Below are 72,089 nucleotides of genomic sequence, written 5' to 3'. Positions count from 1 at the left end.
TTCCGTGACGAGCATTTGCGTCACTGGAGATGGGCCACGAGGTATGTGCCCCTTTTCAATAAAGCTTGTGGACCCCAACATGTAGCGCTACGTATCAGCCGCACTTCAATGTAGTGAAATAGGCAGATCTGTCAAGTAGTCTATTATAGAAAAAGAAAGGTGTTCGTGCAACCTTGATTTGACCATTCCGTCTACTCTCACTGGTACGTAAGGTCATTGTTAGCCGCATGGGCCGATCGCTGTGGCAAAAAAATAGGCGTTTTTTTAACAAGCTCGAGAAAAGTATAGTTTCGGAAAAAACGGGGTAGAGTAACGATAGTTTTATCGCCAATAGGGGGGGGGGGGTTGGTTTTACGTCACAGGGACGCCGTAGTGGAGGTCTACGGAGAATTTTGCCCAACTGGGGATCTTTAACGTGCGCTACGATGCACACGGGCGTCTTTGCAGTGTGCCTCCATTCAAACTGCAATCTCCGGAGCCGGGGATTAGCCCGCAATTTCGAACCGAGTATGCTAGCGCCTTAGATACTCGGCTACCCCGAAGGGTGACAGAGTAAGGTTATACAGGCATATGAATGTGATGAGTCCAGGTAGGTGGGCAGCGTTTCTCCAGCACTGCGGGTTTAATGTGTGCTTGGCTAAGGTTGTAGAGCTATTAGCTGAATATCTGGGGGTCGTCACGAAAGCGACGGTTTGACATCATTATGGGCAGTTCGTGGATTTTCTCTGCTTTCTCGCCTACATGTACCATCGGGCCATCCACTATCCCCTCACTATATCAATAATGAGGGTCTGTTTTCATGGCGAAACGGCATTACTAGCCTATAGGCGGAACACGTTGTGTCCTAGGTATGTGACATGCATATGCGCCCCTCTTAGCTGACCCATTTGACACGAACCTGCTTTATGGCTATATTTCGCTGATTACATGTAGATCTTTCATAAAGTCAATGTAACCTCATTTAAATGCGTTGCCGAGACGGTACGTGCCACAATTTAGTGAACGTATGTAACGGCAATCAGTGTAACTGAAAAGGAGACAGTTTTCGTGTGCTTTTCTTCAAAAGACGGGCTCCGCCAGGCTTGCATCAGGGAATAGATGAAAGTAGGCTAGTTCCATATTATTGTACGTCTTTGACGTAAATCTCGGTCACCGCATAGGTGTCACTGCCATGTGCTTCTCTTCAACCAAGCTCATTTCCACATGCACAACTGGGTATACAAAACTAGGTGTGTGCGTAGCTGAAATGAGCTTCCGTGACGAGCATTTGTGTCACTGGAGATGGGCCACGAGGTATGTGCCCCTTTTCAATAAAGCTTGTGGACCCCAACATGTAGCGCTACGTATCAGCCGCACTTCAATGTAGTGAAATAGGAAGATCTGTCAAGTAGTCTATTATAGAAAAAGAAAGGTGTTCGTGCAACCTTGATTTGACCATTCCGTCTACTCTCACTGGTACGTAAGGTCATTGTTAGCCGCATGGGCCGATCGCTGTGGCAAAAAAATAGGCGTTTTTTTAACAAGCTCGAGAAAAGTATAGTTTCGGAAAAAACGGGGTAGAGTAACGATAGTTTTATCGCCAATAGGGGGGGGGGTGGTTTTACGTCACAGGGACGCCGTAGTGGAGGTCTACGGAGAAATTTGCCCAACTGGGGATCTTTAACGTGTGCTACGATGCACACGGGCGTCTTCGCAGTGTGCCTCCATTCAAACTGCAATCTCCGGAGCCGGGGATTAGCCCGCAATTTCGAACCGAGTATGCTAGCGCCTTAGATACTCGGCTACCCCGAAGGGTGACAGAGTAAGGTTATACAGGCATATGAATGTGATGAGTCCAGGAAGGTGGGCAGCGTTTCTCCAGCACTGCGGGTTTAATGTGTTCTTGGCCCAGGTTGTAGAGCTATTAGCTGAATATCTGGGGGTCGTCACGAAAGCGACGGTTTGACATCATTATGGGCAGTTCGTGGATTTTCTCTGCTTTCTCGCCTACATGTACCATCGGGCCATCCACTATCCCCTCACTATATCAATAATGAGGGTCTGTTTTCATGGCGAAACGGCATTACTAGCCTATAGGCGGAACACGTTGTGTCCTAGGTATGTGACATGCATATGCGCCCCTCTTAGCTGACCCATTTGACACGAACCTGCTTTATGGCTATATTTCGCTGATTACATGTAGATCTTTCATAAAGTCAATGTAACCTCATTTAAATGCGTTGCCGAGACGGTACGTGCCACAATTTAGTGAACGTATGTAACGGCAATCAGTGTAACTGAAAAGGAGACAGTTTTCGTGTGCTTTTCTTCAAAAGACGGGCTCCGCCAGGCTTGCATCAGGGAATAGATGAAAGTAGGCTAGTTCCATATTATTGTACGTCTTTGACGTAAATCTCGGTCACCGCATAGGTGTCACTGCCATGTGCTTCTCTTCAACCAAGCTCATTTCCACATGCACAACTGGGTATACAAAACTAGGTGTGTGCGTAGCTGAAATGAGCTTCCGTGACGAGCATTTGTGTCACTGGAGATGGGCCACGAGGTATGTGCCCCTTTTCAATAAAGCTTGTGGACCCCAACATGTAGCGCTACGTATCAGCCGCACTTCAATGTAGTGAAATAGGAAGATCTGTCAAGTAGTCTATTATAGAAAAAGAAAGGTGTTCGTGCAACCTTGATTTGACCATTCCGTCTACTCTCACTGGTACGTAAGGTCATTGTTAGCCGCATGGGCCGATCGCTGTGGCAAAAAATAGGCGTTTTTTTAACAAGCTCGAGAAAAGTATAGTTTCGGAAAAAACGGGGTAGAGTAACGATAGTTTTATCGCCAATAGGGGGGGGGGGGGTTTTACGTCACAGGGACGCCGTAGTGGAGGTCTACGGAGAATTTTGCCCAACTGGGGATCTTTAACGTGCGCTACGATGCACAAGGGCGTCTTCGCAGTGTGCCTCCATTCAAACTGCAATCTCCGGAGCCGGGGATTAGCCCGCAATTTCGAGCCGAGTATACTAGCGCCTTAGGTACTCGGCTACCCCGAAGGGTGACAGAGTAAGGTTATACAGGCATATGAATGTGATGAGTCCAGGTAGGTGGGCAGCGTTTCTCCAGCACTGCGGGTTTAATGTGTGCTTGGCCCAGGTTGTAGAGCTATTAGCTGAATATCTGGGGGTCGTCACGAAAGCGACGGTTTGACATCATTATGGGCAGTTCGTGGATTTTCTCTGCTTTCTCGCCTACATGTACCATCGGGCCATCCACTATCCCCTCACTATATCAGTAATGAGGGGCTGTTTTCGTGGTGAAACGGCATTACTAGCCTATAGGCGGAACAGGTTGTGTCCTAGGTATGTGACGTGCATATGCGCCTCTCTTAGCTGACCCATTTGACACGAACCTGCTTTATGGCTATATTTCGCTGATTACATGTAGATCTTTCATAAAGTCAATGTAACCTCATTTAAATGCGTTGCCGAGACGGTACGTGCCACAATTTAGTGAACGTATGTAACGGCAATCAGTGTAACTGAAATGGAGACAGTTTTCATGTGCTTTTCTTCAAAAGACGGGCTCCGCCAGACTAGCATCAGGGAATAGACGAAAGCAGGCTAGTTCCAGATTATTGCACGTCTTTGACGTAAACCTCGGTCACCGCATAGGTGTCACTGCCATGTGCTTCTCTTCAACCAAGCTCATTTCCACATGCATAACTAGGTATACAAAACTAGGCATGTGCGAAGCTGAAATGAACTTCCGTGACGAGCATTTGCGTCACTGGAGATGGGCCACGAGGTATGTGCCCCTTTTCAATAAAGCTTGTGGACCCCAACATGTAGCGCTACGTATCAGCCGCACTTCAATGTAGTGAAATAGGCAGATCTGTCAAGTAGTCTATTATAGAAAAAGAAAGGTGTTCGTGCAACCTTGATTTGACCATTCCGTCTACTCTCACTGGTACGTAAGGTCATTGTTAGCCGCATGGGCCGATCGCTGTGGCAAAAAAAATAGGCGTTTTTTTAACAAGCTCGAGAAAAGTATAGTTTCGGAAAAAACGGGGTAGAGTAACGATAGTTTTATCGCCAATAGGGGGGGGGGGTTGGTTTTACGTCACAGGGACGCCGCAGTGGAGGTCTACGGAGAATTTTGCCCAACTGGGGATCTTTAACGTGCGCTACGATGCACACGGGCGTCTTCGCAGTGTGCCTCCATTCAAACTGCAATCTCCGGAGCCGGGGATTAGCCCGCAATTTCGAACCGAGTATGCTAGCGCCTTAGATACTCGGCTACCCCGAAGGGTGACAGAGTAAGGTTATACAGGCATATGAATGTGATGAGTCCAGGTAGGTGGGCAGCGTTTCTCCAGCACTGCGGGTTTAATGTGTGCTTGGCCCAGGTTGTAGAGCTATTAGCTGAATATCTGGGGGTCGTCACGAAAGCGACGGTTTGACATCATTATGGGCAGTTCGTGGATTTTCTCTGCTTTCTCGCCTACATGTACCATCGGGCCATCCACTATCCCCTCACTATATCAATAATGAGGGTCTGTTTTCATGGCGAAACGGCATTACTAGCCTATAGGCGGAACACGTTGTGTCCTAGGTATGTGACATGCATATGCGCCCCTCTTAGCTGACCCATTTGACACGAACCTGCTTTATGGCTATATTTCGCTGATTACATGTAGATCTTTCATAAAGTCAATGTAACCTCATTTAAATGCGTTGCCGAGACGGTACGTGCCACAATTTAGTGAACGTATGTAACGGCAATCAGTGTAACTGAAAAGGAGACAGTTTTCGTGTGCTTTTCTTCAAAAGACGGGCTCCGCCAGGCTTGCATCAGGGAATAGATGAAAGTAGGCTAGTTCCATATTATTGTACGTCTTTGACGTAAATCTCGGTCACCGCATAGGTGTCACTGCCATGTGCTTCTCTTCAACCAAGCTCATTTCCACATGCACAACTGGGTATACAAAACTAGGTGTGTGCGTAGCTGAAATGAGCTTCCGTGACGAGCATTTGTGTCACTGGAGATGGGCCACGAGGTATGTGCCCCTTTTCAATAAAGCTTGTGCACCCCAACATGTAGCGCTACGTATCAGCCGCACTTCAATGTAGTGAAATAGGAAGATCTGTCAAGTAGTCTATTATAGAAAAAGAAAGGTGTTCGTGCAACCTTGATTTGACCATTCCGTCTACTCTCACTGGTACGTAAGGTCATTGTTAGCCGCATGGGCCGATCGCTGTGGCAAAAAAATAGGCGTTTTTTTAACAAGCTCGAGAAAAGTATAGTTTCGGAAAAAACGGGGTAGAGTAACGATAGTTTTATCGCCAATAGGGGGGGGGGGGTGGTTTTACGTCACAGGGACGCCGTAGTGGAGGTCTACGGAGAATTTTGCCCAACTGGGGATCTTTAACGTGCGCTACGATGCACACGGGCGTCTTCGCAGTGTGCCTCCATTCAAACTGCAATCTCCGGAGCCGGGGATTAGCCCGCAATTTCGAGCCGAGTATACTTGCGCCTTAGGTACTCGGCTACCCTGAAGGGTGACAGAGTAAGGTTATACAGGCATATGAATGTGATGAGTCCAGGTAGGTGGGCAGCGTTTCTCCAGCACTGCGGGTTTAATGTGTGCTTGGCCCAGGTTGTAGAGCTATTAGCTGAATATCTGGGGGTCGTCACGAAAGCGACGGTTTGACATCATTATGGGCAGTTCGTGGATTTTCTCTGCTTTCTCGCCTACATGTACCATCGGGCCATCCACTATCCCCTCACTATATCAGTAATGAGGGGCTGTTTTCGTGGTGAAACGGCATTACTAGCCTATAGGCGGAACAGGTTGTGTCCTAGGTATGTGACATGCATATGCGCCTCTCTTAGCTGACCCATTTGACACGAACCTGCTTTATGGCTATATTTCGCTGATTACATGTAGATCTTTCATAAAGTCAATGTAACCTCATTTAAATGCGTTGCCGAGACGGTACGTGCCACAATTTAGTGAACGTATGTAACGGCAATCAGTGTAACTGAAAAGGAGACAGTTTTCATTTGCTTTTCTTCAAAAGACGGGCTCCGCCAGACTAGCATCAGGGAATAGATGAAAGCAGGCTAGTTCCAGACGTCTTTGACGTAAATCTCGGTCACCGCATAATTGTCACTACCATGTGCTTCTCTTCAACCAAGCTCATTTCCACATGCACAACTGGGTATACAAAACTAGGTGTGTGCGAAGCTGAAATGAGCTTCCGTGACGAGCATTTGTGTCACTGGAGATGGGCCACGAGGTATGTGCCCCTTTTCAATAAAGCTTGTGGACCCCAACATGTAGCGCTACGTATCAGCCGCACTTCAATGTAGTGAAATAGGAAGATCTGTCAAGTAGTCTATTATAGAAAAAGAAAGGTGTTCGTGCAACCTTGATTTGACCATTCCGTCTACTCTCACTGGTACGTAAGTGCATTGTTAGCCACATGGGCTGATCGCTGTGGCAAAAAAATTGGCGTTTTTTTAACAAGCTCGAGTAAGTATAGTTTCGGAAAAAACGGGGTAGAGTAACGATAGTTTTATCGCCAATAGGGGGGGTGGTTTTACGTCACAGGGACGCCGTAGTGGAGGTCTACGGAGAATTTTGCCCAACTGGGGATCTTTAACGTGCGCTACGATGCACACGGGCGTCTTCGCAGTGTGCCTCCATTCAAACTGCAATCTCCGGAGCCGGGGATTAGCCCGCAATTTCGAGCCGAGTATACTAGCGCCTTAGGTACTCGGCTACCCCGAAGGGTGACAGAGTAAGGTTATACAGGCATATGAATGTGATGAGTCCAGGTAGGTGGGCAGCGTTTCTCCAGCACTGCGGGTTTAATGTGTGCTTGGCCCAGGTTGTAGAGCTATTAGCTGAATATCTGGGGGTCGTCACGAAAGCGACGGTTTGACATCATTATGGGCAGTTCGTGGATTTTCTCTGCTTTCTCGCCTACATGTACCATCGGGCCATCCACTATCCCCTCACTATATCAGTAATGAGGGGCTGTTTTCGTGGTGAAACGGCATTACTAGCCTATAGGCGGAACAGGTTGTGTCCTAGGTATGTGACGTGCATATGCGCCTCTCTTAGCTGACCCATTTGACACGAACCTGCTTTATGGCTATATTTCGCTGATTACATGTAGATCTTTCATAAAGTCAATGTAACCTCATTTAAATGCGTTGCCGAGACGGTACGTGCCACAATTTAGTGAACGTATGTAACGGCAATCAGTGTAACTGAAATGGAGACAGTTTTCATGTGCTTTTCTTCAAAAGACGGGCTCCGCCAGACTAGCATCAGGGAATAGACGAAAGCAGGCTAGTTCCAGATTATTGTACGTCTTTGACGTAAACCTCGGTCACCGCATAGGTGTCACTGCCATGTGCTTCTCTTCAACCAAGCTCATTTCCACATGCATAACTAGGTATACAAAACTAGGCATGTGCGAAGCTGAAATGAACTTCCGTGACGAGCATTTGCGTCACTGGAGATGGGCCACGAGGTATGTGCCCCTTTTCAATAAAGCTTGTGGACCCCAACATGTAGCGCTACGTATCAGCCGCACTTCAATGTAGTGAAATAGGCAGATCTGTCAAGTAGTCTATTATAGAAAAAGAAAGGTGTTCGTGCAACCTTGATTTGACCATTCCGTCTACTCTCACTGGTACGTAAGGTCATTGTTAGCCGCATGGGCCGATCTCTGTGGCAAAAAAATAGGCGTTTTTTTAACAAGCTCGAGAAAAGTATAGTTTCGGAAAAAACGGGGTAGAGTAACGATAGTTTTATCGCCAATAGGGGGGGGGGGGGGTTGGTTTTACGTCACAGGGACGCCGTAGTGGAGGTCTACGGAGAATTTTGCCCAACTGGGGATCTTTAACGTGCGCTACGATGCACACGGGCGTCTTCGCAGTGTGCCTCCATTCAAACTGCAATCTCCGGAGCCGGGGATTAGCCCGCAATTTCGAACCGAGTATGCTAGCGCCTTAGATACTCGGCTACCCCGAAGGGTGACAGAGTAAGGTTATACAGGCATATGAATGTGATGAGTCCAGGTAGGTGGGCAGCGTTTCTCCAGCACTGCGGGTTTAATGTGTGCTTGGCCCAGGTTGTAGAGCTATTAGCTGAATATCTGGGGGTCGTCACGAAAGCGACGGTTTGACATCATTATGGGCAGTTCGTGGATTTTCTCTGCTTTCTCGCCTACATGTACCATCGGGCCATCCACTATCCCCTCACTATATCAGTAATGAGGGGCTGTTTTCGTGGCGAAACGGCATTACTAGACTATAGGCGGAACAGGTTGTGTCCTAGGTATGTGACATGCATATGCGCCTCTCTTAGCTGACCCATTCACACGAACCTGCTTTATGGCTATATTTCGCTGATTACATGTAGATCTTTCATAAAGTCAATGTTACCTCATTTAAATGCGTTGCCGAGACGGTACGTGCCACAATTTCGTGAACGTATGTAACGGCAATCAGTGTAACTGAAAAGGAGACAGTTTTCATGTGCTTTTCTTCAAAAGACGGGCTCCGCCAGGCTTGCATCAGGGAATAGATGAAAGCAGGCTAGTTCCAGATTATTGTAACTCTTTGACGTAAATCTCGGTCACCGCATAGGTGTCACTGCCATGTGCTTCTCTTCAACCAAGCTCATTTCCACATGCATAACTGGGTATACAAAACTAGGTGTGTGCGAAGCTGAAATGAACTTCCGTGACGAGCATTTGTGTCACTGGAGATGGGCCACGAGGTATGTGCCCCTTTTCAATAAAGCTTGTGGACCCCAACATGTAGCGCTACGTATCAGCCGCACTTCAATGTAGTGAAATAGGCAGATCTGTCAAGTAGTCTATTATAGAAAAAGAAAGGTGTTCGTGCAACCTTGATTTGACCATTCCGTCTACTCTCACTGGTACGTAAGGTCATTGTTAGCCGCATGGGCCGATCGCTGTGGCAAAAAAATTGGCGTTTTTTTAACAAGCTCGAGAAAAGTATAGTTTCGGAAAAAACGGGGTAGAGTAACGATAGTTTTATCGCCAATAGGGGGGGGGGGGGTGGTTTTACGTCACAGGGACGCCGTAGTGGAGGTCTACGGAGAATTTTGCCCAACTGGGGATCTTTAACGTGCGCTACGATGCACACGGGCGTCTTCGCAGTGTGCCTCCATTCAAACTGCAATCTCCGGAGCCGGGGATTAGCCCGCAATTTCGAGCCGAGTATACTAGCGCCTTAGGTACTCGGCTACCCCGAAGGGTGACAGAGTAAGGTTATACAGGCATATGAATGTGATGAGTCCAGGTAGGTGGGTAGCGTTTCTCCAGCACTGCGGGTTTAATGTGTGCTTGGCCCAGGTTGTAGAGCTATTAGCTGAATATCTGGGGGTCGTCACGAAAGCGACGGTTTGACATCATTATGGGCAGTTCGTGGATTTTCTCTGCTTTCTGGCCTACATGTACCATCGGGCCATCCACTATCCCCTCACTATATCAGTAATGAGGGGCTGTTTTCATGGCGAAACGGCATTACTAGCCTATAGGCGGAACAGGTTGTGTCCTAGGTATGTGACATGCATATGCGCCTCTCTTAGCTGACCCATTTGACACGATACCTGCTTTATGGCTATATTTCGCTGATTACATGTAGATCTTTCATAAAGTCAATGTGACCTCATTTAAATGCGTTGCCGAGACGGTACGTGCCACAATTCAGTGAACGTATGTAACGGCAATCAGTGTAACTGAAAAGGAGACAGTTTTCATGTGCTTTTCTTCAAAAGACGGGCTCCGCCAGGCTTGCATCAGGGAATAGATGAAAGCAGGCTAGTTCCAGATTATTGTAACTCTCTGACGTAAATCTCGGTCACCGCATAGGTGTCACTGCCATGTGCTTCTCTTCAACCAAGCTCATTTCCACATGCACAACTGGGTATACAAAACTAGGTGTGTGCGAAGCTGAAATGAACTTCCGTGACGAGCATTTGCGTCACTGGAGATGGGCCACGAGGTATGTGCCCCTTTTCAATAAAGCTTGTGGACCCCAACATGTAGCGCTACGTATCAGCCGCACTTCAATGTAGTGAAATAGGCAGATCTGTCAAGTAGTCTATTATAGAAAAAGAAAGGTGTTCGTGCAACCTTGATTTGACCATTCCGTCTACTCTCACTGGTACGTAAGGTCATTGTTAGCCGCATGGGCCGATCGCTGTGGCAAAAAAATTGGCGTTTTTTTAACAAGCTCGAGAAAAGTATAGTTTCGGAAAAAACGGGGTAGAGTAACGATAGTTTTATCGCCAATAGGGGGGGGGGGTGGTTTTACGTCACAGGGACGCCGTAGTGGAGGTCTACGGAGAATTTTGCCCAACTGGGGATCTTTAACGTGCGCTACGATGCACACGGGCGTCTTCGCAGTGTGCCTCCATTCAAACTGCAATCTCCGGAGCCGGGGATTAGCCCGCAATTTCGAGCCGAGTATACTAGCGCCTTAGGTACTCGGCTACCCCGAAGGGTGACAGAGTAAGGTTATACAGGCATATGAATGTGATGAGTCCAGGTAGGTGGGTAGCGTTTCTCCAGCACTGCGGGTTTAATGTGTGCTTGGCCCAGGTTGTAGAGCTATTAGCTGAATATCTGGGGGTCGTCACGAAAGCGACGGTTTGACATCATTATGGGCAGTTCGTGGATTTTCTCTGCTTTCTGGCCTACATGTACCATCGGGCCATCCACTATCCCCTCACTATATCAGTAATGAGGGGCTGTTTTCATGGCGAAACGGCATTACTAGCCTATAGGCGGAACAGGTTGTGTCCTAGGTATGTGACATGCATATGCGCCTCTCTTAGCTGACCCATTTGACACGATACCTGCTTTATGGCTATATTTCGCTGATTACATGTAGATCTTTCATAAAGTCAATGTGACCTCATTTAAATGCGTTGCCGAGACGGTACGTGCCACAATTCAGTGAACGTATGTAACGGCAATCAGTGTAACTGAAAAGGAGACAGTTTTCATGTGCTTTTCTTCAAAAGACGGGCTCCGCCAGGCTTGCATCAGGGAATAGATGAAAGCAGGCTAGTTCCAGATTATTGTAACTCTCTGACGTAAATCTCGGTCACCGCATAGGTGTCACTGCCATGTGCTTCTCTTCAACCAAGCTCATTTCCACATGCACAACTGGGTATACAAAACTAGGTGTGTGCGAAGCTGAAATGAACTTCCGTGACGAGCATTTGCGTCACTGGAGATGGGCCACGAGGTATGTGCCCCTTTTCAATAAAGCTTGTGGACCCCAACATGTAGCGCTACGTATCAGCCGCACTTCAATGTAGTGAAACAGGAAGATCTGTCAAGTAGTCTATTATAGAAAAAGAAAGGTGTTTGTGCAACCTTGATTTGACCATTCCGTCTACTCTCACTGGTACGTAAGTGCATTGTTAGCCACATGGGCTGATCGCTGTGGCAAAAAAATTTGCGTTTTTTTAACAAGCTCGAGTAAGTATAGTTTCGGAAAAAACGGGGTAGAGTAACGATAGTTTTATCGCCAATAGGGGGGGGGGTGGTTTTACGTCACAGGGACGCCGTAGTGGAGGTCTACGGAGAATTTTGCCCAACTGGGGATCTTTAACGTGCGCTACGATGCACACGGGCGTCTTCGCAGTGTGCCTCCATTCAAACTGCAATCTCCGGAGCCGGGGATTAGCCCGCAATTTCGAGCCGAGTATACTAGCGCCTTAGGTACTCGGCTACCCCGAAGGGTGACAGAGTAAGGTTATACAGGCATATGAATGTGATGAGTCCAGGTAGGTGGGCAGCGTTTCTCCAGCACTGCGGGTTTAATGTGTGCTTGGCCCAGGTTGTAGAGCTATTAGCTGAATATCTGGGGGTCGTCACGAAAGCGACGGTTTGACATCATTATGGGCAGTTCGTGGATTTTCTCTGCTTTCTCGCCTACATGTACCATCGGGCCATCCACTATCCGCTCACTATATCAGTAATGAGGGGCTGTTTTCGTGGCGAAACGGCATTACTAGCCTATAGGCGGAACAGGTTGTGTCCTAGGTATGTGACATGCATATGCGCCTCTCTTAGCTGACCCATTTGACACGAACCTGCTTTATGGCTATATTTCGCTGATTACATGTAGATCTTTCATAAAGTCAATGTAACCTCATTTAAATGCGTTGCCGAGACGGTACGTGCCACAATTTAGTGAACGTATGTAACGGCAATCAGTGTAACTGAAAAGGAGACAGTTTTCATGTGCTTTTCTTCAAAAGACGGGCTCCGCCAGGCTTGCATCAGGGAATAGATGAAAGCAGGCTAGTTCCAGATTATTGTAACTCTTTGACGTAAATCTCGGTCACCGCATATGTGTCACTGCCATGTGCTTCTCTTCAACCAAGCTCATTTCCACATGCATAACTGGGTATACAAAACTAGGTGTGTGCAAAGCTGAAATGAACTTCCGTGACGAGCATTTGCGTCACTGGAGATGGGCCACGAGGTATGTGCCCCTTTTGAATAAAGCTTGTGGATCCCAACATGTAGCGCTACGTATCAGCCGCACTTCAATGTAGTGAAATAGGCAGATCAGTCAAGTAGTCTATTATAGAAAAAGAAAGGTGTTCGTGCAACCTTGATTTGACCACTCCGTCTACTCTCACTGGTACGTAAGGTCATTGTTAGCCGCATGGGCCGATCGCTGTGGCAAAAAAATAGGCGTTTTTTTAACAAGCTCGAGGAAAGTATAGTTTCGGAAAAAACGGGGTAGAGTAACGATAGTTTTGTCGCCAAAAGAGGGGGGGGGTGGTTTTACGTCACAGGGACGCCGTAGTGGAGGTCTACGGACAATTTTGCACAACTGGGGATCTTTTACGTGCGCTACGATGCACACGGGCGTCTTCGCAGTGTGCCTCCATTCAAACTGCAATCTCCGGAGCCGGGGATTAGCCCGCAATTTCGAGCCGAGTATACTAGCGCCTTAGGTACTCGGCTACCCCGAAGGGTGACAGAGTAAGGTTATACAGGCATATGAATGTGATGAGTCCAGGTAGGTGGGCAGCGTTTCTCCAGCACTGCGGGTTTAATGTGTGCTTGGCCCAGGTTGTAGAGCTATTAGCTGAATATCTGGGGGTCGTCACGAAAGCGACGGTTTGACATCATTATGGGCAGTTCGTGGATTTTCTCTGCTTTCTCGCCTACATGTACCATCGGGCCATCCACTATCCGCTCACTATATCAGTAATGAGGGGCTGTTTTCGTGGCGAAACGGCATTACTAGCCTATAGGCGGAACAGGTTGTGTCCTAGGTATGTGACATGCATATGCGCCTCTCTTAGCTGACCCATTTGACACGAAACTGCTTTATGGCTATATTTCGCTGATTACATGTAGATCTTTCATAAAGTCAATGTAACCTCATTTAAATGCGTTGCCGAGACGGTACGTGCCACAATTTAGTGAACGTATGTAACGGCAATCAGTGTAACTGAAAAGGAGACAGTTTTCATGTGCTTTTCTTCAAAAGACGGGCTCCGCCAGGCTTGCATCAGGGAATAGATGAAAGCAGGCTAGTTCCAGATTATTGTAACTCTTTGACGTAAATCTCGGTCACCGCATATGTGTCACTGCCATGTGCTTCTCTTCAACCAAGCTCATTTCCACATGCATAACTGGGTATACAAAACTAGGTGTGTGCGAAGCTGAAATGAACTTCCGTGACGAGCATTTGCGTCACTGGAGATGGGCCACGAGGTATGTGCCCCTTTTGAATAAAGCTTGTGGATCCCAACATGTAGCGCTACGTATCAGCCGCACTTCAATGTAGTGAAATAGGCAGATCAGTCAAGTAGTCTATTATAGAAAAAGAAAGGTGTTCGTGCAACCTTGATTTGACCATTCCGTCTACTCTCACTGGTACGTAAGGTCATTGTTAGCCGCATGGGCCGATCGCTGTGGCAAAAAAATAGGCGTTTTTTTTACAAACTCGAGAAAAGTATAGTTTCGGAAAAAACGGGGTAGAGTAACGATAGTTTTATCGCCAATAGGGGGGGGGGGTGGTTTTACGTCACAGGGACGCCGTAGTGGAGGTCTACGGAGAATTTTGCCCAACTGGGGATCTTTAACGTGCGCTACGATGCACACGGGCGTCTTCGCAGTGTGCCTCCATTCAAACTGCAATCTCCGGAGCCGGGGATTAGCCCGCAATTTCGAGCCGAGTATACTTGCGCCTTAGGTACTCGGCTACCCCGAAGGGTGACAGAGTAAGGTTATACAGGCATATGAATGTGATGAGTCCAGGTAGGTGGGCAGCGTTTCTCCAGCACTGCGGGTTTAATGTGTGCTTGGCCCAGGTTGTAGAGCTATTAGCTGAATATCTGGGGGTCGTCACGAAAGCGACGGTTTGACATCATTATGGGCAGTTCGTGGATTTTCTCTGCTTTCTCGCCTACATGAACCATCGGGCCATCCACTATCCCCTCACTATATCAGTAATGAGGGGCTGTTTTCGTTGTGAAACGGCATTACTAGCCTATAGGCGGAACAGGTTGTGTCCTAGGTGTGTGACATGCATATGCGCCTCTCTTAGCTGACCCATTTGACACGAACCTGCTTTATGGCTATATTTCGCTGATCATGTAGATCTTTCATAAAGTCAATGTAACCTCATTTAAATGCGTTGCCGAGACGGTACGTGCCACAATTTAGTGAACGTATGTAACGGCAATCAGTGTAACTGAAAAGGAGACAGTTTTCATTTGCTTTTCTTCAAAAGACGGGCTCCGCCAGACTAGCATCAGGGAATAGATGAAAGCAGGCTAGTTCCAGACGTCTTTGACGTAAATCTCGGTCACCGCATAGGTGTCACTACCATGTGCATCTCTTCAACCAAGCTCATTTCCACATGCACAACTGGGTATACAAAACTAGGTGTGTGCGAAGCTAAAATGAGCTTCCGTGACGAGCATTTGTGACACTGGAGATGGGCCACGAGGTATGTGCCCCTTTTCAATAAAGCTTGTGGACCCCAACATGTAGCGCTACGTATCAGCCGCACTTCAATGTAGTGAAATAGGAAGATCTGTCAAGTAGTCTATTATAGAAAAAGAAAGGTGTTCGTGCAACCTTGATTTGACCATTCCGTCTACTCTCACTGGTACGTAAGGTCATTGTTAGCCGCATGGGCCGATCGCTGTGGCAAAAAATAGGCGTTTTTTTAACAAGCTCGAGAAAAGTATAGTTTCGGAAAAAACGGGGTAGAGTAACGATAGTTTTATCGCCAATAGGGGGGGGGGGGGGTTTACGTCACAGGGACGCCGTAGTGGAGGTCTACGGAGAATTTTGCCCAACTGGGGATCTTTAACGTGCGCTACGATGCACACGGGCGTCTTCGCAGTGTGCCTCCATTCAAACTGCAATCTCCGGAGCCGGGGATTAGCCCGCAATTTCGAGCCGAGTATACTAGCGCCTTAGGTACTCGGCTACCCCGAAGGGTGACAGAGTAAGGTTATACAGGCATATGAATGTGATGAGTCCAGGTAGGTGGGCAGCGTTTCTCCAGCACTGCGGGTTTCATGTGTGCTTGGCCCAGGTTGTAGAGCTATTAGCTGAATATCTGGGGGTCGTCACGAAAGCGACGGTTTGACATCATTATGGGCAGTTCGTGGATTTTCTCTGCTTTCTCGCCTACATGTACCATCGGGCCATCCACTATCCCCTCACTATATCAGTAATGAGGGGCTGTTTTCGTGGTGAAACGGCATTACTAGCCTATAGGCGGAACAGGTTGTGTCCTAGGTATGTGACGTGCATATGCGCCTCTCTTAGCTGACCCATTTGACACGAACCTGCTTTATGGCTATATTTCGCTGATTACATGTAGATCTTTCATAAAGTCAATGTAACCTCATTTAAATGCGTTGCCGAGACGGTACGTGCCACAATTTAGTGAACGTATGTAACGGCAATCAGTGTAACTGAAATGGAGACAGTTTTCATGTGCTTTTCTTCAAAAGACGGGCTCCGCCAGACTAGCATCAGGGAATAGATGAAAGCAGGCTAGTTCCAGATTATTGTACGTCTTTGACGTAAACCTCGGTCACCGCATAGGTGTCACTGCCATGTGCTTCTCTTCAACCAAGCTCATTTCCACATGCATAACTAGGTATACAAAACTAGGCATGTGCGAAGCTGAAATGAACTTCCGTGACGAGCATTTGCGTCACTGGAGATGGGCCACGAGGTATGTGCCCCTTTTCAATAAAGCTTGTGGACCCCAACATGTAGCGCTACGTATCAGCCGCACTTCAATGTAGTGAAATAGGCAGATCTGTCAAGTAGTCTATTATAGAAAAAGAAAGGTGTTCGTGCAACCTTGATTTGACCATTCCGTCTACTCTCACTGGTACGTAAGGTCATTGTTAGCCGCATGGGCCGATCTCTGTGGCAAAAAAATAGGCGTTTTTTTAACAAGCTCGAGAAAAGTATAGTTTCGGAAAAAACGGGGTAGAGTAACGATAGTTTTATCGCCAATAGGGGGGGGGGGTTGGTTTTACGTCACAGGGACGCCGTAGTGGAGGTCTACGGAGAATTTTGCCCAACTGGGGATCTTTAACGTGCGCTACGATGCACACGGGCGTCTTCGCAGTGTGCCTCCATTCAAACTGCAATCTCCGGAGCCGGGGATTAGCCCGCAATTTCGAACCGAGTATGCTAGCGCCTTAGATACTCGGCTACCCCGAAGGGTGACAGAGTAAGGTTATACAGGCATATGAATGTGATGAGTCCAGGTAGGTGGGCAGCGTTTCTCCAGCACTGCGGGTTTAATGTGTGCTTGGCCCAGGTTGTAGAGCTATTAGCTGAATATCTGGGGGTCGTCACGAAAGCGACGGTTTGACATCATTATGGGCAGTTCGTGGATTTTCTCTGCTTTCTCGCCTACATGTACCATCGGGCCATCCACTATCCCCTCACTATATCAATAATGAGGGTCTGTTTTCATGGCGAAACGGCATTACTAGCCTATAGGCGGAACACGTTGTGTCCTAGGTATGTGACATGCATATGCGCCCCTCTTAGCTGACCCATTTGACACGAACCTGCTTTATGGCTATATTTCGCTGATTACATGTAGATATTTCATAAAGTCAATGTAACCTCATTTAGATGCGTTGCCGAGACGGTACGTGCCACAATTTAGTGAACGTATGTAACGGCAATCAGTGTAACTGAAAAGGAGACAGTTTTCGTGTGCTTTTCTTCAAAAGACGGGCTCCGCCAGGCTTGCATCAGGGAATAGATGAAAGTAGGCTAGTTCCATATTATTGTACGTCTTTGACGTAAATCTCGGTCACCGCATAGGTGTCACTGCCATGTGCTTCTCTTCAACCAAGCTCATTTCCACATGCACAACTGGGTATACAAAACTAGGTGTGTGCGAAGCTGAAATGAGCTTCCGTGACGAGCATTTGTGTCACTGGAGATGGGCCACGAGGTATGTGCCCCTTTTCAATAAAGCTTGTGGACCCCAACATGTAGCGCTACGTATCAGCCGCACTTCAATGTAGTGAAATAGGAAGATCTGTCAAGTAGTCTATTATAGAAAAAGAAAGGTGTTCGTGCAACCTTGATTTGACCATTCCGTCTACTCTCACTGGTACGTAAGGTCATTGTTAGCCGCATGGGCCGATCGCTGTGGCAAAAAATAGGCGTTTTTTTAACAAGCTCGAGAAAAGTATAGTTTCGGAAAAAACGGGGTAGAGTAACGATAGTTTTATCGCCAATAGGGGGGGGGGGTGGTTTTACGTCACAGGGACGCCGTAGTGGAGGTCTACGGAGAATTTTGCCCAACTGGGGATCTTTAACGTGCGCTACGATGCACACGGGCGTCTTCGCAGTGTGCCTCCATTCAAACTGCAATCTCCGGAGCCGGGGATTAGCCCGCAATTTCGAGCCGAGTATACTAGCGCCTTAGGTACTCGGCTACCCCGAAGGGTGACAGAGTAAGGTTATACAGGCATATGAATGTGATGAGTCCAGGTAGGTGGGCAGCGTTTCTCCAGCACTGCGGGTGTAATGTGTGCTTGGCCCAGGTTGTAGAGCTATTAGCTGAATATCTGGGGGTCGTCACGAAAGCGACGGTTTGACATCATTATGGGCAGTTCGTGGATTTTCTCTGCTTTCTCGCCTACATGTACCATCGGGCCATCCACTATCCCCTCACTATATCAGTAATGAGGGGCTGTTTTCGTGGTGAAACGGCATTACTAGCCTATAGGCGGAACAGGTTGTGTCCTAGGTATGTGACGTGCATATGCGCCTCTCTTAGCTGACCCATTTGACACGAACCTGCTTTATGGCTATATTTCGCTGATTACATGTAGATCTTTCATAAAGTCAATGTAACCTCATTTAAATGCGTTGCCGAGACGGTACGTGCCACAATTTAGTGAACGTATGTAACGGCAATCAGTGTAACTGAAATGGAGACAGTTTTCATGTGCTTTTCTTCAAAAGACGGGCTCCGCCAGACTAGCATCAGGGAATAGATGAAAGCAGGCTAGTTCCAGATTATTGTACGTCTTTGACGTAAACCTCGGTCACCGCATAGGTGTCACTGCCATGTGCTTCTCTTCAACCAAGCTCATTTCCACATGCATAACTAGGTATACAAAACTAGGCATGTGCGAAGCTGAAATGAACTTCCGTGACGAGCATTTGCGTCACTGGAGATGGGCCACGAGGTATGTGCCCCTTTTCAATAAAGCTTGTGGACCCCAACATGTAGCGCTACGTATCAGCCGCACTTCAATGTAGTGAAATAGGCAGATCTGTCAAGTAGTCTATTATAGAAAAAGAAAGGTGTTCGTGCAACCTTGATTTGACCATTCCGTCTACTCTCACTGGTACGTAAGGTCATTGTTAGCCGCATGGACCGATCTCTGTGGCAAAAAAATAGGCGTTTTTTTAACAAGCTCGAGAAAAGTATAGTTTCGGAAAAAACGGGGTAGAGTAACGATAGTTTTATCGCCAATAGGGGGGGGGGGTTGGTTTTACGTCACAGGGACGCCGTAGTGGAGGTCTACGGAGAATTTTGCCCAACTGGGGATCTTTAACGTGCGCTACGATGCACACGGGCGTCTTCGCAGTGTGCCTCCATTCAAACTGCAATCTCCGGAGCCGGGGATTAGCCCGCAATTTCGAACCGAGTATGCTAGCGCCTTAGATACTCGGCTACCCCGAAGGGTGACAGAGTAAGGTTATACAGGCATATGAATGTGATGAGTCCAGGTAGGTGGGCAGCGTTTCTCCAGCACTGCGGGTTTAATGTGTGCTTGGCCCAGGTTGTAGAGCTATTAGCTGAATATCTGGGGGTCGTCACGAAAGCGACGGTTTGACATCATTATGGGCAGTTCGTGGATTTTCTCTGCTTTCTCGCCTACATGTACCATCGGGCCATCCACTATCCCCTCACTATATCAATAATGAGGGTCTGTTTTCATGGCGAAACGGCATTACTAGCCTATAGGCGGAACACGTTGTGTCCTAGGTATGTGACATGCATATGCGCCCCTCTTAGCTGACCCATTTGACACGAACATGCTTTATGGCTATATTTCGCTGATTACATGTAGATCTTTCATAAAGTCAATGTAACCTCATTTAAATGCGTTGCCGAGACGGTACGTGCCACAATTTAGTGAACGTATGTAACGGCAATCAGTGTAACTGAAAAGGAGACAGTTTTCGTGTGCTTTTCTTCAAAAGACGGGCTCCGCCAGGCTTGCATCAGGGAATAGATGAAAGTAGGCTAGTTCCATATTATTGTACGTCTTTGACGTAAATCTCGGTCACCGCATAGGTGTCACTGCCATGTGCTTCTCTTCAACCAAGCTCATTTCCACATGCACAACTGGGTATACAAAACTAGGTGTGTGCGTAGCTGAAATGAGCTTCCGTGACGAGCATTTGTGTCACTGGAGATGGGCCACGAGGTATGTGCCCCTTTTCAATAAAGCTTGTGGACCCCAAAATGTAGCGCTACGTATCAGCCGCACTTCAATGTAGTGAAATAGGAAGATCTGTCAAGTAGTCTATTATAGAAAAAGAAAGGTGTTCGTGCAACCTTGATTTGACCATTCCGTCTACTCTCACTGGTACGTAAGGTCATTGTTAGCCGCATGGGCCGATCGCTGTGGCAAAAAATAGGCGTTTTTTTAACAAGCTCGAGAAAAGTATAGTTTCGGAAAAAACGGGGTAGAGTAACGATAGTTTTATCGCCAATAGGGGGGGGGGTGGTTTTACGTCACAGGGACGCCGTAGTGGAGGTCTACGGAGAATTTTGCCCAACTGGGGATCTTTAACGTGCGCTACGATGCACAAGGGCGTCTTCGCAGTGTGCCTCCATTCAAACTGCAATCTCCGGAGCCGGGGATTAGCCCGCAATTTCGAGCCGAGTATACTAGCGCCTTAGGTACTCGGCTACCCCGAAGGGTGACAGAGTAAGGTTATACAGGCATATGAATGTGATGAGTCCAGGTAGGTGGGCAGCGTTTCTCCAGCACTGCGGGTTTAATGTGTGCTTGGCCCAGGTTGTAGAGCTATTAGCTGAATATCTGGGGGTCGTCACGAAAGCGACGGTTTGACATCATTATGGGCAGTTCGTGGATTTTCTCTGCTTTCTCGCCTACATGTACCATCGGGCCATCCACTATCCCCTCACTATATCAGTAATGAGGGGCTGTTTTCGTGGTGAAACGGCATTACTAGCCTATAGGCGGAACAGGTTGTGTCCTAGGTATGTGACGTGCATATGCGCCTCTCTTAGCTGACCCATTTGACACGAACCTGCTTTATGGCTATATTTCGCTGATTACATGTAGATCTTTCATAAAGTCAATGTAACCTCATTTAAATGCGTTGCCGAGACGGTACGTGCCACAATTTAGTGAACGTATGTAACGGCAATCAGTGTAACTGAAATGGAGACAGTTTTCATGTGCTTTTCTTCAAAAGACGGGCTCCGCCAGACTAGCATCAGGGAATAGATGAAAGCAGGCTAGTTCCAGATTATTGTACGTCTTTGACGTAAACCTCGGTCACCGCATAGGTGTCACTGCCATGTGCTTCTCTTCAACCAAGCTCATTTCCACATGCATAACTAGGTATACAAAACTAGGCATGTGCGAAGCTGAAATGAACTTCCGTGACGAGCATTTGCGTCACTGGAGATGGGCCACGAGGTATGTGCCCCTTTTCAATAAAGCTTGTGGACCCCAACATGTAGCGCTACGTATCAGCCGCACTTCAATGTAGTGAAATAGGCAGATCTGTCAAGTAGTCTATTATAGAAAAAGAAAGGTGTTCGTGCAACCTTGATTTGACCATTCCGTCTACTCTCACTGGTACGTAAGGTCATTGTTAGCCGCATGGGCCGATCTCTGTGGCAAAAAAATAGGCGTTTTTTTAACAAGCTCGAGAAAAGTATAGTTTCGGAAAAAACGGGGTAGAGTAACGATAGTTTTATCGCCAATAGGGGGGGGGGTGGTTTTACGTCACAGGGACGCCGTAGTGGAGGTCTACGGAGAATTTTGCCCAACTGGGGATCTTTAACGTGCGCTACGATGCACACGGGCGTCTTCGCAGTGTGCCTCCATTCAAACTGCAATCTCCGGAGCCGGGGATTAGCCCGCAATTTCGAGCCGAGTATACTTGCGCCTTAGGTACTCGGCTACCCCGAAGGGTGACAGAGTAAGGTTATACAGGCATATGAATGTGATGAGTCCAGGTAGGTGGGCAGCGTTTCTCCAGCACTGCGGGTTTAATGTGTGCTTGGCCCAGGTTGTAGAGCTATTAGCTGAATATCTGGGGGTCGTCACGAAAGCGACGGTTTGACATCATTATGGGCAGTTCGTGGATTTTCTCTGCTTTCTCGCCTACATGTACCATCGGGCCATCCACTATCCCCTCACTATATCAGTAATGAGGGGCTGTTTTCGTGGTGAAACGGCATTACTAGCCTATAGGCGGAACAGGTTGTGTCCTAGGTATGTGACATGCATATGCGCCTCTCTTAGCTGACCCATTTGACACGAACCTGCTTTATGGCTATATTTCGCTGATTACATGTAGATCTTTCATAAAGTCAATGTAACCTCATTTAAATGCGTTGCCGAGACGGTACGTGCCACAATTTAGTGAACGTATGTAACGGCAATCAGTGTAACTGAAAAGGAGACAGTTTTCATTTGCTTTTCTTCAAAAGACGGGCTCCGCCAGACTAGCATCAGGGAATAGATGAAAGCAGGCTAGTTCCAGACGTCTTTGACGTAAATCTCGGTCACCGCATAATTGTCACTACCATGTGCTTCTCTTCAACCAAGCTCATTTCCACATGCACAACTGGGTATACAAAACTAGGTGTGTGCGAAGCTGAAATGAGCTTCCGTGACGAGCATTTGTGTCACTGGAGATGGGCCACGAGGTATGTGCCCCTTTTCAATAAAGCTTGTGGACCCCAACATGTAGCGCTACGTATCAGCCGCACTTCAATGTAGTGAAATAGGAAGATCTGTCAAGTAGTCTATTATAGAAAAAGAAAGGTGTTCGTGCAACCTTGATTTGACCATTCCGTCTACTCTCACTGGTACGTAAGTGCATTGTTAGCCACATGGGCTGATCGCTGTGGCAAAAAAATTGGCGTTTTTTTAACAAGCTCGAGTAAGTATAGTTTCGGAAAAAACGGGGTAGAGTAACGATAGTTTTATCGCCAATAGGGGGGGTGGTTTTACGTCACAGGGACGCCGTAGTGGAGGTCTACGGAGAATTTTGCCCAACTGGGGATCTTTAACGTGCGCTACGATGCACACGGGCGTCTTCGCAGTGTGCCTCCATTCAAACTGCAATCTCCGGAGCCGGGGATTAGCCCGCAATTTCGAGCCGAGTATACTAGCGCCTTAGGTACTCGGCTACCCCGAAGGGTGACAGAGTAAGGTTATACAGGCATATGAATGTGATGAGTCCAGGTAGGTGGGCAGCGTTTCTCCAGCACTGCGGGTTTAATGTGTGCTTGGCCCAGGTTGTAGAGCTATTAGCTGAATATCTGGGGGTCGTCACGGAAGCGACGGTTTGACATCATTATGGGCAGTTCGTGGATTTTCTCTGCTTTCTCGCCTACATGTACCATCGGGCCATCCACTATCCCCTCACTATATCAATAATGAGGGTCTGTTTTCATGGCGAAACGGCATTACTAGCCTATAGGCGGAACACGTTGTGTCCTAGGTATGTGACATGCATATGCGCCCCTCTTAGCTGACCCATTTGACACGAACCTGCTTTATGGCTATATTTCGCTGATTACATGTAGATCTTTCATAAAGTCAATGTAACCTCATTTAAATGCGTTGCCGAGACGGTACGTGCCACAATTTAGTGAACGTATGTAACGGCAATCAGTGTAACTGAAAAGGAGACAGTTTTCATGTGCTTTTCTTCAAAAGACGGGCTCCGCCAGGCTTGCATCAGGGAATAGATGAAAGCAGGCTAGTTCCAGATTATTGTAATTCTCTGACGTAAATCTCGGTCACCGCATAGGTGTCACTGCCATGTGCTTCTCTTCAACCAAGCTCATTTCCACATGCACAACTGGGTATACAAAACTAGGTGTGTGCGAAGCTGAAATGAACTTCCGTGACGAGCATTTGCGTCACTGGAGATGGGCCACGAGGTATGTGCCCCTTTTCAATAAAGCTTGTGGACCCCAATATGTAGCGCTACGTATCAGCCGCACTTCAATGTAGTGAAATAGGAAGATCTGTCAAGTAGTCTATTATAGAAAAAGAAAGGTGTTCGTGCAACCTTGATTTGACCATTCCGTCTACTCTCACTGGTACGTAAGGTCATTGTTAGCCGCATGGGCCGATCGCTGTGGCAAAAAACTAGGCGTTTTTTAACAAGCTCGAGAAAAGTATAGTTTCGGAAAAAACGGGGTAGAGTAACGATAGTTTTATCGCCAATAGGGGGGGGGGTGGTTTTACGTCACAGGGACGCCGTAGTGGAGTTCTACGGAGAATTTTGCCCAACTGGGGATCTTTAACGTGCGCTACGATGCACACGGGCGTCTTCGCAGTGTGCCTCCATTCAAACTGCAATCTCCGGAGCCGGGGATTAGCCCGCAATTTCGAGCCGAGTATACTAGCGCCTTAGGTACTCGGCTACCCCGAAGGGTGACAGAGTAAGGTTATACAGGCATATGAATGTGATGAGTCCAGGTAGGTGGGCAGCGTTTCTCCAGCACTGCGGGTTTAATGTGTGCTTGGCCCAGGTTGTAGAGCTATTAGCTGAATATCTGGGGGTCGTCACGAAAGCGACGGTTTGACATCATTATGGGCAGTTCGTGGATTTTCTCTGCTTTCTCGCCTACATGTACCATCGGGCCATCCACTATCCCCTCACTATATCAGTAATGAGGGGCTGTTTTCGTGGTGAAACGGCATTACTAGCCTATAGGCGGAACAGGTTGTGTCCTAGGTATGTGACGTGCATATGCGCCTCTCTTAGCTGACCCATTTGACACGAACCTGCTTTATGGCTATATTTCGCTGATTACATGTAGATCTTTCATAAAGTCAATGTAACCTCATTTAAATGCGTTGCCGAGACGGTACGTGCCACAATTTAGTGAACGTATGTAACGGCAATCAGTGTAACTGAAATGGAGACAGTTTTCATGTGCTTTTCTTCAAAAGACGGGCTCCGCCAGACTAGCATCAGGGAATAGATGAAAGCAGGCTAGTTCCAGATTATTGTACGTCTTTGACGTAAACCTCGGTCACCGCATAGGTGTCACTGCCATGTGCTTCTCTTCAACCAAGCTCATTTCCACATGCATAACTAGGTATACAAAACTAGGCATGTGCGAAGCTGAAATGAACTTCCGTGACGAGCATTTGCGTCACTGGAGATGGGCCACGAGGTATGTGCCCCTTTTCAATAAAGCTTGTGGACCCCAACATGTAGCGCTACGTATCAGCCGCACTTCAATGTAGTGAAATAGGCAGATCTGTCAAGTAGTCTATTATAGAAAAAGAAAGGTGTTCGTGCAACCTTGATTTGACCATTCCGTCTACTCTCACTGGTACGTAAGGTCATTGTTAGCCGCATGGGCCGATCTCTGTGGCAAAAAAATAGGCGTTTTTTTAACAAGCTCGAGAAAAGTATAGTTTCGGAAAAAACGGGGTAGAGTAACGATAGTTTTATCGCCAATAGGGGGGGGGGGGGGGTTGGTTTTACGTCACAGGGACGCCGTAGTGGAGGTCTACGGAGAATTTTGCCCAACTGGGGATCTTTAACGTGCGCTACGATGCACACGGGCGTCTTCGCAGTGTGCCTCCATTCAAACTGCAATCTCCGGAGCCGGGGATTAGCCCGCAATTTCGAACCGAGTATGCTAGCGCCTTAGATACTCGGCTACCCCGAAGGGTGACAGAGTAAGGTTATACAGGCATATGAATGTGATGAGTCCAGGTAGGTGGGCAGCGTTTCTCCAGCACTGCGGGTTCTTGCGGGTCTTGCAGCGGCACGATGAGCACATGGTTGAAACTTGTCTGCACTGTCTTTCAGATTGCCGCTTGCACCAAATCCAGATGTCTCCAGGAATGTGCTACGTCTGCGCATGATCCCTTTGGCCCATCCTTCGAAACGTTACTCAGGACCGTCATATCGGAGGATGTGATACAACCATCGCATCATCGTTGGACTGAAGCACCGGACCTGCGTGGCTTGACCTTTGGCGAGCCCTTCTGCGCATGGAGTACTACCACAGCGTCACCTGGTCGTTTACACTGCGCTATAAAGCCGAGGACGGACGCTATCCTCTTCAGTGGGTCTTGCAGCGGCACGATGAGCACATGGTTGAAACTTGTCTGCACTGTCTTTCAGATTGCCGCTTGCACCAAATCCAGATGTCTCCAGGAATGTGCTACGTCTGCGCATGATCCCTTTGGCCCATCCTTCGAAACGTTACTCAGGACCGTCATATCGGAGGATGTGATACAACCATCGCATCATCGTTGGACTGAAGCACCGGACCTGCGTGGCTTGACCTTTGGCGAGCCCTTCTGCGCATGGAGTACTACCACAGCGTCACCTGGTCGTTTACACTGCGCTATAAAGCCGAGGACGGACGCTATCCTCTTCAGTGGGTCTTGCAGCGGCACGATGAGCACATGGTTGAAACTTGTCTGCACTGTCTTTCAGGTATGCCCGAAGTACAATTTTCCTTGTTATAGAAGCGATGATCGATGTGTAGTGCTGCTGCCTGGCCCACTGATGAGAGCGTTTTCTATTTTTTCTGTCCGTAGAATGTTGTTGATGTTATCTGGTGACGTCGAGACCAATCCTGGTCCCGATAAGTTACAGGAAGCGCTATTGCAATTGCTCGCAGGGCAGGAAAAAATTCGTTCCGAAATATCTTCTTGGACAGCCAAGTTTGCTTCCATTGAAGAAAGGCTAAATAGGCTTGAGACGTCAGTACTGCCAGTCGCGGAAGTGATTCCGCGAGTTCAGGAACTTGAAAAAACTGTCACTCATCTTAAAAATGTGGTATTGAAGCTGGAAAGTCGGTCTGATGATCTTGAAAACAGGTCCCGCAGAAATAACCTTGTTGTCTATGGATTACCCGAACCCCATTCTGAGCCCTCCGGGCAACTACTTGACGCGTTCACAAACTTGATATCTGATAAACTTGGTGTTCAGTGTACAGACATTGAACGTTGGCACAGGCTTGGGGTGCGTAGAGGTGATAAGCCACGTCCTGCTATTTTCAAATTTTTAGACTACAGGTCAAAGATTGCAATATTAAAGAATGCCCGAAAGCTAAAAGGTACAGATATATATATAAATGAGGACTTCTCTGAACGGGTTCGAAAGATACGCAAAGCTCTTTGGAGACTTTCTGTAAATAAAAGGAAAAATGCATCTACCGTTCGTCTGCACTATGATTCCTTGCTGATAGACAATGTACGCTATGTACTGAATGAATCAGGTGATTCAATGATTAAAACCAAAAAGCAAACCTCTGCAGTACATGAAACTTGACTGCATTCCGATGCTAATTTCTCGCTTGTAAACGTTAATGCCCGCAGTCTTCTTAACAAAATTCAAGACTTTCACCACCTCGTAGCATTTTATCATCCTTCTGTGATTTGCGTGACTGAAACGTGGCTTGGTGAACACATCTTAGATTCTGAAATTTTACCACCAGGTTACAGCGTCCTCAGGAAAGATAGAAGTGACCGGCGCGGTGGCGGTGTGGCACTCTTCGTAAACCAAGACATTGAGTTTACAGCATTGCCTGACGTACCTAACTGCGAATCAGTATGGTGCAGAATAAGGCTTTGTGGATTCACTTTGGCTGTAGGAGCTGTTTATCGACCCCCTGACACGGATCTCAGTGTCTTTTCCGATCTTACCGATTATATAACCAAACATAAACTTAACTGTTGTAAAATGTTACTTGCTGGTGATTTCAACACCCCTGGCATAGATTGGCCAACGCTATCTGCTGGTGGCCGTTACAAAGCCATTTGTGATTACTTGATTAACATGTCTATTTCTTTCGATCTAACGCAAATTGTGAATTCCGCAACCCGAGAAAGCTCAATTTTAGATCTTGTCTTCATAAATGAGCAACTTAGACAAAATGGTTACGATAGTACTATCGTTGAAGGCCTCTCGGACCACAAGGGGGTCATTGTTTATTTGAATTTAGCAACTATGCCTAAGCGCCCCTCACATCAGACAGTATTGAACTTTGAACGTGCTGACGACAACTCCATAACTGAGTTGCTCGCATGCTCTTTTGATGAGTTTTCGAGTTGCGTAAACCATTCCTCTGTTAACGTGTTAGTGAACCGTTTTTACTCAATTGTCAATCAATGTATAACTGATTACATTCCAACCAAGTGTATAAAGCGCAATCCCAAGCACCCTTGGTACACACGTGAAATTATACACCTAATTCGTCGCATCAGGCGTCTGCGCAAACAACCCTATGCAAACAATCCAATGAAAGCTTCATTATTGACCACACTTAAAAACAACTTAAAATCTGCTATGTCAAATGCGAAAAGTTTCTATTTTAATAGCACCTTGTCATACTTCATTAAAAACAAGCCATCAAAGTTCTGGCGAACCATCAGTCCACCAAGTCAGACCTCTCCTTCATTCATAATTGCTAATCAACCATGCTCAGATAATCTTAACATTACTGAAGCTTTTAATAATTACTTTAAATCAGTGTTCACCTGTGATGATGGACGCACCCCCACGTTCTGCACTACTCTTTCGTCATCACCTTTTCCTAGTATGGCAATCACTTCAGCTGGTGTACATAATCTTATACTCAAGATCGATACTATGAAAAGTACTGGGCCAGATAATATACCAGATATGTTTTTACGGCGATATTCTGAATGGAGCTCTCGGTACTTATCCCTAATTTTTTCGAAATCTGTAGAATCATCCACTGTTCCAATACTCTGGAAATGTGCTAAGGTTGTTCCAATTCACAAAGACGGTAATAAGCAGGAAATATCTAACTACAGACCTATTTCTTTAATATCAACATCTTGTAAATTATTGGAACACATTATTCATAAATATATCATTGAGTACTTATCTGAACATAATGTTCTTTCGCATGCTCAACATGGCTTCCGTTCCGGATTCTCCACGGTAACACAACTTCTAGAATTCTCCCATGATATTGCATCCACACTTAACCTTAGAGGACAACTTGATGCCATTTTTATTGATTACAGTAAAGCTTTTGACACAGTGTGCCATCAAAAGCTTCTCATTAAACTCAAGGCAATAATTCATGATTATAAATTACTAGGTTGGATACAGGACTACCTAAGTACAAGAACCCAGTTTGTTGCATTTAACAATGTTCACTCATCTCGTGTCAATGTAACATCCGGTGTACCACAGGGGTCTGTCTTGGGTCCTTTGCTGTTTGTAGTCTATGTAAATGATGTCGTTGAAGTAACCGCGGGCACTTCTGTCAAAATAAGACTATATGCTGATGACTGCGTCCTTTATTCTACTATAAGTAGTAATCATGATCAGTTAGAGCTGAATGAAGTCTTCACCCGTTTTTGCGAATGGAGCAGAACATGGCAAATGTCACTTAATTTTAAGAAAACCGTTTCAATGACTTTTTCGAATAAAAAACAACCATTACAATTTACATATTTTAATGAAGCGCACAAGCTTGCAAGCGTCCACACGTTTAAATACCTTGGTGTTACTTTCTCCCCTGATCTAAAATGGCATGCTCACATTAACTGTATAACCAACAAGGCGTTGAGAAAACTGGGTTTTCTTAAAAGAAACTTACGAGATGCAACTAAAGAATGTAAATTAACAGCATACAGATCACTAATAAGGCCTCTACTTGAATACGCGTCGGTAGTGTGGTCGCCACATCTTTCCAAAGACATAGACATGCTTGAGTCTATTCAGAAAAAGGCCATACGGTTTATATATAATCGTTATGACCGCCATTTCTCACCGACATCACACGCGAGCAAGCTACTACTAAAGCCACTGGCCCATAGACGTACTTGTGACCGTGTTATTCTGTTACATAAAATTGCTCATGGGAAAACTTATGTCAATGCACCTATTGTTTTCACTAACCCTTCTTCTCGGCCCACCAGAAGAAGTCATCATCTTAACATTGTTCCTTTAAATGCAATGATTGATTGTTTTAAGTTTTCCTTTTTTCCGCATACAATTGTGATTTGGAATGGCCTTGAGGGGTCCTTGCGCGAGTTACCAAGTGATGTATTTGCCAACCTATTACCTAATCATGTTCATTAATCAACTAGCTATTCCTGATATTGTTCTTTCTATTGTTTGTTTTCTTTTTGCCACTCAAATGTATTCTTCAATTGATTGACATACGTATGCACTCACTCCTGCAATATCTTGCTATGCAAGATGGCAGTATATGTAAATAAATAAATAAATAAATAATGTGTGCTTGGCCCAGGTTGTAGAGCTATTAGCTGAATATCTGGGGGTCGTCACGAAAGCGACGGTTTGACATCATTATGGGCAGTTCGTGGATTTTCTCTGCTTTCTCGCCTACATGTACCATCGGGCCATCCACTATCCCCTCACTATATCAGTAATGAGGGGCTGTTTTCGTGGCGAAACGGCATTACTAGACTATAGGCGGAACAGGTTGTGTCCTAGGTATGTGACATGCATATGCGCCTCTCTTAGCTGACCCATTCACACGAACCTGCTTTATGGCTATATTTCGCTGATTACATGTAGATCTTTCATAAAGTCAATGTTACCTCATTTAAATGCGTTGCCGAGACGGTACGTGCCACAATTTCGTGAACGTATGTAACGGCAATCAGTGTAACTGAAAAGGAGACAGTTTTCATGTGCTTTTCTTCAAAAGACGGGCTCCGCCAGGCTTGCATCAGGGAATAGATGAAAGCAGGCTAGTTCCAGATTATTGTAACTCTTTGACGTAAATCTCGGTCACCGCATAGGTGTCACTGCCATGTGCTTCTCTTCAACCAAGCTCATTTCCACATGCATAACTGGGTATACAAAACTAGGTGTGTGCGAAGCTGAAATGAACTTCCGTGACGAGCATTTGTGTCACTGGAGATGGGCCACGAGGTATGTGCCCCTTTTCAATAAAGCTTGTGGACCCCAACATGTAGCGCTACGTATCAGCCGCACTTCAATGTAGTGAAATAGGCAGATCTGTCAAGTAGTCTATTATAGAAAAAGAAAGGTGTTGGTGCAACCTTGATTTGACCATTCCGTCTACTCTCACTGGTACGTAAGGTCATTGTTAGCCGCATGGGCCGATCGCTGTGGCAAAAAAATTGGCGTTTTTTCAACAAGCTCGAGAAAAGTATAGTTTCGGAAAAAACGGGGTAGAGTAACGATAGTTTTATCGCCAATAGGGGGGGGGGTGGTTTTACGTCACAGGGACGCCGTAGTGGAGGTCTACGGAGAATTTTGCCCAACTGGGGATCTTTAACGTGCGCTACGATGCACACGGGCGTCTTCGCAGTGTGCCTCCATTCAAACTGCAATCTCCGGAGCCGGGGATTAGCCCGCAATTTCGAGCCGAGTATACTAGCGCCTTAGGTACTCGGCTACCCCGAAGGGTGACAGAGTAAGGTTATACAGGCATATGAATGTGATGAGTCCAGGTAGGTGGGTAGCGTTTCTCCAGCACTGCGGGTTTAATGTGTGCTTGGCCCAGGTTGTAGAGCTATTAGCTGAATATCTGGGGGTCGTCACGAAAGCGACGGTTTGACATCATTATGGGCAGTTCGTGGATTTTCTCTGCTTTCTCGCCTACATGTACCATCGGGCCATCCACTATCCCCTCACTATATCAGTAATGAGGGTCTGTTTTCATGGCGAAACGGCATTACTAGCCTATAGGCGGAACACGTTGTGTCCTAGGTATGTGACATGCATATGCGCCCCTCTTAGCTGACCCATTTGACACGAACCTGCTTTATGGCTATATTTCGCTGATTACATGTAGATCTTTCATAAAGTCAATGTAACCTCATTTAAATGCGTTGCCGAGACGGTACGTGCCACAATTTAGTGAACGTATGTAACGGCAATCAGTGTAACTGAAAAGGAGACAGTTTTCGTGTGCTTTTCTTCAAAAGACGGGCTCCGCCAGGCTTGCATCAGGGAATAGATGAAAGTAGGCTAGTTCCATATTATTGTACGTCTTTGACGTAAATCTCGGTCACCGCATAGGTGTCACTGCCATGTGCTTCTCTTCAACCAAGCTCATTTCCACATGCACAACTGGGTATACAAAACTAGGTGTGTGCGTAGCTGAAATGAGCTTCCGTGACGAGCATTTGTGTCACTGGAGATGGGCCACGAGGTATGTGCCCCTTTTCAATAAAGCTTGTGGACCCCAACATGTAGCGCTACGTATCAGCCGCACTTCAATGTAGTGAAATAGGAAGATCTGTCAAGTAGTCTATTATAGAAAAAGAAAGGTGTTCGTGCAACCTTGATTTGACCATTCCGTCTACTCTCACTGGTACGTAAGGTCATTGTTAGCCGCATGGGCCGATCGCTGTGGCAAAAAAATAGGCGTTTTTTTAACAAACTCGAGAAAAGTATAGTTTCGGAAAAAACGGGGTAGAGTAACGATAGTTTTGTCGCCAAAAGAGGGGGGGGGGGTGGTTTTACGTCACAGGGACGCCGTAGTGGAGGTCTACGGACAATTTTGCACAACTGGGGATCTTTTACGTGCGCTACGATGCACACGGGCGTCTTCGCAGTGTGCCTCCATTCAAACTGCAATCTCCGGAGCCGGGGATGAGCCCGCAATTTCGAGCCGAGTATACTAGCGCCTTAGGTACTCGGCTACGCCGAAGGGTGACAGAGTAAGGTTATACAGGCATATGAATGTGATGAGTCCAGGTAGGTGGGCAGCGTTTCTCCAGCACTGCGGGTTTAATGTGTGCTTGGCCCAGGTTGTAGAGCTATTAGCTGAATATCTGGGGGTCGTCACGAAAGCGACGGTTTGACATCATTATGGGCAGTTCGTGGATTTTCTCTGCTTTCTCGCCTACATGTACCATCGGGCCATCCACTATCCCCTCACTATATCAGTAATGAGGGGCTGTTTTCGTGGCGAAACGGCATTACTAGCCTATAGGCGGAACAGGTTGTGTCCTAGGTATGTGACATGCATATGCGCCTCTCTTAGCTGACCCATTCACACGAACCTGCTTTATGGCTATATTTCGCTGATTACATGTAGATCTTTCATAAAGTCAATGTTACCTCATTTAAATGCGTTGCCGAGACCGTACGTGCCACAATTTCGTGAACGTATGTAACGGCAATCAGTGTAACTGAAAAGGAGACAGTTTTCATGTGCTTTTCTTCAAAAGACGGGCTCCGCCAGGCTTGCATCAGGGAATAGATGAAAGCAGGCTAGTTCCAGACGTCTTTGACGTAAATCTCGGTCACCGCATAGGTGTCACTACAATCACGGCAATCAGTGTAACTGAAAAGGAGACAGTTTTCATTTGCTTTTCTTCAAAAGACGGGCTCCGCCAGACTAGCATCAGGGAATAGATGAAAGCAGGCTAGTTCCAGACGTCTTTGACGTAAATCTCGGTCACCGCATAGGTGTCACTACCATGTGCTTCTCTTCAACCAAGCTCATTTCCACATGCACAACTGGGTATACAAATCTAGGTGTGTGCGAAGCTGAAATGAGCTTCCGTGACGAGCATTTGTGTCACTGGAGATGGGCCACGAGGTATGTGCCCCTTTTCAATAAAGCTTGTGGACCCCAACATGTAGCGCTACGTATCAGCCGCACTTCAATGTAGTGAAATAGGAAGATCTGTCAAGTAGTCTATTATAGAAAAAGGTGGGTAGCGTTTCTCCAGCACTGCGGGTTTAATGTGTGCTTGGCCCAGGTTGTAGAGCTATTAGCTGAATATCTGGGGGTCGTCACGGAAGCGACGGTTTGACATCATTATGGGCAGTTCGTGGATTTTCTCTGCTTTCTGGCCTACATGTACCATCGGGCCATCCACTATCCCCTCACTATATCAGTAATGAGGGGCTGTTTTCATGGCGAAACGGCATTACTAGCCTATAGGCGGAACAGGTTGTGTCCTAGGTATGTGACATGCATATGCGCCTCTCTTAGCTGACCCATTTGACACGATACCTGCTTTATGGCTATATTTCGCTGATTACATGTAGATCTTTCATAAAGTCAATGTGACCTCATTTAAATACGTTGCCGAGACGGTACGTGCCACAATTTAGTGAACGTATGTAACGGCAATCAGTGTAACTGAAAAGGAGACAGTTTTCATGTGCTTTTCTTCAAAAGACGGGCTCCGCCAGGCTTGTATCAGGGAATAGATGAAAGCAGGCTAGTTCCAGATTATTGTAACTCTCTGACGTAAATCTCGGTCACCGCATAGGTGTCACTGCCATGTGCTTCTCTTCAACCAAGCTCATTTCCACATGCACAACTGGGTATACAAAACTAGGTGTGTGCGAAGCTGAAATGAACTTCCGTGACGAGCATTTGCGTCACTGGAGATGGGCCACGAGGTATGTGCCCCTTTTCAATAAAGCTTGTGGACCCCAACATGTAGCGCTACGTATCAGCCGCACTTCAATGTAGTGAAATAGGCAGATCAGTCAAGTAGTCTATTATAGAAAAAGAAAGGTGTTCGTGCAACCTTGATTTGACCATTCCGTCTACTCTCACTGGTACGTAAGGTCATTGTTAGCCGCATGGGCCGATCGCTGTGGCAAAAAAATAGGCGTTTTTTTAACAAGCTCGAGGAAAGTATAGTTTCGGAAAAAACGGGGTAGAGTAACGATAGTTTTGTCGCCAAAAGAGGGGGGGGGGGGGGTGGTTTTACGTCACAGGGACGCCGTAGTGGAGGTCTACGGACAATTTTGCACAACTGGGGATCTTTTACGTGCGCTACGATGCACACGGGCGTCTTCGCAGTGTGCCTCCATTCAAACTGCAATCTCCGGAGCCGGGGATTAGCCCGCAATTTCGAGCCGAGTATACTAGCGCCTTAGGTACTCGGCTACCCCGAAGGGTGACAGAGTAAGGTTATACAGGCATATGAATGTGATGAGTCCAGGTAGGTGGGCAGCGTTTCTCCAGCACTGCGGGTTTAATGTGTGCTTGGCCCAGGTTGTAGAGCTATTAGCTGAATATCTGGGGGTCGTCACGAAAGCGACGGTTTGACATCATTATGGGCAGTTCGTGGATTTTCTCTGCTTTCTGGCCTACATGTACCATCGGGCCATCCACTATCCCCTCACTATATCAGTAATGAGGGGCTGTTTTCATGGCGAAACGGCATTACTAGCCTATAGGCGGAACAGGTTGTGTCCTAGGTATGTGACATGCATATGCGCCTCTCTTAGCTGACCCATTTGACACGATACCTGCTTTATGGCTATATTTCGCTGATTACATGTAGATCTTTCATAAAGTCAATGTGACCTCATTTAAATGCGTTGCCGAGACGGTACGTGCCACAATTTAGTGAACGTATGTAACGGCAATCAGTGTAACTGAAAAGGAGACAGTTTTCATGTGCTTTTCTTCAAAAGACGGGCTCCGCCAGGCTTGCATCAGGGAATAGATGAAAGCAGGCTAGTTCCAGATTATTGTAACTCTCTGACGTAAATCTCGGTCACCGCATATGTGTCACTGCCATGTGCTTCTCTTCAACCAAGCTCATTTCCACATGCACAACTGGGTATACAAAACTAGGTGTGTGCGAAGCTGAAATGAACTTCCGTGACGAGCATTTGCGTCACTGGAGATGGGCCACGAGGTATGTGCCCCTTTTCAATAAAGCTTGTGGAACCCAACATGTAGCGCTACGTATCAGCCGCACTTCAATGTAGTGAAATAGGCAGATCTGTCAAGTAGTCTATTATAGAAAAAGAAAGGTGTTCGTGCAACCTTGATTTGACCATTCCGTCTACTCTCACTGGTACGTAAGGTCATTGTTAGCCGCATGGGCCGATCTCTGTGGCAAAAAAATAGGCGTTTTTTTAACAAGCTCGAGAAAAGTATAGTTTCGGAAAAAAACGCGGTAGAGTAACGATAGTTTTATCGCCAATAGGGGGGGGGGGGGTTGGTTTTACGTCACAGGGACGCCGTAGTGGAGGTCTACGGAGAATTTTGCCCAACTGGGGATCTTTAACGTGCGCTACGATGCACACGGGCGTCTTCGCAGTGTGCCTCCATTCAAACTGCAATCTCCGGAGCCGGGGATTAGCCCGCAATTTCGAACCGAGTATGCTAGCGCCTTAGATACTCGGCTACCCCGAAGGGTGACAGAGTAAGGTTATACAGGCATATGAATGTGATGAGTCCAGGTAGGTGGGCAGCGTTTCTCCAGCACTGCGGGTTTAATGTGTGCTTGGCCCAGGTTGTAGAGCTATTAGCTGAATATCTGGGGGTCGTCACGAAAGCGACGGTTTGACATCATTATGGGCAGTTCGTGGATTTTCTCTGCTTTCTCGCCTACATGTACCATCGGGCCATCCACTATCCCCTCACTATATCAATAATGAGGGTCTGTTTTCATGGCGAAACGGCATTACTAGCCTATAGGCGGAACACGTTGTGTCCTAGGTATGTGACATGCATATGCGCCCCTCTTAGCTGACCCATTTGACACGAACCTGCTTTATGGCTATATTTCGCTGATTACATGTAGATCTTTCATAAAGTCAATGTAACCTCATTTAGATGCGTTGCCGAGACGGTACGTGCCACAATTTAGTGAACGTATGTAACGGCAATCAGTGTAACTGAAAAGGAGACAGTTTTCGTGTGCTTTTCTTCAAAAGACGGGCTCCGCCAGGCTTGCATCAGGGAATAGATGAAAGTAGGCTAGTTCCATATTATTGTACGTCTTTGACGTAAATCTCGGTCACCGCATAGGTGTCACTGCCATGTGCTTCTCTTCAACCAAGCTCATTTCCACATGCACAACTGGGTATACAAAACTAGGTGTGTGCGTAGCTGAAATGAGCTTCCGTGACGAGCATTTGTGTCACTGGAGATGGGCCACGAGGTATGTGCCCCTTTTCAATAAAGCTTGTGGACCCCAACATGTAGCGCTACGTATCAGCCGCACTTCAATGTAGTGAAATAGGAAGATCTGTCAAGTAGTCTATTATAGAAAAAGAAAGGTGTTCGTGCAACCTTGATTTGACCATTCCGTCTACTCTCACTGGTACGTAAGGTCATTGTTAGCCGCATGGGCCGATCACTGTGGCAAAAAAATAGGCGTTTTTTTAACAAGCTCGAGAAAAGTATAGTTTCGGAAAAAACGGGGAAGAGTAACGATAGTTTTATCGCCAATAGGGGGGGGGGGTGGTTTTACGTCACAGGGACGCCGTAGTGGAGGTCTACGGAGAATTTTGCCCAACTGGGGATCTTTAACGTGCGCTACGATGCACAAGGGCGTCTTCGCAGTGTGCCTCCATTCAAACTGCAATCTCCGGAGCCGGGGATTAGCCCGCAATTTCGAGCCGAGTATACTAGCGCCTTAGGTATTCGGCTACCCCGAAGGGTGACAGAGTAAGGTTATACAGGCATATGAATGTGATGAGTCCAGGTAGGTGGGCAGCGTTTCTCCAGCACTGCGGGTTTAATGTGTGCTTGGCCCAGGTTGTAGAGCTATTAGCTGAATATCTGGGGGTCGTCACGAAAGCGACGGTTTGACATCATTATGGGCAGTTCGTGGATTTTCTCTGCTTTCTCGCCTACATGTACCATCGGGCCATCCACTATCCCCTCACTATATCAGTAATGAGGGGCTGTTTTCGTGGTGAAACGGCATTACTAGCCTATAGGCGGAACAGGTTGTGTCCTAGGTATGTGACGTGCATATGCGCCTCTCTTAGCTGACCCATTTGACACGAACCTGCTTTATGGCTATATTTCGCTGATTACATGTAGATCTTTCATAAAGTCAATGTAACCTCATTTAAATGCGTTGCCGAGACGGTACGTGCCACAATTTAGTGAACGTATGTAACGGCAATCAGTGTAACTGAAATGGAGACAGTTTTCATGTGCTTTTCTTCAAAAGACGGGCTCCGCCAGACTAGCATCAGGGAATAGATGAAAGCAGGCTAGTTCCAGACGTCTTTGACGTAAATCTCGGTCACCGCATAGGTGTCACTACCATGTGCTTCTCTTCAACCAAGCTCATTTCCACATGCACAACTGGGTATACAAAACTAGGTGTGTGCGAAGCTGAAATGAGCTTCCGTGACGAGCATTTGTGTCACTGGAGATGGGCCACGAGGTATGTGCCCCTTTTCAATAAAGCTTGTGGACCCCAACATGTAGCGCTACGTATCAGCCGCACTTCAATGTAGTGAAATAGGAAGATCTGTCAAGTAGTCTATTATAGAAAAAGAAAGGTGTTCGTGCAACCTTGATTTGACCATTCCGTCTACTCTCACTGGTACGTAAGGTCATTGTTAGCCGCATGGGCCGATCGCTGTGGCAAAAAATAGGCGTTTTTTTAACAAGCTCGAGAAAAGTATAGTTTCGGAAAAAACGGGGTAGAGTAACGATAGTTTTATCGCCAATAGGGGGGGGGGGGTGGTTTTACGTCACAGGGACGCCGTAGTGGAGGTCTACGGAGAATTTTGCCCAACTGGGGATCTTTAACGTGCGCTACGATGCACACGGGCGTCTTCGCAGTGTGCCTCCATTCAAACTGCAATCTCCGGAGCCGGGGATTAGCCCGCAATTTCGAGCCGAGTATACTAGCGCCTTAGGTACTCGGCTACCCCGAAGGGTGACAGAGTAAGGTTATACAGGCATATGAATGTGATGAGTCCAGGTAGGTGGGCAGCGTTTCTCCAGCACTGCGGGTTTAATGTGTGCTTGGCCCAGGTTGTAGAGCTATTAGCTGAATATCTGGGGGTCGTCACGAAAGCGACGGTTTGACATCATTATGGGCAGTTCGTGGATTTTCTCTGCTTTCTCGCCTACATGTACCATCGGGCCATCCACTATCCCCTCACTATATCAGTAATGAGGGGCTGTTTTCGTGGTGAAACGGCATTACTAGCCTATAGGCGGAACAGGTTGTGTCCTAGGTATGTGACGTGCATATGCGCCTCTCTTAGCTGACCCATTTGACACGAACCTGCTTTATGGCTATATTTCGCTGATTACATGTAGATCTTTCATAAAGTCAATGTAACCTCATTTAAATGCGTTGCCGAGACGGTACGTGCCACAATTTAGTGAACGTATGTAACGGCAATCAGTGTAACTGAAATGGAGACAGTTTTCATGTGCTTTTCTTCAAAAGACGGGCTCCGCCAGACTAGCATCAGGGAATAGATGAAAGCAGGCTAGTTCCAGATTATTGTACGTCTTTGACGTAAACCTCGGTCACCGCATAGGTGTCACTGCCATGTGCTTCTCTTCAACCAAGCTCATTTCCACATGCATAACTAGGTATACAAAACTAGGCATGTGCGAAGCTGAAATGAACTTCCGTGACGAGCATTTGCGTCACTGGAGATGGGCCACGAGGTATGTGCCCCTTTTCAATAAAGCTTGTGGACCCCAACATGTAGCGCTACGTATCAGCCGCACTTCAATGTAGTGAAATAGGCAGATCTGTCAAGTAGTCTATTATAGAAAAAGAAAGGTGTTCGTGCAACCTTGATTTGACCATTCCGTCTACTCTCACTGGTACGTAAGGTCATTGTTAGCCGCATGGGCCGATCGCTGTGGCAAAAAAATAGGCGTTTTTTTAACAAGCTCGAGAAAAGTATAGTTTCGGAAAAAACGGGGTAGAGTAACGATAGTTTTATCGCCAATTGGGGGGGGGTTGGTTTTACGTCACAGGGACGCCGTAGTGGAGGTCTACGGAGAATTTTGCCCAACTGGGGATCTTTAACGTGCGCTACGATGCACACGGGCGTCTTCGCAGTGTGCCTCCATTCAAACTGCAATCTCCGGAGCCGGGGATTAGCCCGCAATTTCGAACCGAGTATGCTAGCGCCTTAGATACTCGGCTACCCCGAAGGGTGACAGAGTAAGGTTATACAGGCATATGAATGTGATGAGTCCAGGTAGGTGGGCAGCGTTTCTCCAGCGCTGCGGGTTTAATGTGTGCTTGGCCCAGGTTGTAGAGCTATTAGCTGAATATCTGGGGGTCGTCACGAAAGCGACGGTTTGACATCATTATGGGCAGTTCGTGGATTTTCTCTGCTTTCTCGCCTACATGTACCATCGGGCCATCCACTATCCCCTCACTATATCAATAATGAGGGTCTGTTTTCATGGCGAAACGGCATTACTAGCCTATAGGCGGAACACGTTGTGTCCTAGGTATGTGACATGCATATGCGCCCCTCTTAGCTGACCCATTTGACACGAACCTGCTTTATGGCTATATTTCGCTGATTACATGTAGATCTTTCATAAAGTCAATGTAACCTCATTTAAATGCGTTGCCGAGACGGTACGTGCCACAATTTAGTGAACGTATGTAACGGCAATCAGTGTAACTGAAAAGGAGACAGTTTTCGTGTGCTTTTCTTCAAAAGACGGGCTCCGCCAGGCTTGCATCAGGGAATAGATGAAAGTAGGCTAGTTCCATATTATTGTACGTCTTTGACGTAAATCTCGGTCACCGCATAGGTGTCACTGCCATGTGCTTCTCTTCAACCAAGCTCATTTCCACATGCACAACTGGGTATACAAAACTAGGTGTGTGCGTAGCTGAAATGAGCTTCCGTGACGAGCATTTGTGTCACTGGAGATGGGCCACGAGGTATGTGCCCCTTTTCAATAAAGCTTGTGGACCCCAACATGTAGCGCTACGTATCAGCCGCACTTCAATGTAGTGAAATAGGAAGATCTGTCAAGTAGCCTATTATAGAAAAAGAAAGGTGTTCGTGCAACCTTGATTTGACCATTCCGTCTACTCTCACTGGTACGTAAGGTCATTGTTAGCCGCATGGGCCGATCGCTGTGGCAAAAAAATAGGCGTTTTTTTAACAAGCTCGAGAAAAGTATAGTTTCGGAAAAAACGGGGTAGAGTAACGATAGTTTTATCGCCAATAGGGGGGGGGGTGGTTTTACGTCACAGGGACGCCGTAGTGGAGGTCTACGGAGAATTTTGCCCAACTGGGGATCTTTAACGTGCGCTACGATGCACACGGGCGTCTTCGCAGTGTGCCTCCATTCAAACTGCAATCTCCGGAGCCGGGGATTAGCCCGCAATTTCGAACCGAGTATGCTAGCGCCTTAGATACTCGGCTACCCCGAAGGGTGACAGAGTAAGGTTATACAGGCATATGAATGTGATGAGTCCAGGTAGGTGGGCAGCGTTTCTCCAGCACTGCGGGTTTAATGTGTGCTTGGCCCAGGTTGTAGAGCTATTAGCTGAATATCTGGGGGTCGTCACGAAAGCGACGGTTTGACATCATTATGGGCAGTTCGTGGATTTTCTCTGCTTTCTCGCCTACATGTACCATCGGGCCATCCACTATCCCCTCACTATATCAATAATGAGGGTCTGTTTTCATGGCGAAACGGCATTACTAGCCTATAGGCGGAACACGTTGTGTCCTAGGTATGTGACATGCATATGCGCCCCTCTTAGCTGACCCATTTGACACGAACCTGCTTTATGGCTATATTTCGCTGATTACATGTAGATCTTTCATAAAGTCAATGTAACCTCATTTAAATGCGTTGCCGAGACGGTACGTGCCACAATTTAGTGAACGTATGTAACGGCAATCAGTGTAACTGAAAAGGAGACAGTTTTCGTGTGCTTTTCTTCAAAAGACGGGCTCCGCCAGGCTTGCATCAGGGAATAGATGAAAGTAGGCTAGTTCCATATTATTGTACGTCTTTGACGTAAATCTCGGTCACCGCATAGGTGTCACTGCCATGTGCTTCTCTTCAACCAAGCTCATTTCCACATGCACAACTGGGTATACAAAACTAGGTGTGTGCGAAGCTGAAATGAGCTTCCGTGACGAGCATTTGTGTCACTGGAGATGGGCCACGAGGTATGTGCCCCTTTTCAATAAAGCTTGTGGACCCCAACATGTAGCGCTACGTATCAGCCGCACTTCAATGTAGTGAAATAGGAAGATCTGTCAAGTAGTCTATTATAGAAAAAGAAAGGTGTTCGTGCAACCTTGATTTGACCATTCCGTCTACTCTCACTGGTACGTAAGGTCATTGTTAGCCGCATGGGCCGATCGCTGTGGCAAAAAAATAGGCGTTTTTTTAACAAGCTCGAGAAAAGTATAGTTTCGGAAAAAACGGGGTAGAGTAACGATAGTTTTATCGCCAATAGGGGGGGGGGGTGGTTTTACGTCACAGGGACGCCGTAGTGGAGGTCTACGGAGAATTTTGCCCAACTGGGGATCTTTAACGTGCGCTACGATGCACACGGGCGTCTTCGCAGTGTGCCTCCATTCAAACTGCAATCTCCGGAGCCGGGGATTAGCCCGCAATTTCGAGCCGAGTATACTAGCGCCTTAGGTACTCGGCTACCCCGAAGGGTGACAGAGTAAGGTTATACAGGCATATGAATGTGATGAGTCCAGGTAGGTGGGCAGCGTTTCTCCAGCACTGCGGGTTTAATGTGTGCTTGGCCCAGGTTGTAGAGCTATTAGCTGAATATCTGGGGGTCGTCACGAAAGCGACGGTTTGACATCATTATGGGCAGTTCGTGGATTTTCTCTGCTTTCTCGCCTACATGTACCATCGGGCCATCCACTATCCCCTCACTATATCAGTAATGAGGGGCTGTTTTCGTGGTGAAACGGCATTACTAGCCTATAGGCGGAACAGGTTGTGTCGTAGGTATGTGACGTGCATATGCGCCTCTCTTAGCTGACCCATTTGACACGAACCTGCTTTATGGCTATATTTCGCTGATTACATGTAGATCTTTCATAAAGTCAATGTAACCTCATTTAAATGCGTTGCCGAGACGGTACGTGCCACAATTTAGTGAACGTATGTAACGGCAATCAGTGTAACTGAAATGGAGACAGTTTTCATGTGCTTTTCTTCACAAGACGGGCTCCGCCAGACTAGCATCAGGGAATAGATGAAAGCAGGCTAGTTCCAGATTATTGTACGTCTTTGACGTAAACCTCGGTCACCGCATAGGTGTCACTGCCATGTGCTTCTCTTCAACCAAGCTCATTTCCACATGCATAACTAGGTATACAAAACTAGGCATGTGCGAAGCTGAAATGAACTTCCGTGACGAGCATTTGCGTCACTGGAGATGGGCCACGAGGTATGTGCCCCTTTTCAATAAAGCTTGTGGACCCCAACATGTAGCGCTACGTATCAGCCGCACTTCAATGTAGTGAAATAGGCAGATCTGTCAAGTAGTCTATTATAGAAAAAGAAAGGTGTTCGTGCAACCTTGATTTGACCATTCCGTCTACTCTCACTGGTACGTAAGGTCATTGTTAGCCGCATGGGCCGATCGCTGTGGCAAAAAAATAGGCGTTTTTTTAACAAGCTCGAGAAAAGTATAGTTTCGGAAAAAACGGGGTAGAGTAACGATAGTTTTATCGCCAATAGGGGGGGGGGGGGGTTGGTTTTACGTCACAGGGACGCCGTAGTGGAGGTCTACGGAGAATTTTGCCCAACTGGGGATCTTTAACGTGCGCTACGATGCACACGGGCGTCTTCGCAGTGTGCCTCCATTCAAACTGCAATCTCCGGAGCCGGGGATTAGCCCGCAATTTCGAACCGAGTATGCTAGCGCCTTAGATACTCGGCTACCCCGAAGGGTGACAGAGTAAGGTTATACAGGCATATGAATGTGATGAGTCCAGGTAGGTGGGCAGCGTTTCTCCAGCACTGCGGGTTTAATGTGTGCTTGGCCCAGGTTGTAGAGCTATTAGCTGAATATCTGGGGGTCGTCACGAAAGCGACGGTTTGACATCATTATGGGCAGTTCGTGGATTTTGTCTGCTTTCTCGCCTACATGTACCATCGGGCCATCCACTATCCCCTCACTATATCAATAATGAGGGTCTGTTTTCATGGCGAAACGGCATTACTAGCCTATAGGCGGAACACGTTGTGTCCTAGGTATGTGACATGCATATGCGCCCCTCTTAGCTGACCCATTTGACACGAACCTGCTTTATGGCTATATTTCGCTGATTACATGTAGATCTTTCATAAAGTCAATGTAACCTCATTTAAATGCGTTGCCGAGACGGTACGTGCCACAATTTAGTGAACGTATGTAACGGCAATCAGTGTAACTGAAAAGGAGACAGTTTTCGTGTGCTTTTCTTCAAAAGACGGGCTCCGCCAGGCTTGCATCAGGGAATAGATGAAAGTAGGCTAGTTCCATATTATTGTACGTCTTTGACGTAAATCTCGGTCACCGCATAGGTGTCACTGCCATGTGCTTCTCTTCAACCAAGCTCATTTCCACATGCACAACTGGGTATACAAAACTAGGTGTGTGCGAAGCTGAAATGAGCTTCCGTAACGAGCATTTGTGTCACTGGAGATGGGCCACGAGGTATGTGCCCCTTTTCAATAAAGCTTGTGGACCCCAACATGTAGCGCTACGTATCAGCCGCACTTCAATGTAGTGAAATAGGAAGATCTGTCAAGTAGTCTATTATAGAAAAAGAAAGGTGTTCGTGCAACCTTGATTTGACCATTCCGTCTACTCTCACTGGTACGTAAGGTCATTGTTAGCCGCATGGGCCGATCGCTGTGGCAAAAAAATAGGCGTTTTTTTAACAAACTCGAGAAAAGTATAGTTTCGGAAAAAACGGGGTAGAGTAACGATAGTTTTATCGCCAATAGGGGGGGGGGGGTGGTTTTACGTCACAGGGACGCCGTAGTGGAGGTCTACGGAGAATTTTGCCCAACTGGGGATCTTTAACGTGCGCTACGATGCACACGGGCGTCTTCGCAGTGTGCCTCCATTCAAACTGCAATCTCCGGAGCCGGGGATTAGCCCGCAATTTCGAGCCGAGTATACTTGCGCCTTAGGTACTCGGCTACCCCGAAGGGTGACAGAGTAAGGTTATACAGGCATATGAATGTGATGAGTCCAGGTAGGTGGGCAGCGTTTCTCCAGCACTGCGGGTTTAATGTGTGCTTGGCCCAGGTTGTAGAGCTATTAGCTGAATATCTGGGGGTCGTCACGAAAGCGACGGTTTGACATCATTATGGGCAGTTCGTGGATTTTCTCTGCTTTCTCGCCTACATGTACCATCGGGCCATCCACTATCCCCTCACTATATCAGTAATGAGGGGCTGTTTTCGAGGTGAAACGGCATTACTAGCCTATAGGCGGAACAGGTTGTGTCCTAGGTATGTGACATGCATATGCGCCTCTCTTAGCTGACCCATTTGACACGAACCTGCTTTATGACTATATTTCGCTGATTACATGTAGATCTTTCATAAAGTCAATGTAACCTCATTTAAATGCGTTGCCGAGACGGTACGTGCCACAATTTAGTGAACGTATGTAACGGCAATCAGTGTAACTGAAAAGGAGACAGTTTTCATTTGCTTTTCTTCAAAGGACGGGCTCCGCCAGACTAGCATCAGGGAATAGATGAAAGCAGGCTAGTTCCAGACGTCTTTGACGTAAATCTCGGTCACCGCATAATTGTCACTACCATGTGCTTCTCTTCAACCAAGCTCATTTCCACATGCACAACTGGGTATACAAAACTAGGTGTGTGCGAAGCTGAAATGAGCTTCCGTGACGAGCATTTGTGTCACTGGAGATGGGCCACGAGGTATGTGCCCCTTTTCAATAAAGCTTGTGGACCCCAACATGTAGCGCTACGTATCAGCCGCACTTCAATGTAGTGAAATAGGAAGATCTGTCAAGTAGTCTATTATAGAAAAAGAAAGGTGTTCGTGCAACCTTGATTTGACCATTCCGTCTACTCTCACTGGTACGTAAGTGCATTGTTAGCCACATGGGCTGATCGCTGTGGCAAAAAAATTGGCGTTTTTTTAACAAGCTCGAGTAAGTATAGTTTCGGAAAAAACGGGGTAGAGTAACGATAGTTTTATCGCCAATAGGGGGGGTGGTTTTACGTCACAGGGACGCCGTAGTGGAGGTCTACGGAGAATTTTGCCCAACTGGGGATCTTTAACGTGCGCTACGATGCACACGGGCGTCTTCGCAGTGTGCCTCCATTCAAACTGCAATCTCCGGAGCCGGGGATTAGCCCGCAATTTCGAGCCGAGTATACTAGCGCCTTAGGTACTCGGCTACCCCGAAGGGTGACAGAGTAAGGTTATACAGGCATATGAATGTGATGAGTCCAGGTAGGTGGGCAGCGTTTCTCCAGCACTGCGGGTTTAATGTGTGCTTGGCCCAGGTTGTAGAGCTATTAGCTGAATATCTGGGGGTCGTCACGAAAGCGACGGTTTGACATCATTATGGGCAGTTCGTGGATTTTCTCTGCTTTCTCGCCTACATGTACCATCGGGCCATCCACTATCCCCTCACTATATCAATAATGAGGGTCTGTTTTCATGGCGAAACGGCATTACTAGCCTATAGGCGGAACACGTTGTGTCCTAGGTATGTGACACGCATATGCGCCCCTCTTAGCTGACCCATTTGACACGAACCTGCTTTATGGCTATATTTCGCTGATTACATGTAGATCTTTCATAAAGTCAATGTAACCTCATTTAAATGCGTTGCCGAGACGGTACGTGCCACAATTTAGTGAACGTATGTAACGGCAATCAGTGTAACTGAAAAGGAGACAGTTTTCATGTGCTTTTCTTCAAAAGACGGGCTCCGCCAGGCTTGCATCAGGGAATAGATGAAAGCAGGCTAGTTCCAGATTATTGTAATTCTCTGACGTAAATCTCGGTCACCGCATAGGTGTCACTGCCATGTGCTTCTCTTCAACCAAGCTCATTTCCACATGCACAACTGGGTATACAAAACTAGGTGTGTGCGAAGCTGAAATGAACTTCCGTGACGAGCATTTGCGTCACTGGAGATGGGCCACGAGGTATGTGCCCCTTTTCAATAAAGCTTGTGGACCCCAATATGTAGCGCTACGTATCAGCCGCACTTCAATGTAGTGAAATAGGAAGATCTGTCAAGTAGTCTATTATAGAAAAAGAAAGGTGTTCGTGCAACCTTGATTTGACCATTCCGTCTACTCTCACTGGTACGTAAGGTCATTGTTAGCCGCATGGGCCGATCGCTGTGGCAAAAAAATAGGCGTTTTTTTAACAAACTCGAGAAAAGTATAGTTTCGGAAAAAACGGGGTAGAGTAACGATAGTTTTATCGCCAATAGGGGGGGGGGGGGTGGTTTTACGTCACAGGGACGCCGTAGTGGAGGTCTACGGAGAATTTTGCCCAACTGGGGATCTTTAACGTGCGCTACGATGCACACGGGCGTCTTCGCAGTGTGCCTCCATTCAAACTGCAATCTCCGGAGCCGGGGATTAGCCCGCAATTTCGAGCCGAGTATACTTGCGCCTTAGGTACTCGGCTACCCCGAAGGGTGACAGAGTAAGGTTATACAGGCATATGAATGTGATGAGTCCAGGTAGGTGGGCAGCGTTTCTCCAGCACTGCGGGTTTAATGTGTGCTTGGCCCAGGTTGTAGAGCTATTAGCTGAATATCTGGGGGTCGTCACGAAAGCGACGGTTTGACATCATTATGGGCAGTTCGTGGATTTTCTCTGCTTTCTCGCCTACATGTACCATCGGGCCATCCACTATCCCCTCACTATATCAGTAATGAGGGGCTGTTTTCGTGGTGAAACGGCATTACTAGCCTATAGGCGGAACAGGTTGTGTCCTAGGTATGTGACATGCATATGCGCCTCTCTTAGCTGACCCATTTGACACGAACCTGCTTTATGGCTATATTTCGCTGATTACATGTAGATCTTTCATAAAGTCAATGTAACCTCATTTAAATGCGTTGCCGAGACGGTACGTGCCACAATTTAGTGAACGTATGTAACGGCAATCAGTGTAACTGAAAAGGAGACAGTTTTCATTTGCTTTTCTTCAAAGGACGGGCTCCGCCAGACTAGCATCAGGGAATAGATGAAAGCAGGCTAGTTCCAGACGTCTTTGACGTAAATCTCGGTCACCGCATAATTGTCACTACCATGTGCTTCTCTTCAACCAAGCTCATTTCCACATGCACAACTGGGTATACAAAACTAGGTGTGTGCGAAGCTGAAATGAGCTTCCGTGACGAGCATTTGTGTCACTGGAGATGGGCCACGAGGTATGTGCCCCTTTTCAATAAAGCTTGTGGACCCCAACATGTAGCGCTACGTATCAGCCGCACTTCAATGTAGTGAAATAGGAAGATCTGTCAAGTAGTCTATTATAGAAAAAGAAAGGTGTTCGTGCAACCTTGATTTGACCATTCCGTCTACTCTCACTGGTACGTAAGTGCATTGTTAGCCACATGGGCTGATCGCTGTGGCAAAAAAATTGGCGTTTTTTTAACAAGCTCGAGTAAGTATAGTTTCGGAAAAAACGGGGTAGAGTAACGATAGTTTTATCGCCAATAGGGGGGGTGGTTTTACGTCACAGGGACGCCGTAGTGGAGGTCTACGGAGAATTTTGCCCAACTGGGGATCTTTAACGTGCGCTACGATGCACACGGGCGTCTTCGCAGTGTGCCTCCATTCAAACTGCAATCTCCGGAGCCGGGGATTAGCCCGCAATTTCGAGCCGAGTATACTAGCGCCTTAGGTACTCGGCTACCCCGAAGGGTGACAGAGTAAGGTTATACAGGCATATGAATGTGATGAGTCCAGGTAGGTGGGCAGCGTTTCTCCAGCACTGCGGGTTTAATGTGTGCTTGGCCCAGGTTGTAGAGCTATTAGCTGAATATCTGGGGGTCGTCACGAAAGCGACGGTTTGACATCATTATGGGCAGTTCGTGGATTTTCTCTGCTTTCTCGCCTACATGTACCATCGGGCCATCCACTATCCCCTCACTATATCAATAATGAGGGGCTGTTTTCGTGGTGAAACGGCATTACTAGCCTATAGGCGGAACAGGTTGTGTCCTAGGTATGTGACGTGCATATGCGCCTCTCTTAGCTGACCCATTTGACACGAACCTGCTTTATGGCTATATTTCGCTGATTACATGTAGATCTTTCATAAAGTCAATGTAACCTCATTTAAATGCGTTGCCGAGACGGTACGTGCCACAATTTAGTGAACGTATGTAACGGCAATCAGTGTAACTGAAATGGAGACAGTTTTCATGTGCTTTTCTTCAAAAGACGGGCTCCGCCAGACTAGCATCAGGGAATAGATGAAAGCAGGCTAGTTCCAGATTATTGTACGTCTTTGACGTAAACCTCGGTCACCGCATAGGTGTCACTGCCATGTGCTTCTCTTCAACCAAGCTCATTTCCACATGCATAACTAGGTATACAAAACTAGGCATGTGCGAAGCTGAAATGAACTTCCGTGACGAGCATTTGCGTCACTGGAGATGGGCCACGAGGTATGTGCCCCTTTTCAATAAAGCTTGTGGACCCCAACATGTAGCGCTACGTATCAGCCGCACTTCAATGTAGTGAAATAGGCAGATCTGTCAAGTAGTCTATTATAGAAAAAGAAAGGTGTTCGTGCAACCTTGATTTGACCATTCCGTCTACTCTCACTGGTACGTAAGGTCATTGTTAGCCGCATGGGCCGATCTCTGTGGCAAAAAAATAGGAGTTTTTTTAACAAGCTCGAGAAAAGTATAGTTTCGGAAAAAACGGGGTAGAGTAACGATAGTTTTATCGCCAATAGGGGGGGGGGGGGTTGGTTTTACGTCACAGGGACGCCGTAGTGGAGGTCTACGGAGAATTTTGCCCAACTGGGGATCTTTAACGTGCGCTACGATGCACACGGGCGTCTTCGCAGTGTGCCTCCATTCAAACTGCAATCTCCGGAGCCGGGGATTAGCCCGCAATTTCGAACCGAGTATGCTAGCGCCTTAGGTACTCGGCTACCCCGAAGGGTGACAGAGTAAGGTTATACAGGCATATGAATGTGATCAGTCCAGGTAGGTGGGCAGCGTTTCTCCAGCACTGCGGGTTTAATGTGTGCTTGGCCCAGGTTGTAGAGCTATTAGCTGAATATCTGGGGGTCGTCACGAAAGCGACGGTTTGACATCATTATGGGCAGTTCGTGGATTTTCTCTGCTTTCTCGCCTACATGTACCATCGGGCCATCCACTATCCCCTCACTATATCAGTAATGAGGGTCTGTTTTCATGGCGAAACGGCATTACTAGCCTATAGGCGGAACACGTTGTGTCCTAGGTATGTGACGTGCATATGCGCCCCTCTTAGCTGACCCATTTGACACGAACCTGCTTTATGGCTATATTTCGCTGATTACATGTAGATCTTTCATAAAGTCAATGTAACCTCATTTAAATGCGTTGCCGAGACGGTACGTGCCACAATTTAGTGAACGTATGTAACGGCAATCAGTGTAACTGAAAAGGAGACAGTTTTCATGTGCTTTTCTTCAAAAGACGGGCTCCGCCAGGCTTGCATCAGGGAATAGATGAAAGCAGGCTAGTTCCAGATTATTGTAATTCTCTGACGTAAATCTCGGTCACCGCATAGGTGTCACTGCCATGTGCTTCTCTTCAACCAAGCTCATTTCCACATGCACAACTGGGTATACAAAACTAGGTGTGTGCGAAGCTGAAATGAACTTCCGTGACGAGCATTTGCGTCACTGGAGATGGGCCACGAGGTATGTGCCCCTTTTCAATAAAGCTTGTGGACCCCAATATGTAGCGCTACGTATCAGCCGCACTTCAATGTAGTGAAATAGGAAGATCTGTCAAGTAGTCTATTATAGAAAAAGAAAGGTGTTTGTGCAACCTTGATTTGACCATTCCGTCTACTCTCACTGGTACGTAGGTGCATTGTTAGCCACATGGGCTGATCGCTGTGGCAAAAAAATAGGCGTTTTTTTAACAAGCTCGAGTAAGTATAGTTTCGGAAAAAACGGGGTAGAGTAACGATAGTTTTATCGCCAATAGGGGGGGTGGTTTTACGTCACAGGGACGCCGTAGTGGAGGTCTACGGAGAATTTTGCCCAACTGGGGATCTTTAACGTGCGCTACGATGCACACGGGCGTCTTCGCAGTGTTCCTCCATTCAAACTGCAATCTCCGGAGCCGGGGATTAGCCCGCAATTTCGAGCCGAGTATACTAGCGCCTTAGGTACTCGGCTACCCCGAAGGGTGACAGAGTAAGGTTATACAGGCATATGAATGTGATGAGTCCAGGTAGGTGGGCAGCGTTTCTCCAGCACTGCGGGTTTAATGTGTGCTTGGCCCAGGTTGTAGAGCTATTAGCTGAATATCTGGGGGTCGTCACGAAAGCGACGGTTTGACATCATTATGGGCAGTTCGTGGATTTTCTCTGCTTTCTCGCCTACATGTACCATCGGGCCATCCACTATCCCCTCACTATATCAATAATGAGGGTCTGTTTTCATGGCGAAACGGCATTACTAGCCTATAGGCGGAACACGTTGTGTCCTAGGTATGTGACATGCATATGCGCCCCTCTTAGCTGACCCATTTGACACGAACCTGCTTTATGGCTATATTTCGCTGATTACATGTAGATCTTTCATAAAGTCAATGTAACCTCATTTAAATGCGTTGCCGAGACGGTACGTGCCACAATTTAGTGAACGTATGTAACGGCAATCAGTGTAACTGAAAAGGAGACAGTTTTCATGTGCTTTTCTTCAAAAGACGGGCTCCGCCAGGCTTGCATCAGGGAATAGATGAAAGCAGGCTAGTTCCAGATTATTGTAATTCTCTGACGTAAATCTCGGTCACCGCATAGGTGTCACTGCCATGTGCTTCTCTTCAACCAAGCTCATTTCCACATGCACAACTGGGTATACAAAACTAGGTGTGTGCGAAGCTGAAATGAACTTCCGTGACGAGCATTTGCGTCACTGGAGATGGGCCACGAGGTATGTGCCCCTTTTCAATAAAGCTTGTGGACCCCAATATGTAGCGCTACGTATCAGCCGCACTTCAATGTAGTGAAATAGGAAGATCTGTCAAGTAGTCTATTATAGAAAAAGAAAGGTGTTTGTGCAACCTTGATTTGACCATTCCGTCTACTCTCACTGGTACGTAAGTGCATTGTTAGCCACATGGGCTGATCGCTGTGGCAAAAAAATTGGCGTTTTTTTAACAAGCTCGAGTAAGTATAGTTTCGGAAAAAACGGGGTAGAGTAACGATAGTTTTATCGCCAATAGGGGGGGTGGTTTTACGTCACAGGGACGCCGTAGTGGAGGTCTACGGAGAATTTTGCCCAACTGGGGATCTTTAACGTGCGCTACGATGCACACGGGCGTCTTCGCAGTGTGCCTCCATTCAAACTGCAATCTCCGGAGCCGGGGATTAGCCCGCAATTTCGAGCCGAGTATACTAGCGCCTTAGGTACTCGGCTACCCCGAAGGGTGACAGAGTAAGGTTATACAGGCATATGAATGTGATGAGTCCAGGTAGGTGGGCAGCGTTTCTCCAGCACTGCGGGTTTAATGTGTGCTTGGCCCAGGTTGTAGAGCTAATAGCTGAATATCTGGGGGTCGTCACGAAAGCGACGGTTTGACATCATTATGGGCAGTTCGTGGATTTTCTCTGCTTTCTCGCCTACATGTACCATCGGGCCATCCACTATCCGCTCACTATATCAGTAATGAGGGGCTGTTTTCGTGGCGAAACGGCATTACTAGCCTATAGGCGGAACACGTTGTGTCCTAGGTATGTGACATGCATATGCGCCCCTCTTAGCTGACCCATTTGACACGAACCTGCTTTATGGCTATATTTCGCTGATTACATGTAGATCTTTCATAAAGTCAATGTAACCTCATTTAAATGCGTTGCCGAGACGGTACGTGCCACAATTTAGTGAACGTATGTAACGGCAATCAGTGTAACTGAAAAGGAGACAGTTTTCGTGTGCTTTTCTTCAAAAGACGGGCTCCGCCAGGCTTGCATCAGGGAATAGATGAAAGTAGGCTAGTTCCATATTATTGTACGTCTTTGACGTAAATCTCGGTCACCGCATAGGTGTCACTGCCATGTGCTTCTCTTCAACCAAGCTCATTTCCACATGCACAACTGGGTATACAAAACTAGGTGTGTGCGAAGCTGAAATGAGCTTCCGTAACGAGCATTTGTGTCACTGGAGATGGGCCACGAGGTATGTGCCCCTTTTCAATAAAGCTTGTGGACCCCAACATGTAGCGCTACGTATCAGCCGCACTTCAATGTAGTGAAATAGGAAGATCTGTCAAGTAGTCTATTATAGAAAAAGAAAGGTGTTCGTGCAACCTTGATTTGACCATTCCGTCTACTCTCACTGGTACGTAAGGTCATTGTTAGCCGCATGGGCCGATCGCTGTGGCAAAAAAATAGGCGTTTTTTTAACAAACTCGAGAAAAGTATAGTTTCGGAAAAAACGGGGTAGAGTAACGATAGTTTTATCGCCAATAGGGGGGGGGGGTGGTTTTACGTCACAGGGACGCCGTAGTGGAGGTCTACGGAGAATTTTGCCCAACTGGGGATCTTTAACGTGCGCTACGATGCACACGGGCGTCTTCGCAGTGTGCCTCCATTCAAACTGCAATCTCCGGAGCCGGGGATTAGCCCGCAATTTCGAGCCGAGTATACTTGCGCCTTAGGTACTCGGCTACCCCGAAGGGTGACAGAGTAAGGTTATACAGGCATATGAATGTGATGAGTCCAGGTAGGTGGGCAGCGTTTCTCCAGCACTGCGGGTTTAATGTGTGCTTGGCCCAGGTTGTAGAGCTATTAGCTGAATATCTGGGGGTCGTCACGAAAGCGACGGTTTGACATCATTATGGGCAGTTCGTGGATTTTCTCTGCTTTCTCGCCTACATGTACCATCGGGCCATCCACTATCCCCTCACTATATCAGTAATGAGGGGCTGTTTTCGTGGTGAAACGGCATTACTAGCCTATAGGCGGAACAGGTTGTGTCCTAGGTATGTGACATGCATATGCGCCTCTCTTAGCTGACCCATTTGACACGAACCTGCTTTATGGCTATATTTCGCTGATTACATGTAGATCTTTCATAAAGTCAATGTAACCTCATTTAAATGCGTTGCCGAGACGGTACGTGCCACAATTTAGTGAACGTATGTAACGGCAATCAGTGTAACTGAAAAGGAGACAGTTTTCATTTGCTTTTCTTCAAAGGACGGGCTCCGCCAGACTAGCATCAGGGAATAGATGAAAGCAGGCTAGTTCCAGACGTCTTTGACGTAAATCTCGGTCACCGCATAATTGTCACTACCATGTGCTTCTCTTCAACCAAGCTCATTTCCACATGCACAACTGGGTATACAAAACTAGGTGTGTGCGAAGCTGAAATGAGCTTCCGTGACGAGCATTTGTGTCACTGGAGATGGGCCACGAGGTATGTGCCCCTTTTCAATAAAGCTTGTGGACCCCAACATGTAGCGCTACGTATCAGCCGCACTTCAATGTAGTGAAATAGGAAGATCTGTCAAGTAGTCTATTATAGAAAAAGAAAGGTGTTCGTGCAACCTTGATTTGACCATTCCGTCTACTCTCACTGGTACGTAAGTGCATTGTTAGCCACATGGGCTGATCGCTGTGGCAAAAAAATTGGCGTTTTTTTAACAAGCTCGAGTAAGTATAGTTTCGGAAAAAACGGGGTAGAGTAACGATAGTTTTATCGCCAATAGGGGGGGTGGTTTTACGTCACAGGGACGCCGTAGTGGAGGTCTACGGAGAATTTTGCCCAACTGGGGATCTTTAACGTGCGCTACGATGCACACGGGCGTCTTCGCAGTGTGCCTCCATTCAAACTGCAATCTCCGGAGCCGGGGATTAGCCCGCAATTTCGAGCCGAGTATACTAGCGCCTTAGGTACTCGGCTACCCCGAAGGGTGACAGAGTAAGGTTATACAGGCATATGAATGTGATGAGTCCAGGTAGGTGGGCAGCGTTTCTCCAGCACTGCGGGTTTAATGTGTGCTTGGCCCAGGTTGTAGAGCTATTAGCTGAATATCTGGGGGTCGTCACGAAAGCGACGGTTTGACATCATTATGGGCAGTTCGTGGATTTTCTCTGCTTTCTCGCCTACATGTACCATCGGGCCATCCACTATCCCGTCACTATATCAATAATGAGGGTCTGTTTTCATGGCGAAACGGCATTACTAGCCTATAGGCGGAACACGTTGTGTCCTAGGTATGTGACATGCATATGCGCCCCTCTTAGCTGACCCATTTGACACGAACCTGCTTTATGGCTATATTTCGCTGATTACATGTAGATCTTTCATAAAGTCAATGTAACCTCATTTAAATGCGTTGCCGAGACGGTACGTGCCACAATTTAGTGAACGTATGTAACGGCAATCAGTGTAACTGAAAAGGAGACAGTTTTCATGTGCTTTTCTTCAAAAGACGGGCTCCGCCTGGCTTGCATCAGGGAATAGATGAAAGCAGGCTAGTTCCAGATTATTGTAATTCTCTGACGTAAATCTCGGTCACCGCATAGGTGTCACTGCCATGTGCTTCTCTTCAACCAAGCTCATTTCCACATGCACAACTGGGTATACAAAACTAGGTGTGTGCGAAGCTGAAATGAACTTCCGTGACGAGCATTTGCGTCACTGGAGATGGGCCACGAGGTATGTGCCCCTTTTCAATAAAGCTTGTGGACCCCAATATGTAGCGCTACGTATCAGCCGCACTTCAATGTAGTGAAATAGGAAGATCTGTCAAGTAGTCTATTATAGAAAAAGAAAGGTGTTCGTGCAACCTTGATTTGACCATTCCGTCTACTCTCACTGGTACGTAAGGTCATTGTTAGCCGCATGGGCCGATCGCTGTGGCAAAAAACTAGGCGTTTTTTTAACAAGCTCGAGAAAAGTATAGTTTCGGAAAAAACGGGGTAGAGTAACGATAGTTTTATCGCCAATAGGGGGGGGGGGGTGGTTTTACGTCACAGGGACGCCGTAGTGGAGGTCTACGGAGAATTTTGCCCAACTGGGGATCTTTAACGTGCGCTACGATGCACACGGGCGTCTTCGCAGTGTGCCTCCATTCAAACTGCAATCTCCGGAGCCGGGGATTAGCCCGCAATTTCGAGCCGAGTATACTAGCGCCTTAGGTACTCGGCTACCCCGAAGGGTGACAGAGTAAGGTTATACAGGCATATGAATGTGATGAGTCCAGGTAGGTGGGCAGCGTTTCTCCAGCACTGCGGGTTTAATGTGTGCTTGGCCCAGGTTGTAGAGCTATTAGCTGAATATCTGGGGGTCGTCACGAAAGCGACGGTTTGACATCATTATGGGCAGTTCGTGGATTTTCTCTGCTTTCTCGCCTACATGTACCATCGGGCCATCCACTATCCCCTCACTATATCAGTAATGAGGGGCTGTTTTCGTGGTGAAACGGCATTACTAGCCTATAGGCGGAACAGGTTGTGTCCTAGGTATGTGACGTGCATATGCGCCTCTCTTAGCTGACCCATTTGACACGAACCTGCTTTATGGCTATATTTCGCTGATTACATGTAGATCTTTCATAAAGTCAATGTAACCTCATTTAAATGCGTTGCCGAGACGGTACGTGCCACAATTTAGTGAACGTATGTAACGGCAATCAGTGTAACTGAAATGGAGACAGTTTTCATGTGCTTTTCTTCAAAAGACGGGCTCCGCCAGACTAGCATCAGGGAATAGATGAAAACAGGCTAGTTCCAGATTATTGTACGTCTTTGACGTAAACCTCGGTCACCGCATAGGTGTCACTGCCATGTGCTTCTCTTCAACCAAGCTCATTTCCACATGCATAACTAGGTATACAAAACTAGGCATGTGCGAAGCTGAAATGAACTTCCGTGACGAGCATTTGCGTCACTGGAGATGGGCCACGAGGTATGTGCCCCTTTTCAATAAAGCTTGTGGACCCCAACATGTAGCGCTACGTATCAGCCGCACTTCAATGTAGTGAAATAGGCAGATCTGTCAAGTAGTCTATTATAGAAAAAGAAAGGTGTTCGTGCAACCTTGATTTGACCATTCCGTCTACTCTCACTGGTACGTAAGGTCATTGTTAGCCGCATGGGCCGATCTCTGTGGCAAAAAAATAGGAGTTTTTTTAACAAGCTCGAGAAAAGTATAGTTTCGGAAAAAACGGGGTAGAGTAACGATAGTTTTATCGCCAATAGGGGGGGGGGGGTTGGTTTTACGTCACAGGGACGCCGTAGTGGAGGTCTACGGAGAATTTTGCCCAACTGGGGATCTTTAACGTGCGCTACGATGCACACGGGCGTCTTCGCAGTGTGCCTCCATTCAAACTGCAATCTCCGGAGCCGGGGATTAGCCCGCAATTTCGAACCGAGTATGCTAGCGCCTTAGATACTCGGCTACCCCGAAGGGTGACAGAGTAAGGTTATACAGGCATATGAATGTGATCAGTCCAGGTAGGTGGGCAGCGTTTCTCCAGCACTGCGGGTTTAATGTGTGCTTGGCCCAGGTTGTAGAGCTATTAGCTGAATATCTGGGGGTCGTCACGAAAGCGACGGTTTGACATCATTATGGGCAGTTCGTGGATTTTCTCTGCTTTCTCGCCTACATGTACCATCGGGCCATCCACTATCCCCTCACTATATCAATAATGAGGGTCTGTTTTCATGGCGAAACGGCATTACTAGCCTATAGGCGGAACACGTTGTGTCCTAGGTATGTGACATGCATATGCGCCCCTCTTAGCTGACCCATTTGACACGAACCTGCTTTATGGCTATATTTCGCTGATTACATGTAGATCTTTCATAAAGTCAATGTAACCTCATTTAAATGCGTTGCCGAGACGGTACGTGCCACAATTTAGTGAACGTATGTAACGGCAATCAGTGTAACTGAAAAGGAGACAGTTTTCATGTGCTTTTCTTCAAAAGACGGGCTCCGCCAGGCTTGCATCAGGGAATAGATGAAAGCAGGCTAGTTCCAGATTATTGTAATTCTCTGACGTAAATCTCGGTCACCGCATAGGTGTCACTGCCATGTGCTTCTCTTCAACCAAGCTCATTTCCACATGCACAACTGGGTATACAAAACTAGGTGTGTGCGAAGCTGAAATGAGCTTCCGTGACGAGCATTTGTGTCACTGGAGATGGGCCACGAGGTATGTGCCCCTTTTCAATAAAGCTTGTGGACCCCAACATGTAGCGCTACGTATCAGCCGCACTTCAATGTAGTGAAATAGGAAGATCTGTCAAGTAGTCTATTATAGAAAAAGAAAGGTGTTCGTGCAACCTTGATTTGACCATTCCGTCTACTCTCACTGGTACGTAAGGTCATTGTTAGCCGCATGGGCCGATCGCTGTGGCAAAAAAATAGGCGTTTTTTTAACAAACTCGAGAAAAGTATAGTTTCGGAAAAAACGGGGTAGAGTAACGATAGTTTTATCGCCAATAGGGGGGGGGGGGGGTGGTTTTACGTCACAGGGACGCCGTAGTGGAGGTCTACGGAGAATTTTGCCCAACTGGGGATCTTTAACGTGCGCTACGATGCACACGGGCGTCTTCGCAGTGTGCCTCCATTCAAACTGCAATCTCCGGAGCCGGGGATTAGCCCGCAATTTCGAGCCGAGTATACTTGCGCCTTAGGTACTCGGCTACCCCGAAGGGTGACAGAGTAAGGTTATACAGGCATATGAATGTGATGAGTCCAGGTAGGTGGGCAGCGTTTCTCCAGCACTGCGGGTTTAATGTGTGCTTGGCCCAGGTTGTAGAGCTATTAGCTGAATATCTGGGGGTCGTCACGAAAGCGACGGTTTGACATCATTATGGGCAGTTCGTGGATTTTCTCTGCTTTCTCGCCTACATGAACCATCGGGCCATCCACTATCCCCTCACTATATCAGTAATGAGGGGCTGTTTTCGTGGTGAAACGGCATTACTAGCCTATAGGCGGAACAGGTGTTGTCCTAGGTGTGTGACATGCATATGCGCCTCTCTTAGCTGACCCATTTGACACGAACCTGCTTTATGGCTATATTTCGCTGATTACATGTAGATCTTTCATAAAGTCAATGTAACCTCATTTAAATGCGTTGCCGAGACGGTACGTGCCACAATTTAGTGAACGTATGTAACGGCAATCAGTGTAACTGAAAAGGAGACAGTTTTCATTTGCTTTTCTTCAAAAGACGGGCTCCGCCAGACTAGCATCAGGGAATAGATGAAAGCAGGCTAGTTCCAGACGTCTTTGACGTAAATCTCGGTCACCGCATAGGTGTCACTACCATGTGCTTCTCTTCAACCAAGCTCATTTCCACATGCACAACTGGGTATACAAAACTAGGTGTGTGCGAAGCTGAAATGAGCTTCCGTGACGAGCATTTGTGTCACTGGAGATGGGCCACGAGGTATGTGCCCCTTTTCAATAAAGCTTGTGGACCCCAACATGTAGCGCTACGTATCAGCCGCACTTCAATGTAGTGAAATAGGAAGATCTGTCAAGTAGTCTATTATAGAAAAAGAAAGGTGTTCGTGCAACCTTGATTTGACCATTCCGTCTACTCTTACTGGTACGTAAGGTCATTGTTAGCCGCATGGGCCGATCGCTGTGGCAAAAAAATAGGCGTTTTTTTAACAAGCTCGAGAAAAGTATAGTTTCGGAAAAAACGGGGTAGAGTAACGATAGTTTTATCGCCAATAGGGGGGGGGGTGGTTTTACGTCACAGGGACGCCGTAGTGGAGGTCTACGGAGAATTTTGCCCAACTGGGGATCTTTAACGTGCGCTACGATGCACACGGGCGTCTTCGCAGTGTGCCTCCATTCAAACTGCAATCTCCGGAGCCGGGGATTAGCCCGCAATTTCGAGCCGAGTATACTAGCGCCTTAGGTACTCGGCTACCCCGAAGGGTGACAGAGTAAGGTTATACAGGCATATGAATGTGATGAGTCCAGGTAGGTGGGCAGCGTTTCTCCAGCACTGCGGGTTTAATGTGTGCTTGGCCCAGGTTGTAGAGCTATTAGCTGAATATCTGGGGGTCGTCACGAAAGCGACGGTTTGACATCATTATGGGCAGTTCGTGGATTTTCTCTGCTTTCTCGCCTACATGTACCATCGGGCCATCCACTATCCCCTCACTATATCAGTAATGAGGGGCTGTTTTCGTGGTGAAACGGCATTACTAGCCTATAGGCGGAACAGGTTGTGTCCTAGGTATGTGACGTGCATATGCGCCTCTCTTAGCTGACCCATTTGACACGAACCTGCTTTATGGCTATATTTCGCTGATTACATGTAGATCTTTCATAAAGTCAATGTAACCTCATTTAAATGCGTTGCCGAGACGGTACGTGCCACAATTTAGTGAACGTATGTAACGGCAATCAGTGTAACTGAAATGGAGACAGTTTTCATGTGCTTTTCTTCAAAAGACGGGCTCCGCCAGACTAGCATCAGGGAATAGATGAAAGCAGGCTAGTTCCAGATTATTGTACGTCTTTGACGTAAACCTCGGTCACCGCATAGGTGTCACTGCCATGTGCTTCTCTTCAACCAAGCTCATTTCCACATGCATAACTAGGTATACAAAACTAGGCATGTGCGAAGCTGAAATGAACTTCCGTGACGAGCATTTGCGTCACTGGAGATGGGCCACGAGGTATGTGCCCCTTTTCAATAAAGCTTGTGGACCCCAACATGTAGCGCTACGTATCAGCCGCACTTCAATGTAGTGAAATAGGCAGATCTGTCAAGTAGTCTATTATAGAAAAAGAAAGGTGTTCGTGCAACCTTGATTTGACCATTCCGTCTACTCTCACTGGTACGTAAGGTCATTGTTAGCCGCATGGGCCGATCGCTGTGGCAAAAAAATAGGCGTTTTTTTAACAAGCTCGAGAAAAGTATAGTTTCGGAAAAAACGGGGTAGAGTAACGATAGTTTTATCGCCAATAGGGGGGGGGTTGGTTTTACGTCACAGGGACGCCGTAGTGGAGGTCTACGGAGAATTTTGCCCAACTGGGGATCTTTAACGTGCGCTACGATGCACACGGGCGTCTTCGCAGTGTGCCTCCATTCAAACTGCAATCTCCGGAGAAGGGGATTAGCCCGCAATTTCGAACCGAGTATGCTAGCGCCTTAGATACTCGGCTACCCCGAAGGGTGACAGAGTAAGGTTATACAGGCATATGAATGTGATGAGTCCAGGTAGGTGGGCAGCGTTTCTCCAGCACTGCGGGTTTAATGTGTGCTTGGCCCAGGTTGTAGAGCTATTAGCTGAATATCTGGGGGTCGTCACGAAAGCGACGGTTTGACATCATTATGGGCAGTTCGTGGATTTTCTCTGCTTTCTCGCCTACATGTACCATCGGGCCATCCACTATCCCCTCACTATATCAATAATGAGGGTCTGTTTTCATGGCGAAACGGCATTACTAGCCTATAGGCGGAACACGTTGTGTCCTAGGTATGTGACATGCATATGCGCCCCTCTTAGCTGACCCATTTGACACGAACCTGCTTTATGGCTATATTTCGCTGATTACATGTAGATCTTTCATAAAGTCAATGTAACCTCATTTAAATGCGTTGCCGAGACGGTACGTGCCACAATTTAGTGAACGTATGTAACGGCAATCAGTGTAACTGAAAAGGAGACAGTTTTCGTGTGCTTTTCTTCAAAAGACGGGCTCCGCCAGGCTTGCATCAGGGAATAGATGAAAGTAGGCTAGTTCCATATTATTGTACGTCTTTGACGTAAATCTCGGTCACCGCATAGGTGTCACTGCCATGTGCTTCTCTTCAACCAAGCTCATTTCCACATGCACAACTGGGTATACAAAACTAGGTGTGTGCGTAGCTGAAATGAGCTTCCGTGACGAGCATTTGTGTCACTGGAGATGGGCCACGAGGTATGTGCCCCTTTTCAATAAAGCTTGTGGACCCCAACATGTAGCGCTACGTATCAGCCGCACTTCAATGTAGTGAAATAGGAAGATCTGTCAAGTAGTCTATTATAGAAAAAGAAAGGTGTTCGTGCAACCTTGATTTGACCATTCCGTCTACTCTCACTGGTACGTAAGGTCATTGTTAGCCGCATGGGCCGATCGCTGTGGCAAAAAAATAGGCGTTTTTTTAACAAGCTCGAGAAAAGTATAGTTTCGGAAAAAACGGGGTAGAGTAACGATAGTTTTATCGCCAATAGGGGGGGGGGGGTGGTTTTACGTCACAGGGACGCCGTAGTGGAGGTCTACGGAGAATTTTGCCCAACTGGGGATCTTTAACGTGCGCTACGATGCACACGGGCGTCTTCGCAGTGTGCCTCCATTCAAACTGCAATCTCCGGAGCCGGGGATTAGCCCGCAATTTCGAACCGAGTATGCTAGCGCCTTAGATACTCGGCTACCCCGAAGGGTGACAGAGTAAGGTTATACAGGCATATGAATGTGATGAGTCCAGGTAGGTGGGCAGCGTTTCTCCAGCACTGCGGGTTTAATGTGTTCTTGGCCCAGGTTGTAGAGCTATTAGCTGAATATGTGGGGGTCGTCACGAAAGCGACGGTTTGACATCATTATGGGCAGTTCGTGGATTTTCTCTGCTTTCTCGCCTACATGTACCATCGGGCCATCCACTATCCCCTCACTATATCAATAATGAGGGTCTGTTTTCATGGCGAAACGGCATTACTAGCCTATAGGCGGAACACGTTGTGTCCTAGGTATGTGACATGCATATGCGCCCCTCTTAGCTGACCCATTTGAGACGAACCTGCTTTATGGCTATATTTCGCTGATTACATGTAGATCTTTCATAAAGTCAATGTAACCTCATTTAAATGCGTTGCCGAGACGGTACGTGCCACAATTTAGTGAACGTATGTAACGGCAATCAGTGTAACTGAAATGGAGACAGTTTTCATGTGCTTTTCTTCAAAAGACGGGCTCCGCCAGACTAGCATCAGGGAATAGATGAAAGCAGGCTAGTTCCAGATTATTGTACGTCTTTGACGTAAACCTCGGTCACCGCATAGGTGTCACTGCCATGTGCTTCTCTTCAACCAAGCTCATTTCCACATGCATAACTAGGTATACAAAACTAGGCATGTGCGAAGCTGAAATGAACTTCCGTGACGAGCATTTGCGTCACTGGAGATGGGCCACGAGGTATGTGCCCCTTTTCAATAAAGCTTGTGGACCCCAACATGTAGCGCTACGTATCAGCCGCACTTCAATGTAGTGAAATAGGCAGATCTGTCAAGTAGTCTATTATAGAAAAAGAAAGGTGTTCGTGCAACCTTGATTTGACCATTCCGTCTACTCTCACTGGTACGTAAGGTCATTGTTAGCCGCATGGGCCGATCGCTGTGGCAAAAAAATAGGCGTTTTTTTAACAGGCTCGAGAAAAGTATAGTTTCGGAAAAAACGGGGTAGAGTAACGATAGTTTTATCGCCAATAGGGGGGGGGTGGTTTTACGTCACAGGGACGCCGTAGTGGAGGTCTACGGAGAATTTTGCCCAACTGGGGATCTTTAACGTGCGCTACGATGCACACGGGCGTCTTCGCAGTGTGCCTCCATTCAAACTGCAATCTCCGGAGCCGGGGATTAGCCCGCAATTTCGAGCCGAGTATACTAGCGCCTTAGGTACTCGGCTACCCCGAAGGGTGACAGAGTAAGGTTATACAGGCATATGAATGTGATGAGTCCAGGTAGGTGGGCAGCGTTTCTCCAGCACTGCGGGTTTAATGTGTGCTTGGCCCAGGTTGTAGAGCTATTAGCTGAATATCTGGGGGTCGTCACGAAAGCGACGGTTTGACATCATTATGGGCAGTTCGTGGATTTTCTCTGCTTTCTCGCCTACATGTACCATCGGGCCATCCACTATCCCCTCACTATATCAGTAATGAGGGGCTGTTTTCGTGGTGAAACGGCATTACTAGCCTATAGGCGGAACAGGTTGTGTCCTAGGTATGTGACGTGCATATGCGCCTCTCTTAGCTGACCCATTTGACACGAACCTGCTTTATGGCTATATTTCGCTGATTACATGTAGATCTTTCATAAAGTCAATGTAACCTCATTTAAATGCGTTGCCGAGACGGTACGTGCCACAATTTAGTGAACGTATGTAACGGCAATCAGTGTAACTGAAATGAAGACAGTTTTCATGTGCTTTTCTTCAAAAGACGGGCTCCGCCAGACTAGCATCAGGGAATAGATGAAAGCAGGCTAGTTCCAGATTATTGTACGTCTTTGACGTAAACCTCGGTCACCGCATAGGTGTCACTGCCATGTGCTTCTCTTCAACCAAGCTCATTTCCACATGCATAACTAGGTATACAAAACTAGGCATGTGCGAAGCTGAAATGAACTTCCGTGACGAGCATTTGCGTCACTGGAGATGGGCCACGAGGTATGTGCCCCTTTTCAATAAAGCTTGTGGACCCCAACATGTAGCGCTACGTATCAGCCGCACTTCAATGTAGTGAAATAGGCAGATCTGTCAAGTAGTCTATTATAGAAAAAGAAAGGTGTTCGTGCAACCTTGATTTGACCATTCCGTCTACTCTCACTGGTACGTAAGGTCATTGTTAGCCGCATGGGCCGATCGCAGTGGCAAAAAAATAGGCGTTTTTTTAACAAGCTCGAGAAAAGTATAGTTTCGGAAAAAACGGGGTAGAGTAACGATAGTTTTATCGCCAATAGGGGGGGGGGGGGTTGGTTTTACGTCACAGGGACGCCGTAGTGGAGGTCTACGGAGAATTTTGCCCAACTGGGGATCTTTAACGTGCGCTACGATGCACACGGGCGTCTTCGCAGTGTGCCTCCATTCAAACTGCAATCTCCGGAGCCGGGGATTAGCCCGCAATTTCGAACCGAGTATGCTAGCGCCTTAGATACTCGGCTACCCCGAAGGGTGACAGAGTAAGGTTATACAGGCATATGAATGTGATGAGTCCAGGTAGGTGGGCAGCGTTTCTCCAGCACTGCGGGTTTAATGTGTGCTTGGCCCAGGTTGTAGAGCTATTAGCTGAATATCTGGGGGTCGTCACGAAAGCGACGGTTTGACATCATTATGGGCAGTTCGTGGATTTTCTCTGCTTTCTCGCCTACATGTACCATCGGGCCATCCACTATCCCCTCACTATATCAATAATGAGGGTCTGTTTTCATGGCGAAACGGCATTACTAGCCTATAGGCGGAACACGTTGTGTCCTAGGTATGTGACATGCATATGCGCCCCTCTTAGCTGACCCATTTGACACGAACCTGCTTTATGGCTATATTTCGCTGATTACATGTAGATCTTTCATAAAGTCAATGTAACCTCATTTAAATGCGTTGCCGAGACGGTACGTGCCACAATTTAGTGAACGTATGTAACGGCAATCAGTGTAACTGAAAAGGAGACAGTTTTCGTGTGCTTTTCTTCAAAAGACGGGCTCCGCCAGACTAGCATCAGGGAATAGATGACAGTAGGCTAGTTCCATATTATTGTACGTCTTTGACGTAAATCTCGGTCACCGCATAGGTGTCACTGCCATGTGCTTCTCTTCAACCAAGCTCATTTCCACATGCACAACTGGGTATACAAAACTAGGCGTGTGCGAAGCTGAAATGAACTTCCGTGACGAGCATTTGCGTCACTGGAGATGGGCCACGAGGTATGTGCCCCTTTTCAATAAAGCTTGTGGACCCCAACATGTAGCGCTACGTATCAGCCGCACTTCAATGTAGTGAAATAGGCAGATCTGTCAAGTAGTCTATTATAGAAAAAGAAAGGTGTTCGTGCAACCTTGATTTGACCATTCCGTCTACTCTCACTGGTACGTAAGGTCATTGTTAGCCGCATGGGCCGATCGCTGTGGCAAAAAAATAGGCGTTTTTTTAACAAGCTCGAGAAAAGTATAGTTTCGGAAAAAACGGGGTAGAGTAACGATAGTTTTATCGCCAATAGGGGGGGGGGTGGTTTTACGTCACAGGGACGCCGTAGTGGAGGTCTACGGAGAATTTTGCCCAACTGGGGATCTTTAACGTGCGCTACGATGCACACGGGCGTCTTCGCAGTGTGCCTCCATTCAAACTGCAATCTCCGGAGCCGGGGATTAGCCCGCAATTTCGAACCGAGTATGCTAGCGCCTTAGATACTCGGCTACCCCGAAGGGTGACAGAGTAAGGTTATACAGGCATATGAATGTGATGAGTCCAGGTAGGTGGGCAGCGTTTCTCCAGCACTGCGGGTTTAATGTGTTCTTGGCCCAGGTTGTAGAGCTATTAGCTGAATATCTGGGGGTCGTCACGAAAGCGACGGTTTGACATCATTATGGGCAGTTCGTGGATTTTCTCTGCTTTCTCGCCTACATGTACCATCGGGCCATCCACTATCCCCTCCCTATATCAATAATGAGGGTCTGTTTTCATGGCGAAACGGCATTACTAGCCTATAGGCGGAACACGTTGTGTCCTAGGTATGTGACATGCATATGCGCCCCTCTTAGCTGACCCATTTGAGACGAACCTGCTTTATGGCTATATTTCGCTGATTACATGTAGATCTTTCATAAAGTCAATGTAACCTCATTTAAATGCGTTGCCGAGACGGTACGTGCCACAATTTAGTGAACGTATGTAACGGCAATCAGTGTAACTGAAAAGGAGACAGTTTTCGTGTGCTTTTCTTCAAAAGACGGGCTCCGCCAGGCTTGCATCAGGGAATAGATGAAAGTAGGCTAGTTCCATATTATTGTACGTCTTTGACGTAAACCTCGGTCACCGCATAGGTGTCACTGCCATGTGCTTCTCTTCAACCAAGCTCATTTCCACATGCACAACTAGGTATACAAAACTAGGCATGTGCGAAGCTGAAATGAACTTCCGTGACGAGCATTTGCGTCACTGGAGATGGGCCACGAGGTATGTGCCCCTTTTCAATAAAGCTTGTGGACCCCAACATGTAGCGCTACGTATCAGCCGCACTTCAATGTAGTGAAATAGGAAGATCTGTCAAGTAGTCTATTATAGAAAAAGAAAGGTGTTCGTGCAACCTTGATTTGACCATTCCGTCTACTCTCACTGGTACGTAAGGTCATTGTTAGCCGCATGGGCCGATCGCTGTGGCAAAAAAATAGGCGTTTTTTTAACAAGCTCGAGAAAAGTATAGTTTCGGAAAAAACGGGGTAGAGTAACGATAGTTTTATCGCCAATAGGGGGGGGGGTGGTTTTACGTCACAGGGACGCCGTAGTGGAGGTCTACGGAGAATTTTGCCCAACTGGGGATCTTTAACGTGCGCTACGATGCACACGGGCGTCTTCGCAGTGTGCCTCCATTCAAACTGCAATCTCCGGAGCCGGGGATTAGCCCGCAATTTCGAGCCGAGTATACTTGCGCCTTAGGTACTCGGCTACCCCGAAGGGTGACAGAGTAAGGTTATACAGGCATATGAATGTGATGAGTCCAGGTAGGTGGGCAGCGTTTCTCCAGTACTGCGGGTTTAATGTGTGCTTGGCCCAGGTTGTAGAGCTATTAGCTGAATATCTGGGGGTCGTCACGAAAGCGACGGTTTGACATCATTATGGGCAGTTCGTGGATTTTCTCTGCTTTCTCGCCTACATGAACCATCGGGCCATCCACTATCCCCTCACTATATCAGTAATGAGGGGCTGTTTTCGTGGTGAAACGGCATTACTAGCCTATAGGCGGAACAGGTTGTGTCCTAGGTATGTGACATGCATATGCGCCTCTCTTAGCTGACCCATTTGACACGAACCTGCTTTATGGCTATATTTCGCTGATTACATGTAGATCTTTCATAAAGTCAATGTAACCTCATTTAAATGCGTTGCCGAGACGGTACGTGCCACAATTTAGTGAACGTATGTAACGGCAATCAGTGTAACTGAAAAGGAGACAGTTTTCGTGTGCTTTTCTTCAAAAGACGGGCTCCGCCAGGCTTGCATCAGGGAATAGATGAAAGTAGGCTAGTTCCATATTATTGTACGTCTTTGACGTAAACCTCGGTCACCGCATAGGTGTCACTGCCATGTGCTTCTCTTCAACCAAGCTCATTTCCACATGCACAACTAGGTATACAAAACTAGGCATGTGCGAAGCTGAAATGAACTTCCGTGACGAGCATTTGCGTCACTGGAGATGGGCCACGAGGTATGTGCCCCTTTTCAATAAAGCTTGTGGACCCCAACATGTAGCGCTACGTATCAGCCGCACTTCAATGTAGTGAAATAGGAAGATCTGTCAAGTAGTCTATTATAGAAAAAGAAAGGTGTTCGTGCAACCTTGATTTGACCATTCCGTCTACTCTCACTGGTACGTAAGGTCATTGTTAGCCGCATGGGCCGATCGCTGTGGCAAAAAAATAGGCGTTTTTTTAACAAGCTCGAGAAAAGTATAGTTTCGGAAAAAACGGGGTAGAGTAACGATAGTTTTATCGCCAATAGGGGGGGGGTGGTTTTACGTCACAGGGACGCCGTAGTGGAGGTCTACGGAGAATTTTGCCCAACTGGGGATCTTTAACGTGCGCTACGATGCACACGGGCGTCTTCGCAGTGTGCCTCCATTCAAACTGCAATCTCCGGAGCCGGGGATTAGCCCGCAATTTCGAGCCGAGTATACTTGCGCCTTAGGTACTCGGCTACCCCGAAGGGTGACAGAGTAAGGTTATACAGGCATATGAATGTGATGAGTCCAGGTAGGTGGGCAGCGTTTCTCCAGTACTGCGGGTTTAATGTGTGCTTGGCCCAGGTTGTAGAGCTATTAGCTGAATATCTGGGGGTCGTCACGAAAGCGACGGTTTGACATCATTATGGGCAGTTCGTGGATTTTCTCTGCTTTCTCGCCTACATGAACCATCGGGCCATCCACTATCCCCTCACTATATCAGTAATGAGGGGCTGTTTTCGTGGTGAAACGGCATTACTAGCCTATAGGCGGAACAGGTTGTGTCCTAGGTATGTGACATGCATATGCGCCTCTCTTAGCTGACCCATTTGACACGAACCTGCTTTATGGCTATATTTCGCTGATTACATGTAGATCTTTCATAAAGTCAATGTAACCTCATTTAAATGCGTTGCCGAGACGGTACGTGCCACAATTTAGTGAACGTATGTAACGGCAATCAGTGTAACTGAAAAGGAGACAGTTTTCATTTGCTTTTCTTCAAAAGACGGGCTCCGCCAGACTAGCATCAGGGAATAGATGAAAGTAGGCTAGTTCCATATTATTGTACGTCTTTGACGTAAATCTCGGTCACCGCATAGGTGTCACTGCCATGTGCTTCTCTTCAACCAAGCTTATTTCCACATGCACAACTGGGTATACAAAACTAGGTGTGTGCGTAGCTGAAATGAGCTTCCGTGACGAGCATTTGTGTCACTGGAGATGGGCCACGAGGTATATGCCCCTTTTCAATAAAGCTTGTGGACCCCAACATGTAGCGCTACGTATCAGCCGCACTTCAATGTAGTGAAATAGGAAGATCTGTCAAGTAGTCTATTATAGAAAAAGAAAGGTGTTCGTGCAACCTTGATTTGACCATTCCGTCTACTCTCACTGGTACGTAAGGTCATTGTTAGCCGCATGGGCCGATCGCTGTGGCAAAAAAATAGGCGTTTTTTTAACAAGCTCGAGAAAAGTATAGTTTCGGAAAAAACGGGGTAGAGTAACGATAGTTTTATCGCCAATAGGGGGGGGGGTGGTTTTACGTCACAGGGACGCCGTAGTGGAGGTCTACGGAGAATTTTGCCCAACTGGGGATCTTTAACGTGCGCTACGATGCACACGGGCGTCTTCGCAGTGTGCCTCCATTCAAACTGCAATCTCCGGAGCCGGGGATTAGCCCGCAATTTCGAGCCGAGTATACTAGCGCCTTAGGTACTCGGCTACCCCGAAGGGTGACAGAGTAAGGTTATACAGGCATATGAATGTGATGAGTCCAGGTAGGTGGGCAGCGTTTCTCCAGCACTGCGGGTTTAATGTGTGCTTGGCCCAGGTTGTAGAGCTATTAGCTGAATATCTGGGGGTCGTCACGAAAGCGACGGTTTGACATCATTATGGGCAGTTCGTGGATTTTCTCTGCTTTCTCGCCTACATGTACCATCGGGCCATCCACTATCCCCTCACTATATCAGTAATGAGGGGCTGTTTTCGTGGTGAAACGGCATTACTAGCCTATAGGCGGAACAGGTTGTGTCCTAGGTATGTGACGTGCATATGCGCCTCTCTTAGCTGACCCATTTGACACGAACCTGCTTTATGGCTATATTTCGCTGATTACATGTAGATCTTTCATAAAGTCAATGTAACCTCATTTAAATGCGTTGCCGAGACGGTACGTGCCACAATTTAGTGAACGTATGTAACGGCAATCAGTGTAACTGAAATGAAGACAGTTTTCATGTGCTTTTCTTCAAAAGACGGGCTCCGCCAGACTAGCATCAGGGAATAGATTAAAGCAGGCTAGTTCCAGATTATTGTACGTCTTTGACGTAAACCTCGGTCACCGCATAGGTGTCACTGCCATGTGCTTCTCTTCAACCAAGCTCATTTCCACATGCATAACTAGGTATACAAAACTAGGCATGTGCGAAGCTGAAATGAACTTCCGTGACGAGCATTTGCGTCACTGGAGATGGGCCACGAGGTATGTGCCCCTTTTCAATAAAGCTTGTGGACCCCAACATGTAGCGCTACGTATCAGCCGCACTTCAATGTAGTGAAATAGGCAGATCTGTCAAGTAGTCTATTATAGAAAAAGAAAGGTGTTCGTGCAACCTTGATTTGACCATTCCGTCTACTCTCACTGGTACGTAAGGTCATTGTTAGCCGCATGGGCCGATCGCTGTGGCAAAAAAATAGGCGTTTTTTTAACAAGCTCGAGAAAAGTATAGTTTCGGAAAAAACGGGGTAGAGTAACGATAGTTTTATCGCCAATAGGGGGGGGTTGGTTTTACGTCACAGGGACGCCGTAGTGGAGGTCTACGGAGAATTTTGCCCAACTGGGGATCTTTAACGTGCGCTACGATGCACACGGGCGTCTTCGCAGTGTGCCTCCATTCAAACTGCAATCTCCGGAGCCGGGGATTAGCCCGCAATTTCGAACCGAGTATGCTAGCGCCTTAGATACTCGGCTACCCCGAAGGGTGACAGAGTAAGGTTATACAGGCATATGAATGTGATGAGTCCAGGTAGGTGGGCAGCGTTTCTCCAGCACTGCGGGTTTAATGTGTGCTTGGCCCAGGTTGTAGAGCTATTAGCTGAATATCTGGGGGTCGTCACGAAAGCGACGGTTTGACATCATTATGGGCAGTTCGTGGATTTTCTCTGCTTTCTCGCCTACATGTACCATCGGGCCATCCACTATCCCCTCACTATATCAATAATGAGGGTCTGTTTTCATGGCGAAACGGCATTACTAGCCTATAGGCGGAACACGTTGTGTCCTAGGTATGTGACATGCATATGCGCCCCTCTTAGCTGACCCATTTGACACGAACCTGCTTTATGGCTATATTTCGCTGATTACATGTAGATCTTTCATAAAGTCAATGTAACCTCATTTAAATGCGTTGCCGAGACGGTACGTGCCACAATTTAGTGAACGTATGTAACGGCAATCAGTGTAACTGAAAAGGAGACAGTTTTCGTGTGCTTTTCTTCAAAAGACGGGCTCCGCCAGGCTTGCATCAGGGAATAGATGAAAGTAGGCTAGTTCCATATTATTGTACGTCTTTGACGTAAATCTCGGTCACCGCATAGGTGTCACTGCCATGTGCTTCTCTTCAACCAAGCTCATTTCCACATGCACAACTGGGTATACAAAACTAGGTGTGTGCGTAGCTGAAATGAGCTTCCGTGACGAGCATTTGTGTCACTGGAGATGGGCCACGAGGTATGTGCCCCTTTTCAATAAAGCTTGTGGACCCCAACATGTAGCGCTACGTATCAGCCGCACTTCAATGTAGTGAAATAGGAAGATCTGTCAAGTAGTCTATTATAGAAAAAGAAAGGTGTTCGTGCAACCTTGATTTGACCATTCCGTCTACTCTCACTGGTACGTAAGGTCATTGTTAGCCGCATGGGCCGATCGCTGTGGCAAAAAAATAGGCGTTTTTTTAACAAGCTCGAGAAAAGTATAGTTTCGGAAAAAACGGGGTAGAGTAACGATAGTTTTATCGCCAATAGGGGGGGGGGGTGGTTTTACGTCACAGGGACGCCGTAGTGGAGGTCTACGGAGAATTTTGCCCAACTGGGGATCTTTAACGTGCGCTACGATGCACACGGGCGTCTTCGCAGTGTGCCTCCATTCAAACTGCAATCTCCGGA

Source organism: Dermacentor andersoni, chromosome 2 (genome assembly GCF_023375885.2).
Source record: "Dermacentor andersoni chromosome 2, qqDerAnde1_hic_scaffold, whole genome shotgun sequence".
NCBI classification, from domain to species: Eukaryota; Metazoa; Arthropoda; class Arachnida; order Ixodida; family Ixodidae; genus Dermacentor; species Dermacentor andersoni.
The sequence above is the reverse complement of the archived record's forward strand: the minus strand, read 5'-3'. Positions refer to the sequence as shown.